At 38.7% G+C, this 60,817-nt stretch overlaps 1 protein-coding gene across 1 annotated transcript; it reads left to right on the top strand.

Moving 5' to 3' along the window:
- The first annotated feature begins 25,690 nt into the window (after positions 1–25,690).
- Positions 25,691–60,587, top strand: cdh5 (cadherin 5). Its single transcript, XM_018693794.2, is given in 16 exon segments — positions 25,691–26,724; positions 36,146–36,385; positions 36,727–36,903; positions 36,905–37,007; positions 37,578–37,700; positions 37,868–38,035; positions 38,177–38,358; positions 40,331–40,435; positions 40,891–41,033; positions 41,124–41,257; positions 42,272–42,381; positions 43,462–43,564; positions 47,991–48,121; positions 48,377–48,491; positions 53,407–53,539; positions 54,420–60,587. Coding segments are annotated over 15 exon segments (2,343 nt in total). The 5' UTR covers positions 25,691–26,724; the 3' UTR covers positions 54,796–60,587.
- Positions 60,588–60,817: the final 230 nt, after the last annotated feature.

Genomic DNA, 60,817 nt, shown 5'->3' with positions numbered 1-60,817 from the left:
TCCATCATATAGGATGGTGTTCATGCATTCTTGTGTGTATCACTCAAGTATGTGAGGAAGTGTTTTTTTTTTTGAGGTGATGTAGATTTGAGTGGAATAATGACATTAGCTGTGTGTCGATAATCCTCTCCTCTTCCCAAAGTCCATCCCTCATACTCACACACACATGCACATGTGCACTCTCGCCCTTGTTCATGATTTTCACGTCTCGTCTAATCGACCATGTTGTTTCTTGTAGTTGTGCTCAGCCTCATCCTTCACAGTTTATGCTGATAAACTTGCTTAGACTTCAAATTAGAATTTACATGTTGAAAAAACACAAAAAGTCTGATTTGTCTCAGGAAAGGTTGCTATAGTACTATAGTAAGATGATCAGCAGGCATAGAAAGGGTTCATATTGATGTCTGAGAGTGTGAGGCACAGGTGTAAGTGATTCTGTCTTAACAATCCAATCCAGCCTGCACGTACTAGCTCTCACTTATCAGTAGCCTATATAAATGTACATGTCGAAATTAAGGACAAAACGAGAAAAATGTTAGATTAGAGCCCAAAGTGTGTGTTGGAAATCTTCCATCGTAGCAGAAGGGCTCTATTCCAAAACACTTTAAATCCGTTCTGTAAGTAAGATGTTATCTGATGATTTTCTGCTAAGGTTTTAGAGAAAAAAAAGATCTGTCAGCAACTCCAGTGATTATTTATGATTAGTGTTGTGGTCAAGACAGCAATTATTATGGCTGTTTCAAACAAGAATCTTGGTGTCACTTCGCCAGTGTGATCCATTTACATCTGTCTGTGTCTAGTTTACAGTATAATCAGCAACTGAGCTACAAGGTCATGCATGTAAACTGAGATGAAAGCAGTGTATTTACTCAAATTCTGGCAGAAATATGAGTGTTTAGAACATAATGAGTATATGTTTGACTGGCAGAGAAGTGGATTATGTTATATGAGTGGTTTTGATACTTTGATACTTTCTCCACCATGAAAGCTTGTCACTGTTGGAATCCATTGTAACCACTGTGAACTGATCTCAGCATCCAATTTCAGCGGAGGAGAAAACCGCAGACTTTTTACAGCCTTGTTTGAGCACAACAGAAGTTGAGTGTTTCATATTCAAATGACAGACGTAGAGTGGAGCATCACTGTAATGAAAAGACAAAGACGCAGTGTTTGAATTGTTGTGAGTATCACTCAGTAAAGGATACATTCATTTTTTTGTGTTTTTTAGTTCCAATTGCATACCACCACTTACTGATTGCATTTAAGGATGTTGCTTTTTTTAAATAAAAATCAGACTGTTTTTTTGTTTTTTCACAAGTCCAGAGAAGTAACAGGCAGATGTAGCATGGAGAGAGTTGACTTGCCAACTCATTTTATGCTGGTTTTCACCAAAACAGTCCCCTGATTCAGAGACACAGTGGCACCCACCTCAACTCACTTTTCTTAGCCCTTGATTTTGTGTTTCAACTATAGGGCAAGGAAGGTCAAAGTGTGCTTTGATTTCTGGGCTTTTGAAAAGTGATTTCAAATAGTGTCATAGACTATAGCCATAATGGTGTATGAGTAAAAACACAGCCAAAATACTTGTGTATCTGCTAAGAATTTAATGACATTTCTATGAGTTTGGTACCTCCCAGTGTCAAAGTACAGTAGTGTATATTGATACACACACACAGATACTTTTACAATATACCAGAAATATGGAAGATGAGACCACATACATAGGAGAGTTTAGCGTTTGAATTTTGTGTTGTGTTTATATACGGAGACATACATACATACATAAATACGTACATAATTACATGCCTAATAGTCATCCATCATAGTATATCAGCCATAAACAGTGCACTCATAAAGGCTGTGTGCAGTGCAGTTGTTGCTGTGGAGTAAAGACACCTTTTATCTTTCAGTTAAAGCACTGCATGGATGTATAACAACAAAGCGTGTGAGGCATCATCATGTTTTTAAAGGATTATTTCCTAGTGGAGAACTCCTGTTCTGATGTCGAGTGACTGGCAGCAAGCAAAGAGTAACTTGATGCATGTGTTGATATGAAAACACTCAACAGAAACTTATTTTATGCGTATTTTCTATGATGGTTTACTTAACTCTAAAACTTGGTTTTAATATTAAACAGCAGCAGATGGCTTCTTCTTCTGAGGGAAAAATAAGCCTTGATATATCTTACTGTGCTGTGTGTGTGTAGACACTAACAGGAATAATGTGAAGGAGAAGGGGAAAACTACAAGATCTGCACAAATAATGAGAGAAAAAACACTGCAGTATTCAGCCAGGAGAGAAAGTCCTGGGTGTTCTCAGAGTGACATTTTCACACTTTGCTGTTTGTGTTTAAAACGACCCAACAGAGGAGGGAGAGGTTTCAATCAAGACACACACGGTTCTGATGGAGAGAGCGAGTCATGCAAAGCCACATGTTTTAAATGTTAGTTAATGTTGTTTAGCTGTAATCTGAGGTGTGTTTCATTTCCTGAAGCTGTCACTCTTTCTCCAATGACCTCACTCCAAGTGTGTGTGTGCCTGGGTGTGTGTGTGTTGTGTGTGTGTGTGTGTGTGGAGGCCCTCCATGACCATAGGGCTTAAGTGGCCTCAGAGACCCCAGCACCATGTAATCACACACACATATGTGCCTTGAAATTTAATGATCATGTGAAACATAAAGAATGTGTGTGTGTGTCGCACTACATGGATGTGTGTGCAGACTAAACACTGACCTACATTGCTATTTTTACTGATTAGAGGTTGTTCATAATGAGACCTATTAACATCAAACCTTAAACACACATGTGGATACACACATACACCTCACTGGTCCATGAATACCTCTGATCCAGTGTGCAGGAGGCAGAACATACTCTTTGTCTGGTCAAAGGCAGCGGGTCTTGCTTTATTGAAAAGGTAAGTGGGTTTCTCTTCATTTGATTTTACTCTCTGTCAGCTTTTATTTTGTGTCTTTTACTTATTTACTGGAGACACAAAGAAAAATGAAACATCCTGCATTATGTCAGAGAAGTTCTTAGACGAGAACACAGGGAAAAACAATTGAAAATGCACTTTGCTGTGTGTTTCCAAAAAAAAAAAAAAAAAAAAAACAGAATTTGTTTCAAGATTTTGTTGTTAGCTTTGTTCTGCAGCTTATTGTTTTTATGCAAATACAAATGTAATTTTACATCTTGGTCATCATGGACTTTATCAAATCTTCTATAATTTCTGGTTTCTGGCTTTTGGAGAAGTAATCATGCACAAAAATATCACTGTTTATGTCCTACAGCAGCATTATTCAAGAGTGAGAGAATGCTGTGCCTTCTTTGTGTTTCAATGGTTTGTGTGTGTGTTTCTCCTTACATTATATTTTGACTGGCTATGCTCAGCACAGCTGAACCAACAGTGTGTGTGTGAGAGAGCGAGTGATGTTTACTGGAAACATGAGAGCATGAGTGAGAGTGTGTGTGCTCGGGTGTGGAAGAATGTGTTTCTCATGTACCTGTCATGTTCATATATTGTACTGTGACGTGTGTGTTTAAGTGGTCCTCTGTTTCACGTTTTATTTTTCTGTCTTTCATGTGATCTCTCCTTTTCCTGCTCAGTATTCCACCTTAAAACACATTTGTTATCAGGGATGTACCTTTTTAGGTTTATTTTGTCATTTATGGTTTGTGATTATTATTTCCACAGACAACTGGCCAAAAGTAAACAACGTATTGTTACATTGAGATAGTGTATATTCAATAACAGGGCCTTTTTCTAGAGCTGCCATTTGGTGCTGATGTGTTCAACCCATTCAACCCACTAAAGTAGAGGCCAAGAAACAAAAGCCTTCAGTGCAGTAGAAATGAGACACAATATGTTTTTAGTAACAGAGGCAACTCTCTTGTTTTGCATTTAAATAACAATTAAAATCACTTTCTCCACCTGAGCAAATACATCTGTGTATCACAGTAAGACACTCAGTGCACTTGGTGAAAATGCATCAGTGAAACAAATCTGTTGAATTTTTAAAGACTCTTAAAATCCTAGGAGGTGACATGTAAGGATCTGGTAAAGCAAGGCACAGAGGCAGAACAGGTAAGGTATAAACAGCAGTTTGAATAATTAAGAAAAAGGGTCAGCAACAGGTATGCAGTCAATGACAGCCAATAAGCCCCAAAAGAGTGCATAAAAACAAACTGGGCTCATTAGCAGGCTGCAAGAGTGAAGAACACAATAGACAATCCAGAAAATATGAGCTGCTGGTGGACCAGTATATATACCAAGTGGCTGATTGGGTAATTAGGGGAAGGTGTGCAGACAGGTGATGATTAGGTTCACTTGAGGCACTGGGGACATTGGTTGGATGGTGAGAGCAACGGTGCAGTGACAGGAAATGTTAGAGCAGGCAGGTATAGTAAGAGATGCAAAAATAACAAAGATGGATGTCATCATGACATAACCCTTAACCTTCACGATTCTAACCTTAACTTCAAAACTGAGTCTTAACCTCCAAATAAAAGAGCAACCAGATGGTAGGTGGCAGATCTTCAACCTCAAAGTCAAACCATAATGTTCTCACTTTGCAAATATCTCATCTCAAGATACAAAAATCTAATTAGTTCTCACAAGACCGCCCACTGAAAAACAGCAATTGACTTTAGAAATGACTTTTTAAGCATGGCTGGTTTGACATGATCTGTGATAAATCATTAAAACAAATGTTGAACGTAGGCATTTAGAGATAATTGATTTTCATTCATTTTGATGCAATAGAACATATAGTTGTTCTGTCTCATTTTGAATATTTTGGTTGGCATGTTGTTTGGTTGATTAGGAAAACTGAGCTTCTAATTGTAGCATCTTATTCTACTCATTCACTTCTCAACCAGGTAGTTAAATCAGTTACTAATGCTTTGTAACTGATCTGTGGAACTTCTCATTCTCACATAAACACATTACCATAAACCCACACCCACATCCACACACACACACACACACACACACACACACACTACACACACAAAGTGGGCAGTGGTCTAGTAAAACTCATATGATGCTAACTATCCAGATCCTCTTAATGATGCTAATGTCATTATTTCTATGGAAGATTAATGAGGGCTATTTATAGCTCATTAATCCATATTGAGTAGGACTGCAGATTAATTTGTTAATCACACATCAAATACGACTGCTGCCCCCGGCCACTGACTAAAGCCTTATCCCTCTGGGTGTGTGTGTGTGCATAGGGCCTACGGGCACCAAAAATCCCCTCTTGCTCTTGTTTCTCCATGTCTCACTTTTTTCCCCCTGTCTACCTTCTCATCACGCCTGACTGATTATCTCCTGTGCCCGATTAGCCTTTAGCCCAGAGCCACTAGCCCAGAGACACTGGGCCTTGTCGCTGAAATCCAATCCTTCCGCCTCTCTTGTGTTGTGAGCCGCTTTGCCAGAAATAGCGACTAGGTGAACTTGTCATCAGGCTTTTGTATGCTAAGTGAATGCTGCCCCCTGGCCTTGGTGCTCCTCCTCGCTCTGGTAGCTCTGTTTTATTTGTTGCTAACCTTTATTTGTTTGACTGAGCAGCATGCTGGCTCTTTTTCAGCATTGCCCAATTTCACACTCAAACAGTTTCATAGCTCTCAACTCAGCAGCAACAACATCTGGATTTCTTCTGGGTTTTTTTTTTTTTTTTACTGTTTGTTGAGCTGTTCTTGGTAGTAAACCCTTAATTTAATCTAAACGTGCAGCAAGTCACAACAAAATATATCATTTGTCAATTCCCTTTAGAACAACAAAAGCTGTTTGTTCTTGTGGCTTAATAGTGAGACAGCATCGTTTGTATATAGTATATTCTATGCGTAGATTACATAAGACCATTTTGCAAGGCGGGAAATAACTTTTTAGCATTTTTAACCTTTAAATAAGTGGATTAAATGTCTTGTAACTTGAATGTTTATCACCAGTGGTCATTTAATATCAGAATCAGGTCATTTGGTACATTCAAACATGGGAACTTCTGTCAACTGGGAAACAGAAGTTTATTCATGTGTGGTTTGGGAGAAAAAATCTGAAGAGCAAGAAATACAATAAGCACATGAACACAAACATAATTTCAAATTATCTATTATTATTATCTATCGTGTGTATATATATATATATATATATATATATATATATATATATATATATTATATAATTCTTTGAAAAGACTGCAGGCTCTCTTGTGTGTTCAAATGCTGGTGGTAGACATGGGACTCAAAACCATGTCTACAAGTATAAAGTATCTTTGACAAAAACAAAATAAGCACGACACCTACCTAGTTTCATCAAGTTTCAAGTAATATTATAAAATATGCATATGGTGTGATACAAACTGTAGATTTAAACAAAAACTAAAGCTGGATTTGTCCAAAACCAAAGATCTCTTTCACTAATAATTTCATGAATCCCTTGTCTATAGATGATGAAAAACAGGAAGCAGGTCTTATGGCTCGTGCAGCACTTTATTTTAATCCCATTCCTTTGGATGGGGAGGGGGGATTTTTTTTTTTTTGTCTGTGGACATTTGCACCAGCTTAACCTTCTCACAATCAATTTTCTGTTGCTTTCTGCGAAATGATGCTTATGCTACACTACCAGGAGGGGTGGAGGAAGATAGATGGGTGAGGGGGAGAATGGACTCCAAATCCAGAGAGAGAGAGAGAGAGATAGAGAGACAATCACAGAAAACAGAGAGGGATTTCCCATCCCTTTCCAGAGAATCTGGATTGGTGTTTCTAATAACAAGCTTAGACTGACCCCCTCCACTCCTCCCCTCCTTCTGGTGAATATGAGGGCAGATCATCCCACTGCGCTTTAAACACACACTTTGCTCAGATTAAAACACACACACACACGCTCCAGATGCTGTTGTCGCCTGGGGTAAAGCCGATGTCAGACCCCCCACTGTCTCCTCTGTTTATGACTGGACGTCATCAACTTCTACCTGCAGGCTTTTTCTGACCTTTTCATGGTGATGGTGTCTGGGGACGGTGACACTCTGCACAGGTCTTGAATATATGCAGGGAAATGGATAACAGAGAACCTTTAAAGCCCTTTTTGGGAAGCTTAACAACTACCAGAGAAATTTCAAAAAAATTTATGGAGTCACCCGAGGGTCAAAAAGTGTGAAAACTGTACACATGAAACCAAAACAGCAACACACAATATAAACCAAACATAAACCAAAGTATTGAACAAGTTTTAAAAAATTGACTTGATGATAATGTCAGATGAAAAGTCAGGGGAGCACCACACTTACTACAGTTCATACAGCTATGCAGTTAGCATGGCTAAAAACCTATTAGCAATGAAAACGAGAATGCACAATCAAATGTGCGGTCATCAAGTCACTCCTCATCACAGCCCAGTTCCCAGGATTGCCTCTTTATCTGTGAATACTAACTGACTAACAACCTTAATGACATTTAAAACTCTGATTCATAAAACAGAAAACTGAACAAGATAAAATAAAACATTAGGAAGTTACCCACCCGAGGCATTCTCTGCCAATTTCAGTTTTGTATTTGCTTTAAGTGAAAAGTGAGTGAGGTGGGAGGTACAGAGGTGACCCTTGACCTGTGCCAATCACTTGCTAAATGTCCTTTGGGAGGCACTGAGCTCACCCAATGTCAAAACAAGACAGAAAGGAAAGAGAAAATATTGGAACTGAAAATAAGCAAGGAGCAAAACTACTGCTATTAACTAATGATATAACCTGGATACTGAATTTATGGCCCTTTCTTGTGATTCTGTTGTTTTTAAAATATAAAATGCAATGAGAATGAAAACTTTATTATCCGCTAAAGTTGAGAAAAGTGAAGACTGTCCAAATTATAACTGAAAATGTATTGAATACACTGAGGGGATTTCATGCCTTTTTGAAAACAGACCTTTTTCATCTTTTCTTCAGCAACACATTTTACATGAAATTAAGAACTTAAGACAACCTTTTACTTCTCACACCTCCCTCTGGACACATCCTTTGGACACAGACTGCATTGTGCCTGGCTGGCCAGCGTTGTGTCCAGAGAGTTGAGTTGTCATAACAGACCTCTGCTGTTGGTGATGGGACTCTTGGGGTTGTTGTGCTGCTGTTTCTGTCACACAGATGTTGTGAGGAGGAGGAAGGATTGCTCAGTCTGACTGGAACCTCATGGACTTCTTTTGAACAAATTGCGCAACTGGGACCCTTTATAAGATATCAGTTTCTCTTTCAGGATGAAATGGTCCCTATTCTGCACTGGATAAACAAGTTATTATTGTACCAGATTCTGAAAAAGCTTCACTAATTCAGTTTTGTATCACTTTAGATTACAGCCTTTAAACATGCCTGCTGGGTACTTATCTAACTAAAAACACAAAAACTCAACTAAATTGACTTTTACCAAAGCAGCTACAATCCTATATTTGCAAGTTCCCAAGTAGATTGTCATGATGGCATAAATGCAAAGCCTCTATAAAGTAATGAGTCTTAACTGGGCAGAGAGAGTAAGAAAGGAGATAGAGGTGAGGATTTGTGTAAATGGGGAGGGAGAGAAAGAGGATTTGTAGTATGTAAAGTTAGGCCTGAAAGCTGTAGCCTATCACCCCTCTCAGCTCTCAGAGATTCCACATAATGGAGTCTAAAATGAATACCAGGAGAGGAAGAGAGCAGAGGAGTCTTACAAACACACCCAGACAAGCATTTGTGTGGGCTGTGTCTGCCTAAAATCTATTATTTTTGATGAATTACTGTAATACTTGCATACTTTTGCAACAGAATTATCCTCTGATACCAATGCAGGAAATGGAGCTGACCTGAAAAGTGAGGGAAGGCAGGCAGGAATAATGTGAACACAAGAGTATAAATGCAACTGAAATGGCAAAGTAAATCATTACAGATAACATTGTCAGCCGGTGTTTGGGAGAACCCTGCCTATAGTATCCACGAAGGAAAATGTGATTGAATTAAAACAATAATGTGTATCTTGGCTTATTAGAGCAGGAAAAGGTGTAACACTATGACATTAATGACAGCTCCATTCCCTTTAGGTGTGCCAGGAAGCCAGTACAGTATGGAAGCCCTTGAAATGGCACACCTACAGTAAATGTCATGAGCCACCATTAATGTTACACTAATGTCAAAATGTCTGCTGTGAAAAATGTCCACTAATTTTCCACAGTAATTATAAAGAAAACATAATTATTAACTGTAAACAGGCCTATTTAATAGAGTGTTAGTGTGTTAGTTAGTTGTAAGTCAGGTATAAAGTTTAAAGTTTCGCATCTTAGTAAGCATGTTTGCATCTATCTGATTCATATTTGACAAACATGAACTTTAACCTGCTGATAGCACTAGATTAAAAGTTAAGGGACCATCAAAGTGATTTCAATTCATCCTGAGAGGCCATGAACATCTGTACCGGCATTCATGTCACGGCATTCCATCCAACACTTGGTGAGATATTTCACCAGAGACCAAAAATTTCACCTTATGCTAGCACCAGTGGAAAGGCACCAAGAAATTGCAGTGTCTGTAAAATGTCATAGTAATACATCCAATTGCTTTTCAACCTGGTGGTTGGTTGGTGGTGGTTAACCATGTTGCTAGCATGGCTAAAAATAAACATTAGGTGTAGAATTTAAGGAGAGAAGAGAAGGGAGGCTGGGATTAAGAGAGAAAGATCTGATTTCAGACAGATCTTTCTATTAAGGATATAAAACAAAGGTGTTTGTCAGAAATCCTGTGAAACTGAAAGGCACTTCCCAATCTCCTGTCTGTGTAATCTTGTTGGTCCATCTGTCAGTCACACATGGCTGGACTCACGCAGGCTGTCTCTGTTTTTGCTGCCTCTGGTTTTCACTTGAAACACTCAATCACATTATGGGATAACCTGCACATGGAAAGAGAGTGAGAGAGTTTCATTTAAAAGAAACGGCCACCCAATTAACAGATTTTGGTTGTAACCATTAAATTCTAGTCTCTACTCTTCTGTTTTACTCTTCTGTTGTATTCAATTATATCAGCTGATTTATGGGAATGTGGGAATGCAGTGACTGGAAGGGAAAACTCAGCATTTCTGGTTATATTAATGAAGTTCATCCACTGAATAAAGAAGTGAAACTGCAAGTGATGAGAAATCACCATGTGGGGAGAAAGAGAGAGAGAGAGAGAAACAAGAGCTGCAATATAAGCCACAAGGGCTTTGAAGGACAAGGAAGAGAGAGAAAGTATATGAGATAAGAAATTAGCTTTTTATTCCAACAGCATTTATATATATATATTTTTTTATCCTAACTCAAATTTTGTTTTAGGGCTTCCCCCCCCATTATCATTTCCATGGTAATTTTATTTAATCATCAAATAATTATACAACTGGATTTATATCTTGGTAATCCCATTCTTATTTGATACTAATAATGCTTAGTTAATATTTTACTTAATTTAAATTATAATTCCATGCTTCTTTCACACTAATACAAACTAGCAACAGCTGGTACAGACTGTTTAAATGGTCACCAGGGTTCAGTCAACAAGCTACAAGAGCAAAAACATATTTGGAATCACTTAACATTTGTAAATACAGCAGACATGGAAGAGAAGGAAAATTTACTAGAAAAAATTAAAAAGGAACATAAGTGATGTATGGATTTCCAAGATGGCATAAGGAGTAAATTCATTAAATGTTTGAAGTTACAACATTTTATAGATGCATTTGTTTAATATTTAATGTTTTTACTCTAACACGAAATTTCTATTTTTTCACCTGTGTTCCGTTTTTGCATTTTGTATGATTTCTGTGTCTTGCTTTTTGACAAAGTAGTTATATTTCTGTTGATTCTGTGGTCTGTTTCAGATTGGTGTCCTCCAGCTCACTGGTTGCATGGTAGTAACATTTTCCTCTGTTTCAGGCAGCATGCCTGGCTCTGCTGTTTTCTGATCAAAGGCTGCTACATTTTTCTCACCTAGAATCCAATGAAATTAACCACTTGCTTATTCTTCTTTCATGAATCAACAACAGTGGCCCATGGGACAGTAAGTGTAAATACACATCACCTCAACAAAGTGACATTAGCAGGGTAAAATGCAAAAAAAAAAAAAAAAAAAGGACATCAGTGGATTTTTTTGCAGCTGTGAACTGAGGAATTCTTCTACTGTCCAGGGTCACACTCACTTCCTTCCATTGAAACAGTAGCAGTTTGCAACACATACACACACATACACATACACAGAGCCCTGTGAAACAATGTAACCTCTGTTTTCCTGTTGAACCGATGGAAACTTCTGACCAGTCTGCAGCTGGACAAGAGTCATTTAAACTTCAAACTCTGTAATGATGCAACTTCACTCTAGTTCTCTGGCTGTGGTATAAAACTCAACTCAAATATTAGATGATCAAAGACCAAAGATACGTAAGAATTACAATGCATTGATTGATTTTTTTAGGTTATACCATATTATTTTTTTGTCCCTGTGAGGGCGAAATCAGCAGCAGAAATTCTTGGTCTCCAGAAGGTGAATCAAAAATGGTTTGGTAATCCTCCAGTGCAACTATCAAGCCAACATTTTCACATGTACACAGATCAAAAATCCAATTCCACATTGCAATCACATTTACTGAGCAGATTTGTGATCTCCAGAGAATGAACCCTGTCTATTCTGAACACTGAATGAATTTGGCTATAGAGTCATCAATAAGACAAATGTTACATATTTAGTGTCACTACTGGTAACAAAATCATTAACATGTTGTGACTTTTGTCCAACACGTTTAAAATTGTAGATATAGGGGCCTCTAGCTGATCACTGTCACACACACTCACACACACACACACACAATACCAAAGATAAACATGGAGAGCAAGGCAGTAGGAATGCAAACACACACACACATTGGCAGATTCGAGGATATTTGGAGGATACGCTATTCAACTGGTTTTCCAGAGCAAGGAGGAAATCCTTTTATGGATATGGCTTCTGATGTCATGTCCTTGAATGGAAATCCAGCATCATGAGTTAAAGATAGCAGACTGGCGGCTGACCAGCCTGTTACAGTAAATACCACAACATTTTATTGAAATCACAAACTGTTCAGGCCTGCATCAGCTCTGTGACAAATTTCCTTCCATATGCAGTTCAACAATAAAGTGACCTCACTTGTAAGATCAAAGTGTGCTTTGAACAGCTGAAGCTCTCTGCTTTTGCAATTTGTTTGTAATTTAAAATATACAAATTTAAAAATGGTATTATAAAAATACAAAGTCTATAATTGTCAGTAACTAATACTACATTGGCATTTACCATACTAAATAAATTGGTGCAACTAGCTAAATAAATACTGACTGTGATTCAAGCCTAGGTTAGAATTTGACAGCGGCTGGTGGCATGCATCCCTGTAGAACTGCCTAAATTGCCTGTGAAATTAAAAATGATCATTAAAAACTGGCTTTTTCACATTTTATCCACTGAGTTATCAAATATTCATGCTGGAAGGTTAATATTGTCCCCTGTTGACCCCCAGCATTAATTTGACCAGGAGATCCTGGTTGTTTTCTGCATAAAAACCAGAGCACTTAAGTTTTTGAACAGAAACTCAGAGGGTTACACCTTAAACAATAGCAGGAATTACTGCTAATGATAACTAACATCCCTTTCACTGGAAAGATGATGAATCAAAGTTGTAAGAGAAATAAGCAAAGGAAGGAGTGATTAAATACAAGGTACATTTGTGTTGTTTTTTTTTTTAAGGTGCTGATATAAGAATGGGTGTGATATTTTGAAATACTACTCCCAAATCCTGAAGACCACTGAGAGATATTTAGTGATTATACCTGTCAATTAGTCAATTTGGTTGTATATACGAATATTGTGCAAAAAGTGGTTAGTTGCAGCTGGATGGGGAGCACTGAATTCTGCCTATTTGCATGTTATGTTCCAGCCATTCTTATCGCCCTGTTCTGCTCTGCATGCTTTTGTTGATTTGTGCGCATCAGATGCTTCAATAAATATTTTTTTGCTCTCTTTTTTTGTTCTTTGCAAAAAAGAAACTAACCAATTTTCTCTCTGTTGTTTTTTTCTGAGCCGCTTTCTCTCTGATTGTTTTTGACATGGATTTGTTGATAGTTACCCTGAATTGTGGGTTCTGGTGGCATGTTAGAATGAGCCTGTGTGTGCGGTTACATATCTTTGTGTGTTTGGCAGGAGGCAACAGGGCAGTAAGAGCAGAGTGGGGTTTTATGATGAAATTCAGTGGCAATTTGAAGTCTCCAATCATTGAACCAGAGAGTGAGAAAAAGAGAAGGAAAGGGGGAAAGAGAGAGAGAGAGGTGGAAAGAGAGGCATAGGTGGGAAGAAAGAGTGAGACGGAAGAGGGGTAAGAAGAAATGAGAGGTCACAAGAAAGAGGTAAAGAAAGATTAAGTAAAGAGAGAGAAGGGTAGAGAGAGAAAGACAATTAATGGCTTCATCATACAACATGAAAGCATCGCCTCAGTCTGTTTATCAAAAAAAAAGTGCTTGTGTGTGTGTTTGTGTCTTTGATTGCACTGTTGCATCTCTTGCAAGCTTTTTATGTGTGTTTGTGTCTGTCAGTCTGTGTAATTAGTCTCATTCCTCTCCACACAACAGCTAAAGCTGCAGGTTTTGCCAAGTTGACATTCAAGCGGTTGTGATAAACAGCTCAGTCAGATTTGTTTGGCTTGCTCGGCGCTGCGCATGCTTCTAGGGAGGGCATTTGAATTGCACGCAGGAGCGAGAAAAAAAAAAACACAAATAAAGAAGAAAAAAAAATCAAGAAAAGGCACGCAGGAGACCGTCCTAGAGTCTGGGCACTAGTTAGCACCGTTTGGCAAGGAGTGAGGAGAGGTTGCATCATCAGAGACGGGGAGAGGGGGAGATCACCTACTGAAAACATCAAAACAGTTTAACGTTGATGCTCCTCACATCACAGCTGCATGACTGGGTGTCAAAGAAAATCACACACTTTGATGACCTTGAAAATAAAATCATTTACATTTTTACATTTTGACACATTTAGCAGACATTTAAATCCATACAGTGATGCCAACAGCACAATAAGACTCCTAGATAGATAGTTAGTAGAAACAACAGTATTCCTGTGTGTACACAGTTGGTCAAGATAAAGAAATAAATAAGAATGCCAGTAAAGCAAGCAGAGAGTTAGATGAGGACACATACAAAAACATCATGAATATATAGACTATATAGATTAAAGAGGAGTAGATGTTTATTATGTTTCAAAAATAGTAAGTAGGATTCCTCTAAAGATGCTCCATTTTCAAACCAAAAGACGAGGGAATAACAAAAGGAAGTGTGTGGAGCTTGTTTATTTCTTCATTTCTGCCTGAGGCAGTTTAAACTGAACACATTTTCTGTTGCACTGTGAGTTCATTTGAATTCAGTCATTTGACGAGATAAAGTCTTTCTCTGTCACTTTTCTTTTTTTTCTCAGTCTTTTCACCTTGTTTGCTGAGCGCTGCCCAAAATTCAAACAAGGGGGGAATAAAACGCATGCCAGTTTCACGGTTCTGCATTTTAATGCTCTGTGCTGCAATGTGAGTTGGTTTTCTATTGCCTCATGTTAGAAGTCGAACATCAATCCCTTTGCCTGTAAACAAAGTGTTGAGCTGCTCTGCTAACTGATGCAGCTGTAAGGTGTTGCAAGTGCCATGTAAAGCTTTTTTAAAACATCTGTACATTTGATGAAATTATTATTATTGTAGAATTATCATAAACAAACATTAACAAACATATTAACTGGACACACCATTGTTAGTGTATGTGATTTCGAAAACTATGACCACATTTCCCATGAACCCTGTGGTATTCTGTTACAGAGACAATGTTTTCACGAGGAAAAACTCTTGAGAGGGCATCAGATGTGGAACAGATACTGATACCAAAATCCAAGAAGCTGGGCATTCATTCCAATGAAATTTACTCATTCAGTATGTGCCTGCCAAAAGAAGTTCGATTTTCCTCCTTCGTCACTTACTTCTTTCCTTGGTCCTGCATGCTTTCCCATAGAATTTATGATGAGAAAACACACATTTGTAAACACATTTTCCCTTCATTATTTAAACTGTCACTTTTATAAAGGAGGTCTATGAGGAACATATTTTTTGGGCCACATGTTGTTAATTTACATATTTGGTAAGTCATAAACATATTGATGCTGAACATATCAGTAGAATGTTCACTTACAACCTCTTTTGTTGTTGTTTTCTGCCAAAATATCCAATCTTGCATTAAAATATCAAGATTAGAGATTACATTGCCATGACAATGAAATTGGAAAAAAATTTAGTAGTAAATGAATGTAATTTCTGGGAGACAGGATAGCATAAAGTCATCACCATATCTAATCTTCTGGCTGTGTTTGAAGGTGGGAGGCCAGTGAGAGGTCACAGCTGGTCCCTGCTCTCTTGACTCCTTCTGATTGGTGGGATCGAGAAATGCCTTCCTGGTGAGGCTCCTCATTGGCAGATGAAGAAAAGTGGCTGATGACATTGTGTGTATCAGAAGGAAGCACATGTTTGTCTCCTTCCTGTTTAAGTTTGTAAGAAAGACGATACTGCTCAGGAAACTGGACAAACTGCTTCTTTAGTTTAAGTTGAAGACCTTGAAGGTCTCACAGCTCTTCTTACCTATCTGATAGCCAGCAATAGCCTCTTTTTCATTTTATTTTATTTCATTAATTCATTTATTCTACCAGGGTAATCTCTTGTGATCGGTGCATGTATTTTTTGAGATACTCCTGGGAAAAATGGCGACACAATTACAGTTAAAAACGACACAACAGAAGCATTCAGTAGAAAACAGCATCCCCATCCTTCTAAACCTCTTTCTCAGCCAGCTGTGTGCCTGGCTGATATATTAGCATGTATGTGTCAGTTTCCATGTTTCTGTGAGTATCTTTGCATGTCCATGTCTCTCTGTGTATGTACTGTGGTTTGGTGCAAGTCTGTCTATTTAGTTCTGCCTCAGTCCATGTTTGTGTATACTGTATGTGCGAGCCTCTCCTATCCTGCTATTTTCTCCAGTTTGATGTGAATGAGGAGTGACTGTGTTAAAAGCATTAACATTTTCAAACCCCGAATCACTAATCAGGATGTTGTTGAGGAGGAGAGGCATTGGGCAGAACGCTGCATTATTTAGCATCCACTAGTTAGCTTCCTCAAAGAAACACACTAACACACTAACACACACACACACATGCACACACACACTGGTAAATGTGTTTTTTTCACACTTTCACATATATGAAATACTGAGAGCTAGGCGGAGGACATTAAACCACATAATCAAAAAATCTCTCCATAATGAGGAAAAAACACACATTCACTCAGATATCTTTTCACAATGTGCAAAGGCATACGCACATTTTCTCTCACCAAGATCTAAGATATACACACATACACACCCAAAGACACCCTCAGACATCTTGTCATTGATTCAACCTCTGATAGGTTTTGGCCACAGAGCAGAGGGAGTGATGAAAGACAGGCGCAATAAGAGACAGACAGGTGGGAGAGACAAGGAGAGATAGGGGAGTGAAATAAGACAAGGCAGCAGGGTGGAGAGTCCGTTTGGGAGAAATTTGTAGGTCGTTATCTCTGGATTTTAATGGGGGAGTTGCATATAAATTCTCTGTAAGTGTGTCTGTGTATGTGCATGTGTGCGAGGGAGAGCGTTTCTTCTATCCCTCAGCCCCTCCTTACTCTTCTCCCCCACCCTCCTGTCTTCTTTACCTCCATATTTCTCTTAAATCCTCTACGCCCACTGTACTTCTTTATAATCAAAACTTAAGACTCTCTTTTAAACGGCATTTATCTGCCTGAAACTGAAATAGAACCAGATTTTTAGAGATGCTGGTGCAACTGTTAGATGGATAGCCATGAAATTTCATACTGGTATTCATGGTCCATAGAGGATGAGCTGACTTTGGTGATCTGACTTTCGTTCTTGCATCACCACAAGGTTGACACTTGTGGGTTTTCATCACAGCTATTACATGGCTTGCCGTGAAATTTCACACACACATTCATCTTATTTTGTGAATCCTTAAACATTTCATTTAGCACCAGTCTTTGACTTTGCATTATCTGTTCTTTTCCTGTATCACGTCAGATGGCTCTGGATTACCCGTCTTTAATGAGTAAATGTTTAAATATGCAAAGAGCTGCGTTGATGGGAGAATCTTGTATCAAGTACTGGTGAGACAATTAATGTGGTCCACTACCAGTTTGATCAGAGACTCATGAGTTTGAAGGTTTATCAGACACTAAAACAATGCACAGCAGTCTACAATACTAGGAGACTCTATTTTACTCTTCTGGAAAGTTATCACTGTCATTTTGTCTTTCATTGCAATGATCACAAGGTAAACAGTAAACAATCATTCACAGTATAATATAATTCACCAGGAGCTAGGTTTGACTTATGCTGGACAAAACCTGCTTTTGTTCCCAGAGCTCTCAGTCTAATGAATGAAAAGGCATTGTTTTTTGAATGAATCCCTACTTTCCTACCTCTCCCCACCTGGATCAATCACTGCATAAAGCGACCATGATTATTTGGAAAGTTAAAAAACTGTCAGACCCTCAGTTCCCCATTCTGACACTGATAAGGTATTCACAGACACTGACAGCTGCTCTGAAAGCCCTTTGTTTTAAGCATACTTAAAAGAGTTTTAGTGTTGACTAAAAGCAGTATCAGAACACCTGGACACACTAGTCAATAGTGACTGGTAAGGGCTAAATCATCTCCTGTCTCTACAAAATGTGAAAAGAAGAGACAAGATTTTCACTTGACAACAGTTAAATGGTGAGACACCATTTTTAATGTATTTCTACGGCAGTGCTTTCGAAAAGTGTTGTAATGCACCAAACAACAGAGTCATGTGAAACAACAGGTGAGGATTATAGACAAGGTACAATAAATTACATATTATATATTTTAAATGAAAATGCTAATATTTGTTTCATACTGCGTCTTTGTCTCCTCAGCCCCCTACTCCCACCCTCACCCCTCTATCTGTCTCTCTTTCTCTTCCTCTATGTCTGTGTCACCCTGAAGCTATATTTCACATTACCATGTACATCAGTCACAGTAGCTCTAGTTAAATGCACCTCATACCTCTCTGCGGACACACACATGTTTATTAACACGCACACACATACACACAGGGCATGTAGAGCTCAGTCATGCATGATGTCAGATCCTAATAGCTGTTGCCTGTCTACACACACACACACACACACTAATACACATACAGAAAACTCAGATAAAAACAGTGGAGCAATGCATGTGCTTGCATGCACAAACAATAATGCACACATAGATCATTGTGGCATGCAGAAGTACACACACACACACATACATATACACAAACACACACAGAAACAGAAAGCTCACCCAGAGCCGAGTAATGTTGACAGCGACCCTGCTATTTTTAAAGGGCACACTTCACAAGATATCATCTCCTCATCATTTGTCCTCAGGGATCTTTGTCTATTTACACACACACATACACACACAGTGGTAGACACACATGTAGGCAAGCATTGTATAGTTACACAAAAGTATTCACACACACATGCACACAGTGGGGGTTAATGTCCCATCTCTCCGGATCTGTGTTTCGTAACAATTCAAGCTGGTAAAATTGAAATGACGTCTTCTAACCCAGGTCATGGGAGAGTTGGGCGTTTTTCTTTTGTTTGCCATGGCTCGATTTTCACAACACTTTCACAGCATAAAGTGTTCTGAATGCATAAAATATTTACTTCAAGTTTAAAATGATGTAGTCTGTAGAATACATAACAACACCTACTGTGTCAAATCAGCCACCAGCAGAAGACCGGGTTGTTTCTGCTTATTAAGTCTTTCTGCAGTAAATAAGACCACCCACTGGACAGAGCAGTGACATGCTCTGAATTATTAAATCACAGGCAATTTATCATTCATCGTTTATAGTCAGCGACTTAAAGAATATATACTGTAGCTTAACAGAAACCTAAGTACAAGTACTAAATAGCAACTGTAAAGACAAACCAGCATTTAGTCTTAGCTCAAACTGCAATTTCTTCATTGCATAAGGTATGACAGATGCTTTAGTAAAACTTGCCAGTTAACTTAAAAATTTTCACCCCATTACTCTCAATCACAGCTTGTCAGGAGCACAGGAAAGCCAAAGAAAGGTGGTGAGGTTTAGAGAGTGGTTAACTCACATAGTGAGCTAATTAACAGCATGAGGGAAAGCTAGATAGTTTCTCTTTCTCAGACGCAGACAAAAATACTAAATCATACATCTGCTACCTAGTCTGATCTCTTATAAATTGTTTGTTGTGATGAAGCAGGGCACCCACAGTTGGCCTGAGGCAGTCAGGAAGGTAAAGCCTAAATCTTCTGTTTTGGAATTTGTTAGGCAGCAACCCAGAGATCTTTTCCACTTGTGGATGGTGCATTCTGGGCCACGACATCTTTTTGTTGATCTTGCAAATTGTCAATTAATGTTGCTGAAAGAAGAGAAATTTAACATGGGGCTTATTGTAAGCTGATTTCTGTATCTCTCTTGTTGTTTTGTGTAATTTTTAGTTGGGGACAAAAATAACAGTGGTGGAAAATCTTTATTGCTGTCTATGAAGAACACTAACAAATCTCAGAATGTCAGCCATCTGTAATTTCAGCACTCACTGCTTCTCTGTGTGCCTATGTACATTACTCTGTACTCCGCACGTTACTCCGTATGTCAATCCATATGTTAATCCGTACTCTGTATATTACTCTGTATGTTACTCCTGTTCTTCAAATGGTGATGTTTTGCTGATGATTTTTTCAGCAAGTCTTTCAAATTAAATGACAAAATACATCATTGTCCAAGTCTTCCAGAAAGAAACATAAGGGCCTTTTCTGATCTGGTGTCTATCAAGCACATCGGCAGGGTGGAACTCCAAATGCAGGACTCAGGCACAATCACAGTTCAGGTTCTCTATTATGAGCAAAAGTCCAGTACACAAGTAAGCAGTCCGATCAGGCAACAGTATCAAAAGTCAACAGGCAAAATTCAAAATTGGGTAGTCAGGCAATGGTCAGAAACACAAAGAGTCAAAACTGGAAACAAGGCTGGAAAGCTGACACGAGGGACAAGACAATCTGGCAACTGACAAGAGGAAGAGACACTGACTAAATACACCTAGACAAGGAGATAACGAGACACAGGTGAAACACTTTAAGGTGGGGACAGTAATCAAGACGAGGAAGTAAAGACAACTGGAATAACCAAGGAACAGAAAACAGGAAGACAAGACAAAATACCAAAATAAAACAGGAAAAACATTCAAACCCTGAGTGTCTTTATCAGCAGGACAAGATCATTTATCAGTGCCATCCAAGGCTGTTATAAATTGTTATTATGGTTAGGGAAACCTAGTCTGAGGTTATGTCATTGAGGTTAGAGGTGATTCATTGTCATGGTTACAAAAATAAACACATAGTTAAGGGAACTGCTAAAAAGAAACCAGTGTTCACTGTCATGGGGAATGAACAATGTCCAGCCACTTGTGGACACATCCATCAGCCCCAGTCTTCACCTTCTGTAAACCCTCATCATAATTACCATGGCTGCTAAAGGGATTTGCCGCCTGTACATAAACATACATTGTTTTAGGGCACAACCTGAATCGACTGATGTTTTTCTTTCTCTTGGGACAACTGTCTTGAGTTTTGCCAATCTGATACACACCTGATACAATCTCATCACCACAGCTGGACCCATTAAAGACAGTTAATAACAGGTGGAACCCCCTCCAGAGTGTAATGTGGGACAAAATGTAATGTCTATTCATTGTCTAATCATTACTAATATTAGAAATCTGGGTTCCCCATTGGAAAGTGGAGGCTAATTATTTCAACTTGCTAGCTTCCATTGGAAGCACCAACTAAACAACAAAATTAATCCTCCAATGTGTTTTAATTTTGTTAAGGGACTAACAGATTAAATCACTAAGGATCAATACATTATGTGGGGTAAAAACATCTTGTATCTACATTCATGCGCTCCAGTTAGTAGCACACTGCACTGAGGGAAATGCCTCACAACTGCAGTATTATTATAGTTTGTTTTTCTTTACACTAAGAGTGAGAAGAATATAAATTTCAGTTAGACTTTATTAACAGTACGTGAGCAGCTACTAATCAAATGCCTAATACTGGATATTTTGATGGCTTGGTTTAGGTTTATATATTTACATATATTTAATATTCATATATATTTAATTTGATATATAATCCCAGTATGTTTGACCCAAATGCATAATGGCTGGCTAAACTAAACAAATGCAGCTTTTCACTGGATATAAATGGTGCTTCTGATGCAACAACACAGTGAGGAAGTCCATAAAACCACTGAACCATTTTGATCACTATGCTGAAATGTACTGACTGACATTTCCATAAAGCTTGTCTACCAGCCTTTTATGTGGCGGTTAGGCGATAAACAAATGTGTAGCAGCGCGACTAATGAATCGTGACTGAAAGTACACGCTGAATTTATTTAGTGATCGGCTTGTTCGGTAATAAGCATCGAAACATTGTTCTTAGGCATGATATGATGGATGAGGTGGGTGTACAATATTCTAAAGTAAAGCTGCTTTTGTCTATTTATGTAAGATTTTAGCAGTCTTGCAGGTAGAGAGTGTAACAAAATGATTTTTAAATATGGATGAAATGCATGCTAAATGGTAGTGGCTTCAAGGTGAAATCATTTACAAACCCTTTTACCCAACCAGTTATTTGTAGTAATAAGACTAACCTTGGATTTATGGAGAAGAATCTTCTCATCTATCTCTATTTGTTCTTGCCTGTCTTTTGATTTTTTTTAAATTAAAATGTTTAACTTTTCCCTTTTAGAACTTTTTTGGGGTTTCATTTGTGTGTTAAAGTTCGCATTTCCATTTATATGTGAAATGGTGTACTAACATTATGTGTTAGCATGATGCTTTGGATCAAATGGTTTACCAAGGACACATGGAGGATATTATGTCTCTTCTCATCATTTAACCACCTCACAGTTCTTCAACCTTATCTCTATACTTTTGTCATATTATGACGTGCATTTATACTCCACCGCACTTGTCAATACTCTCTGTATCCCGTAGGCAGGCTGTGTTCACCACCCAAAATCCTACACCTGATGATGCAAGCACTGGCCAAATGGCAGCAAGAAAGACTCATTTCAGCCCTGAGACCTGTAATCACTCTCTTTACCTGATAAGACTGAGAGATTTTGATCAAACCAAGCTAAAGTAAAATTTTAATACAAGGAAAACTGCAGCTTTTCTTGCTATTTCTTGTCCTCTGACAGTCTAACCACACAAAGGATTATGAGGAGAAGAAATAAATGACTACAACTGATAAATGTAATGGTGTATAATGCTATCTTCAGTCAGTCTGTGGGAAATTGATTGAGAGAGAGTAAAACTGTGATGCAGTCTTTTGATTCTTTTAATCACACAAGTACGTGCAGCCTGGTAATTGCAAATAACAAGGTGCATAATGGTAAGTGTTGCAACAAAAGATGGCATGGTGGTAGTGAGTTGTGACAAAAGGATGAGGAGGATAAAATATAATGTGGAGGAAACTTGAGGAAAACAGACAGCCCTTTATTTGAGTCCAAAAACAATGAGAAAATAAAATCACTGCTGCTCTTGCAACCAGTTCTGTTTTTATATATCTCAGTCCCACACGATTGTACTCATATCTGGAGTGTGGCTTACCCTCTGTTGTACCCAGGCCTATCAGGTCAGGACTGGTCAGGACTAGACTGAAAAAAAAAAAACAGTTAGAAACTACTCAAAACAACAGTACCTGATTTACTTGTTTAACACTGTAGCAACAAATATTTTTTCAGTATCAGTATTAAATTACATTTAATTTCATCACACAACCACTGTCATACTCCAAATAAAAGTGTGTCTGTTCAAAACTGCATATAAACTAAACACTAGTATGCCGCTACCAAGACTAAAGATAAAATAAGCTTGTGGAAAAGGATTTCAAGTCTGATGTACCTCACAGTGATAGAAAGCTGGGTTTTAGTAGTTTGGCTACTTGTTGGGAGCATTTGTTAGCTTTAAAAAACAGCCAGCCATATCTATCTCTCACTCCTCCAGTTCTTGATGTTGAGCTCCCATCGGCCTTCTTCCAGCCACCAGTGGGGGAATATCACCCGTTTCCTTACATGTCAGGAGTGGAACGAGGATGCAATTTTTAGTGCCAAAGTGTCTTTTAGGAAAGTAGGCCAAGAGCATGAGGATTTTTGAAAAGACAGAATGACAGAGAGACACAGAGGGGTAGAGGAAAAGAGATGTGTAAACAAGAGAGTTTCCATCATATCTGTGACGTTTTGTTTGTTTGTTCATGGGACAACCATCACTCCTGTACACGACAGCCGACATGAGGACAAACACTCTTTTTGATTTCCTCTATCCTGTCCCCTTTTTCTACATACATACATCACTGTCTATACTCAGTTCGATTTAATAAAATATAACACAATTTTAAGATGATTTACAGGCATGATTTTCAAAGGATTAATAATACTCACAAAGCAGTTTTCGTTAAGTAGCGTGTACAATACATATTGGACATAATATGAATACAGATACATAAATCACAGACCATTAATTATGATGTCAGTAGTAGTCATACTGATTACAATAATGTTTTTTCTAAAAATCAGTTACTGTCCTTCAGGCTTTTTCTTTCTCTCTGGTGTGTAACTGTCATCCAAGTCACAAGTCTCTCCCTTATCTGAATAAAATGACAGTTTTACACACACACACACACACACACACACACACACAGAAAAAGGGTGAAGAGAGTGATAGATTTTCCCTAAAGCTCAATGTTAGTTCTCTATCAAAAACAAGAAGACACTTAGAGAAGCAGGGTTCACCAGGGGAACTAAACCAAAAAAAAAAAAAATAAATAAAAAATCCAACTGTGAAGACAAATGCAAAGGCATAAATATACCATGATGCTGTTATAACGTGATGTCTACCCAGGAATTCATAGGATGTTTAGTCCTGTTTGAAAAATGGCACTGGGCTACATTGCTTCAGATACTGTAAGACAAGAAAATATAAGTCCAACAAGAATGGTTTGTGGAATAAATCCATTGAAGATGTCGAAACACTGAGCAGAAATTCAAAACAGCCGAAGAAAAACTAAAAAAAAAAAGGTCAACCATTGTTATTTCAGTTTTTCCTTGATGGTTGCAATGTGAACTAGAAATGCCGCGTTTAGAAAATAATGTGCTTGCACATGTTTTTTTATTGGCCAGCTGGAGTGCTGTGCATTGGAATCCCCCTGCTGCGCTCCACACAGTGCTAATGTCACTCTTAACAAGTTATTCTGGAGGAGGTCAGGGTGGATGACTGGGTGAACACAGCATGTGAGTCTGACATGGGAGAATGCTTGTCATGTCCCGTTTCCTACCAAAAGTCAATACTGGTTTCTCATTATCGTGACTACACTTCTTTCCCCTAACCTTAACTGCAGAGTTTTCTTGTAAACAAATAAAAATTAAATTTACATTCAGTGTTACTCACCAAAACTCAAATTGTTGTTTACAGCCTCTTGCCAGCAGTGTTCTTCTTCACTCCTTTTGTTTGCACCCTGCTATGTTTGTTGACATGTTACCGCCGCCAACTGTTAATGAGTGGAACGACATGAAAACCAACACCTTTGCGCATGTGCATGAATTAAACAAAATGGGGACTTTCTCATAGAAACTTTACGGGCTACAAGTGGTCAAATATTTCACGGGTTCAAGTTGTTTTGGTGCTCTAGATCTTTCCTTAATCATAAGGTGGCTGATCAGAAAGTGGTCATATGAATCAATTTTTCGAACATTATACCAATCATACCAAGGTGATAACAAAGACACTTTTTGAAAAGGGATTTTGTATAATGCTATGGCTCTGACCAATTGCACCACTGAAGGAGAGAAAAAGAGAGAAAGAGAGAGAGACTATACATACACAGCCACTACAATAAGGCAAAGGGATTCAAAGTAAATGCTGATTTTTGTCATGCCAGTATATGGCAATACTGCTCCCAGCTCTAATGAAAATATTGTATGTAGAGCTGTGGTGAAATTGCAAATAACAAGAGAGTGAGCAAACAGAGGGAGTGAGAGGGAAGACAGTGACAGAGGGAGGGAGGGAGAGAGGGAGGGATGGAAGTGAAAAAGTAAGACAGGACTGCTGTTGCCACAGGAGAGGTTTCATGTAAAAACACACAGCCAGCTTTCCTGTCCAATTCGGCAAATTACTGACGACTGACTCTCCCCCTGAAGAGAAGGGGGTGGGGTGGGGTGAGATAGATGTGTGTGTGTGTGTGTGTGTGTGTGTGTGTGTGTGTGTGGTGGGGCGCCCCTCTCATCTCATTTACTGGCTTAGACAAGATCTCTCTGTCAGATACACTCACACACACATTCACCCACGAAAGTCAGCGCTCTGAAATATTTACTAGCCTCATGTGGGGAAATCTCTGAGGATTATCCCCAATAACCTGTTTAACTTAATCCTTATCTCACACACATGAATAATAAATCTCTCCCCCCACTCTCCGTCTCTTTCCCTCTCTCTGAGAAGGACTGAGAAGTAACGCCTCTCTCACCTTACTCTCCATCACCCTCCCTCCCTTTTTCTCTCTCACAGACTCACTCCATCTGCTTCATGAACATGAGCTGGCTGCTTTCTCTGCCTCTCCGAGCGTCTTTGAGCTGTTTTGACATATGCTTTCCTTCTCTGCTTCTTTCTTTTTTCTGTCTTTCCAACAATCCCATACCTCTTCCATACCTCTGTCTCTCTCTGTTTTCCCACCAGGACAGGAAAAGGAGCAGTAGCAGAGAGGACCAGCGAAGAAGACTGACCACAATAACAGGAAGAGGAAGTGGGCAGTGACCTGTATGAGACAGGGTTGTGGTTGTACAGCTGCGGTCCAACACTTTCGGCCAGTGGATGAGAAAACCACATCAGAGGTGACAGGAAGAAAAAGAGCAAGAGAGACTAGAAACCTGTTGGACTCTCACCTGAGGAAAAACTTCTACAACAGGGCAATAAAGACATTTTTGGGAAAAAATTCCAGTTGGAGAGTTGGAGTGACTGAAATTTTTTACCTCTTTGAGAAAATCTATACAAAGGAAGAGAGTCCTGAAATTTCTGCAATAGAGTAATATTTCAGCAATTACCTGCTGAGTGAACTCTTTTTTATTCTTAAATTTGTTTGACTCTGAGAGTCTGTCTGTCTGTCTGACTTTATGATCTGATCCACCGTCCAGAAAACAGGATTTGTACAGAAACCTGGTGAAAATCAAGCTGAGGGAGAAATCCCTGTCTGTACAACAACACCTGCTGCAGTCTCCTTCTACATTGGAAAAACCAGCTGACAAAAAGAAGAGAGCACAAGAGTGAAGAGGAGGCATAGTTGAATCAGTAGGTGGTTTTACTCTCACTCTGTTGAGTGTACAGCCACCTACCAGCCACCAAATTCTCCCACAGCTTGCCAAATTAGTACAGTTTGACTGAGCGAGACAGCACCTTGAAGGATTTGGGCTTCATTTTGTACCAAAACAAAGGTCTGATCACCAGTAGAGACTCTACTTGATTTGGATTCTCCATCTCAGTGGTAAGTTTCCTGTTTTTATCTTCATGTTGGGAATTTTTCAAGAGAAATATTGATAGCACAGGTGTATTATGTCTGCGTGCATGTGCCTAGGTAACAAGTATGTCAGTGGGTGTGAACTAAAGAAGGAGCAAATGAACAGATGAATACATCCATTGCTTTCCTATTCAGCAAATGTGAGTGCGAATATACATTTCCCTCTGAGTGGATCCAGAACATGTAACCCAGATCCCTTGAAAACACTCCAGGCTACTTTCCCAGTCACTCCAGGGGTGAAATGCTCATGAATACCGGTCAAACTGTCTCGAAGAAGGTACAGAAATAACTTGAAATGATGGTTATAACCCCTTTAAGGACAGGCTGTCAGCCCCCGTCACTGTTCACATATGTTATGCCAATGATCTCGGACAGCTCGGTGTAGATTTGAATGCTGTAATTGAGCACTGTTACCCCCCTGAGGCTGGACTGTCATTCCTGAAGACAGACGGCTGTGACCATTAAGACGATACAGAATGATCTGTGGATAGGGCAGGGGGAGGAAAAAAAGCAGACTAAATCCACCAGGAGGTCTTCAGCTGTTCATTTTGAAGAGCTTTACATAAAATTTTATTTTTTGTTGCAACTGCCAACTAGATGTCAAGTTGGTGTGGCTATAAAGTATTGATGATGCACATTTAATCTTTCTAAAGTAGCCAAGATCTTGTCAGTTGAGTGGTGTCATTTTGACAGCTGAGGACTTCCCTACAACACAATTTATTTAATCACTCACTCCTCAACAGTACATAAAGGGATAGTCAGAATGATACCTCGCAATTCTTAATCTGAACACAGTCTACCTGAATTTTTAAGGCAGTTTTTGTTTAGCCCCATATTATCAGGGGTTAGTCATATAATTTCTGATGCTGTAGTTGTCCTGGAAGTGTTTCTATTATTTTGTCTACCGTGTGAATGTGAGAATAGTTACTCAGTAGTTGTAGACTTTCTCAGTGGATCTGGATCCATGACCCGGAGTGACAGAGGTGATTTGATTTGGTTGTTACGTCGAAAGCCGTTGATGCAACTAAACCCAGTGGTCTAATTCCTGGAGAGGGAGCTATCAGGGAAAATCCTTTGGGTGCCATCTGGGAGACTTCACCCTCCCACACACACACAAACAGAGATATACACAAGATTCATGATTAGAGCCATTCATTCATTCAGATATATGTCAGAGTAGCTGACAAGCTGTCCAGCTGTGGCGTTGTTAGCTCAGCTGAAGTCACTGATTACTACTGAAAGACCCAGTTACGGTTTTATTTTCGGTAACTGACCTGTATTCTTCATTTTACACAACATGCCACATTTCACCTTGTATTTGAACAAGTTTTAATTTTCTGAATATGCATTTTTAAATCAGTTTTCTATCCCCACGGAATAGAACAACATGGACATATAATCATCCAAAAAAAAAAAAGAACAAAACTGGAGTTTGTCAGACATTTCCGATAGCAGTGCATTCAACAACATGTAAATGCATCAAAAAATAACTGAAATTAACAGGAAAATAAATTGGAAGTAAGATTAAAGATTTATTGAATGGCTATTGGTCCGCAGCTCCATCTCAGTTCAGTATGGGACATTCAAGGCTTTCAGATACTGATGTCAACTGAACTACTGGCTATTTTAACATTTATTTATTAATGAGAGCTAATTACCAACCAACGTGAAAAATGTAAATATACGTATATGATCGTGCATGTTCCGATTGTTCAGTATGTTTCTATGTACAAGAAAATTTCTTTTCCCATAGTTGGGGTCCTTTAATGTTTTCCCTCTTTGAGGCACTGTAGTTGGAATTTTGCCTTCAGCACAGACAGGGGCTGACAGCTGAGCCAAAACCAATGTGGATAACACGCTAGGCTTTAAATTATTTTCAGATGACTGTTGGTCATTACTGTCAGTTTTAAAGCTGGCCGACATCATTCATAACCGGTTCACTGTAATAAAATCTGATTTGTTTGATTGTGAAAGAAAATAGAATCAACTAGAAAGCGCTTTACCACCAATCAGAGCATGAATGCACTCTGTGACATGACAGGGTGTTAGTAAGGCCACCAAGTCTGTGTGTGTACGTGTGTATATGTGTGTGCGCGTGGGTGTGTGTGAGGAGTAGTGGTTCCTGGTGTGACTTGCTGGCAGACAGATTGTTAGAAGCTGCTCTGTGATTAAACCTGTTTTAATCTCAGCAACAGACACAAACTACACTATTCAGCTGTCGTACATCACAGATTTGAGGCTGTGAAATCACTTCCTGTGCCACATACACTATAAACAAACTCTGTGATTTTTGGGTTGTAAAAGTAGAATAAAGTAAGCTAAACTGTGTCAAAGACACCATGTTGAGACAGATTTTTATGTAAGAAGCTTTAAAGACCGAAGTTCTTCTAGTACTCACAGGGGGTGATGTGTTCATAAGAAAATGTTGGACGGAAAGAACATCATAGTCATAATTGTGTCATTCCTGGTGCCTTGCCAGTTACAGGGATAAATTGCAAATTTGACCCCAGGATGGCTATACAGAAAGAATCACCAAATTTAAACAGGTTCTTCCACTGGGGAGGATTAGCAAATGTCATGGCAGTCAGCATATTCCATTATTCAGCAGGCTATCTTGTGCTAAAGTAAAATTTTTCAGGTAAAGGTGGTACTAAAGAAAAGGTCATCTGGTCATCAAATTCAACAGGGCTCATCCTCTGGGGACCTCGGATAGCCTTAACAAACTTGACAGCAATTCAGCTGCTAGGTATCTCTTGTTTGACATTTTGGTCTAAGAGCAAAATATTTTGTCTTGAAAGAAATGTCCAAAATATTCATCATCATTATCCTGGCCAGTTCTTACTGAGATATTCTGCTTTTGCTCAACTTTTTGACCTCTCACCAAACCACACCATTCATCCTTTGGCTTGTGCGCTGGTGGGACAAAAATACACACAACAAAGTGTTAAATTTTCAGTGTTAACTGAGGTTAACGGTGGTCAGTGTTATTTTAACACTTGGTTTATCAAAACTAACACCCCTAGAGTAAATTCCCAAAAGTGTGTGGATTTTGGTCGTTGCAGGTATGTCCACACGGGCGGCACAGTGGGGTAGTGGTTAGCACTGTTGCCTCACAGCATGAAGGGTCCGGTTTGAGCCCCAGTTTGCCCAGGGCTTTTCTGTGTAGAGTTTGCATGTTCTCCCTGTGCCTGTGTGGGTTCTTTCTGGGTACTTCAGCTTCCTCCCATAGTCCAAAGACATGCAGTTAGTTTAATTGGTGACTCTAAATTTGCTCTTACACAGTGAAACTGCCAGTGTTAACTTTTTAACTCCTTAACAGTGTTGAAATAACTGTGGGTGAGTGTAAAAAAACTTAACACTTTTAAAAGTGTGAACACATATAGTTAAATGTAACACTTCCAGTGTTAATTTAACACTGGCGATTTTGCTGAGCACCATCTTATCACGTTAAGAACAAAGGAGTTGCCATTTTGCTCTGTTAAATCAGTAGCAAGCACAGGATGATGATGTCCTCCAGTCTTTATTTTGATCTACAAAAGTAGAATTGACTTGGTTATTTTTCCAGCTGGGGAAAGAGTCAGTGGACACTACACTTCCTGCCAATGATACAAAGTTGCAGTGGAACAGCAAATAGAAAATATGTACCTCCATGTTTCTTGATCTTGATTTGTCAAAGACAGAGGACACATTTACCACGTCTGTCAAGTGTCACGAAATGATGCATGATATACAGACAATCACAGATGGACTAAAGGAGAGACAGATTTCTTGTCCTCTGACAGATTTCATCATGGAGGAATTGTGCTTCTGTCTTTAAAACACAGAACACACAACAAGACTTGTGCATGAACTTCTCCGACCCTTCAGCAACCGCCAGGATTATGAAGTCTTGTTGACTTGTTTCTGTGCTTTAGCCTTTGGTACATTGAAACTAGGTCAGACCTGTCTGCCAGTCACAAAACATCCCGGAGAATGACAACTGTATCTCTGCGTCTGTCTGTTTCTGCTCCTCCGTCACACTCACACACACTCTTGCCTGCGGACAATGTACAGATGTAATTACAGATATTCTTGGATGTTATTTATTCTTCATACCTCAAAAGATGCCTTTGATAAATTATGTCGTAAATAACTTTCTAAAATCCTGTGTGAGATTGTGTGCATGATGCTTGAGATGGAAATTTAAAAAGTGGTTAATCAAAAAACTAACAACTTCCAGCATAAATAAAAGTGACAGGTATACAAACAAAAACACATACACTTAATTTACATCTTATCTTCAACTCAAAACTCTTTCCATACATCAGTTGGTATATACCACATACGTAACAGTAAAGAATCCACAGCATCTTATAAGGTGTTAAATCTGCTTTTAAGGTGAGGTAGAGAGAGTGGCAGGGATGAAAAAGAAGAGAGGTGAAGAAGAGAAGGTGAGAAAAGGAAAGAGGAATGATAGACAGGAGACAGAAATAGACTGTGTGAAAAACAAGATGCAGTTTTCACCTTGAGAGATTCAACTTGAGAGAAACGTAATTTAAGTTGAAAGAAATAATGGAAAGAATGAGCGAGAAAGGCACTGTCAGAAAGAAAAGGGAGAACAAGTGGAACGAAGAGAGAGACAGAAAGTGTGACACAGAAAGAACTCAAACTTGGGAACAGAAACCGAGACAGACGTGTAGTCAGCAATAGAACTGAATGCCAGGAAGGGTGTGTCCACACACTAATGATGACCCCTCATTAACAGACCCCAGAAGACATTGTGTATACACTTCCTGTTGCTGATAAAAGGGAAGGGGTAAGACGCTGGCCCTTGAAGTAGGAAATGCAGTTTAAAAAATGCCCTTTTTGGGAAAATGCCCCTGACGGATTTGTCATCATAGAAATTACTCTGAGCACGTATGTGTGGAAGCATGACATAGGATGTTATTGTGTACGTGTGAGTAAGATGTTACTGTATATGTGATGGCGAGGAAATGTCTACTTGGATTCTGAGTCAAGCTGTATCTCAACTGTTTCAGTGTTCTTCGCATGATAGAAAAATATTTTTTTCTGTAATGCCATAGGACAGCTAAAGCCCAAATTTGTCACAACATTATCTATTATTAATCCATTAAAATGAAATTGCCATAGCAAGGTTAGCAAGAGTCTGGGTTTGAAAGGTTATTTTTTGTTAAAATGATGTTATTGAGACAGTCTCAAATTTTCAGAGCCCAATGGCCTTTTGAATTCCCCAAAATCTCATCCCAGCTCACTACTGATATCAAACCCAGTACAGCGTTATAATGAGTTATATGTTTGTAGCAGCAATGTAAGTAAAGATGTCCAACCACAGAAAGCAAACCAATAAAAAAGTTTATTTCTATCATTTACTTTAAAGTACTGAGCAAATAAATAACTGATGCATGAATTTATCCATCACATCCTCAGTGTGGGTTAACCAGTTATAAAAATTAAATTAATATGTAATTATATGTTTTTTTATTGATACATTGATTCGATAAATCATACATTTTACAACTCACCTCCTTTGACTTTGGGGAATTTTCAAGCTTTGTGTTCATCCACATTGTTTGTGTTCTTGCATGTTAACTACATTATCTTAAACATTTCTTAGTTTGCTTAGAACATATTATAAATATTTCCATTTCAGTCTTTTCAAAGCTAACTCAAGGCTCATTTACAATGTGATTATTGATCTTACTATAAGGACAACAGACTCTGCTTGTTTGATTTTTTTTTTCTCTTGAAAGTCATCTGAGGATTCCTTGTTGCGGGCCTATATTCTTTGGAAGCCACTGCGTGAGAACATACATGTTCAGCATGGGGTGTGATTACTTTGTTTGTCCAGAACATGTTGAGAGGAAGGATATGGGCTTACGCAAAGTAAAAACTAAGCAGGGTGATGACAAGGACACTGCAGGACACTGTCAGGAAATATGTTTGGTCTTAAACAGTGGTCAAGGCTCACTGTGAAGTGCTTGTGTTACGATAAAGTGAGAGGAATATTTGAAAAAATGAAATGCACTCAGTAACTATCAACTTCTGTAATGTGGGCATGTTTTTGAAAAACTGACATGCTGAGCTGAAATAAATAAAAGTCAACGGCATGAGAGCTAAACTTATCTGAACTTAACTAAATATTAACAACAGAAAACAAAACATATATGACATAAAAAGATGATTTACAGCTGAATAAGACAAATTTAGTGCCAAAATTAAAGAAAGAAATGACCATTCAAGATACTGACATAGTTGAGTGTATTATCCCACAAGTCAGCATTTTCCATTTATCATTTTTATTTACATTAAAGTTAGATTATAGGCAATCATCCACAGGGCACCAGTGTATGGGGAACGCAGTCTATGTCAGGTGAAACTCTATAGTAAACAGAGGGTTGGATGCAAAAATGTAAAAGATGCAAAGATGCAAAAACTTGCTGTTGAAGTTACTGAGTGAGAACAAAGTCATAAAGTAAGAGAGGGTTAGTAGTGAGTGAGATTAAAGTATTAGGAGGCGGAATAATTTCTCATTGGCTATTACATTTTTAATTTAGATGTGATTGCCTCTGTTTATTACCAGCCTATGGGGGAAGAGATATGGGAATCTACAGTCAGAAAAACAGATATTCATTGGAAGTTCACATGTACTATAGCAGAGACTTACTGTTCCATGCTGTAGTCCACAGTAAATTTCAATAAAGGACGATACACTTCCGTTTAATTAATTTAGTCCTGAAAGGAAACTAAACAAAGCAAAACACAAGCGAAAAAATAAAACCCAAACAAAAGATGTGAACTAAAGGCCAAAAAACACTGTTGAGTCTTTGTTTGAGCTGATTTGTGGGGAGCCGTGTGAAGAGGTCACGGGAGGTCAGCAGAATACGAGATTAGGCCATTAGAGGGAGAAGACTTTGTGCCAGTATAATCCCCTCATCATAATCTCTCTTTCTCTCTCCCTGCTGCTAATGGCTTGAAGACAATAAGATGCACTAATCTGTCTACTGGGATGGCACAGGGCTGTGCTGAGATATCTACTGGAGTACAGAGCACATATAGACTAAAATGTTTTGAAGATTATTTCCCTGGCATTTCTGCTTTATTAGATAGAGCCTAGTGGGGGGAGACAGGGACAATGGGGGAGACAGAGAGACAGACAGAGAGACAGAAAGGAAGAGCAGGAGGAAAAGCTCAAGTTTACCAGACTGTGTGTACCAGATTGTGTACCTTGTACATTTTTATTTTTGGTTAAATAGTGCTAAAATGGCTTGAAGGCAGGAGAAGCTGATGCAAGACAGTGAAACGTCTTCCAACTCATAATCAATCAAAAACCATAAATCAGATGAAACTCCAGCTTGGTTTAAATTTAAAGATCATTCCACCAAATTTCCACTTTACTTTTTGAGTTATTCCCTTGTGATTAGGACATTTTAGTCTGTGTCAGTTAACACTGCTGGAGCCTAGAGGATGAATATTGTGAATTGTCCGTGTTACATTGCACACCAGATCAATGGTTTATGATGTAATACATGAGTGACGTGATGAGTAACTACTAACTGTCTTTAAGTAAACTGGACGTTTCCAACACTCAGATTCAGTTGAGTAAATGTCTGTTGTGAGATTTATTAGATGTTTAAACTTGCTTGCTCTTGGGGAGTTGAAGCATCCACCATTATGGTCCAGACTGGAACAGTCATATCACAGATATTCATTGTCCCCAGAATCCTACTGACTTTGTTCATCCCCTGACTTTTTCAGCAGGTCAAAATGTGTATATATGCAGTGAAATTTCTTACTTCTACAAATGAATTGCACAATTATGAACAATTCATGTCCCCGGAGTATGAATCGTAATTACTTTGCTTTCCCTGACTTTATCTCCACCATAAGATTGACATTTATTGTTGTTAGTGTTATGTCTTGACAACTGGTGGAAGGTTTGCCATGAAATTTGGTGCAGGCACACAGTCACAATCTGTGGTGAGCTCTACTGACTTTTCCTCTAACTCCATCATTAAGTCAAAATTTTAGATTGCTCAGTGCTTTGGTTTGTATCTCTGTAACAGTTTGGTTTCATTTACAGTCAGCATTACAGCCTCACAAAGCCACTAATGTGGCTCTCAACTCCTCTCTCCCTCTTTCTCTGCTTGATGGAAAACAGCGCTGTCTTAAAAAAAATACTGTGTTGATGGGTGTGTCCTGGAGATACTGGTCAGAAGACAAAACATGCTTTGGTCATAGATACATGAGTTTAAATGCTTATCTGATGCCAAAACCCTGAACATCTATTTCTAATAATACAAAGTGTGGTTTTTCAACTCTAACAAATAGTTTTAACCTCCATTTTGATGATCTCATGGTAAACCACCAAACAGTGTTCATCTTATGATGATGTTATCTAGCAGGAATGTGTGCTTCACATTTGTTGTTTTAGCAAATGTGATGCAGTCTGTTGCCAGCTGACATTGCATAACATCATAACAAAAGTTGATCCAGAATCAACTCCATGACTGCATGTGAGTCCTCTGTGCTGGGGCCCTTGTTATGCAAATGTAACTCTCTTACTGAAACATAGAGGAGGCTGCATTCGCTTTGATGTAATACTAATGTCTGACAATGCACAATTGTATTTGACTCTTAAATTAATGTACAAAACTGACCCATCCCTCTCTTATTATTCTGCATTTGAATCAAGAACTCCTGTCAGCCACAAAGCTCTAACTGTGTTACACCCAAGCAATTTCTTTTTTTTCTTCCACAATTTGATGTGCTGTCCTAAAAAAAATACTGATCAAATATTCAAAATGTCAAACAGTCCCTTTATGGAAAATGGCCTTTCTAATGGTTGATAAAGACCGACATCCTAAGTGGTTTTAATGTCAGCTCCTCTCTCTGTCTCCGTCTGTCTCTGTCTGTCTGTTTCGGTCTTTCTCTCATGCAACACCAGTGGGTCAGGACCTAAAATGGGTCACAGGCCTATGTTTAATAGATCCCCATACGACCACTGTAGTGATATGCCTTTCAGCCAAGGTCCCATGATGAGAGGCTAAATGTTTCATTTGGGTCCCAGGCTGAAAAGGTTTAAGAGCCCTGGTCCTAAATGATAGCTAGACCTCGAGCTCAGCAGCAGACTGTAAGGGGACAGCGAGTCCTTGGCCTTCACTCTGAGTCTCACCCTGGCACAGCGAAGGGGTCTGTCCATAGCTGATAAGTGGTTTTAATGTGATCTCCTCTCTCCTCTTTTCTGCTCCCTCTCTCCTCTCTAATTTCTACTCCCTCCATTTTCCTCTCTGCACCCCCACATTTCTCATTCCTGTCTTGCCTCTCCCTCCTCCCACCATTACCCCCCCCCCCCATTCTCCCTCTTCTTCTTGTCCCGTTCTGCCCACAGATGATGGCTTGGCTTCAGTTGTGGACTACGGGGCTCATAGCCACTATGGCCTTATCCATCTCTTTCACCATTGCTGAGGACTCTGGCTTTCCTGTGGTGGAAGGAAAGAAACAAGGCCCAGCTGAGATTGTGAAGAAGGAGTCCCATCCTGTCCTGTTCAGGCAGAAGAGAGAGTGGATCTGGAACTCTCTCTATGTGGAAGAGGAAAAACCAGCTCCCAACCCCTACAAGATAGGACAAGTAAGTTAGCATCAAAATTTTGACCTCATTGTGGGAAGTCTAATGTAAAGCAATCCATCTGAGGATCCTCTTTAGGCTTCCGGTCTACTTCCTGGGCCTAGTTTCTACAGTTTAGGCTTTAAACAATGGGCTCTCTGAGGGAAAGTCAAAGGATATTTTGTTACCTCCGTTCAGTTTTATGCTGTTAACCAGCTCTTTAATGAGTATGTGAAAGATTTTGCCTGAATAGTCAGTTTATTTGTAGAATTTTGCTGGAACCTTGATGATATGTGTCCTCACTCCAGCTGGGGGAAAAAAACAGAATTCTGAATTCAACCCTATTTCTTTTTTTTCTTTCACAGCTGAAATCGAGCAAGGCGGTGGAGGTGAAGAAGTTTAAAATAGAAGGTGAAGGTGCAAACACCATCTTTACTGTGGATGACAAAGGAGACCTGTTTGTTACCACATCTCTGGACAGAGAAAAGAAAAATTTGTACCATTTGACTGCCAGGATGTATGATGGAAACAACAAGTTGATAGGAGGATTCTGGAGACTTTGTTGTTCAAGTGACAGATATCAACGACAACACCCCTGTTTTTCCCAGAACATACAATGGATCCATTATGGAGAGGTCCACAATAGGTGAGTAGGGTTACTGTTACAGTAATAGTTTGAAAAAGTCCTCAGCAGTTGATATCAGGTTGAAAAGTTCCCTCTAGGCTTTATTTTTCAAGCTGTTATGGTACATGGAGATGAGAGTCAAAGAGAGATTTATTTGTGTAGCCTTATATCACAGACAGTGTCTGTCACAACATCAATATATTCCAACCAGATAAAGCTCTCTGAAAAGACAAGAAAAAGTCTTCTTCCACAACAATGTTTCTTTTGCTTCAAGTATACATTTGACATTTACTACCCAGTGATAATTTAACTTTGTGAAAAGTCATGGAAAAATGAGACAAAATGTTGACATGTGTCACAATCATTAGCCCTTCTTTCTGTGAAAAAAGACACCTTGGTGACTTAATTAACACAATCTTAGCACATAATCATGATGCATCAGTCAGTTGAACAGTCATGTTACCGTACTGAATCCAAGAGAATTTGGTTGTTTTCACAATCATCCTCTTGCATCCTCAAGAAAACATCATGCAGTGTATAGTTTTCTGGACATTATTCAAATTATTTTCTACATTTATCATCCTCTTCTAGGAACTAAAGTAGTTGAGGTGAGGGCAACTGACGCTGATGACCCCACCACTGCTAATGGAGAGCTCAGGTACTCTTTGACCCAAGATGGAGAATATTCTGCCTTTCAAATTGACAGCAACACAGGTAAGTCTGTCATGATTGTAACCCTGTGGCAACATTTTCTTTTTCTTTCTTAACGAGTTGATTTAGGGAAGCTGTAGATGCACAGGCTATTTTTACTTAAATATGAGTCAGAGCTGACCTCAAAGATAACACCCTGTCTGTCTGCCTCTCTCACTGTTTCTCTGCAGGTGTGATCAGCTGCAAGATACAAACACTGGACCGGGAAACCAAGAGTCAGTATGTGGTGGTGGTTAAAGCTCAGGACATGAGAGGAATGGCCTCTGGCAGCACAGCCACCACTTCTGTCACCATCACCATCACAGACATCAATGATAACATAGCGTCTTTCACCCGAAGTAAGGACTGGAGTGCCAAAGTTGCCTTATATTAAAATTATTCTGTTCTTATTTATGAAAGCACAATTAATTCTGTTACATTCACTGATTTATTGCCTAACATACACAGCATTAACCTTGATTTGTAATTTCTTTCTGCAGAGATTTATGAGCTGCAGGTTCCAGAGGACCACAAGTTGAATGAGAAGATTGGCATTCTGGAGTTGGTGGACAGAGATCAGATACAGAATAAAGAGCCCATCTTCACCATTCCGGGTGATAACGGCAACATGTTCAATATTGAACTCAACCGCAACAAAGACGGCAACCTCATGCTCAAAAAGGTAGGTGGTTCATGTGGTGAATGAATAGCTGATATCTCAAGGCTTAAATGTTGTGAAGTCATTTTTATTTCTGAATTTGTAAATCAACTATTCTAGTCCTTGCTTTTGGTAAGTCAAGTTATTTTGTTGTGTATTTTAAACTTTTTTAACATATGTGAATTTGCTGCCCTATTTTTTGTCTGAATTTTGTGATATTGAGTGAGGAAGTGGTTCTTTGTATCTTTTGACCTTTTATCTGTTAGTTTAGATTATTGCCAACTAGTTGCCACATGCTCTCAGTCACAACACTTGGTGTTGAACTGTTCCAGCAGACTCAGGTCAGTGGCAAACTGTCATGCTACAATAGTTGGTGGGTTTTTGAGACAATAAATATACTTGTTGCTGCCCAGTTTTTCCAAAGACCTCATGGGAGTTGCAGAATTTCCCCCTGAGGTACATGTTCCCCTCATTGGGAGTCACTGACTGTCCCCCCAAACAGTACATGGTCAGTTGATTTTTATAGTTAATGAAATATTAACTGAAGGTGGTTCAGGTAGTTTTAGATATTAACACTTAGATTTTGTTGCCCCAAAATTGATGCAAACCTTGCATGCTAGTGGTGCAATAAGATAACAACCCTAACCCTAACCCTAACCCTATAAACAGCATAAGGATTATGGCTAAATGTCAGTTCTAATGTCCTAACATTTTCTAACGTGTTTTTGGGTTATGGCTTCTTATACATTCTGCCATCATATGGCCACCAGCTACATCAGAAATTAAAATTTGTTACAGTGCAATGATGTATTTTTACCAAATTAAAACCCAAAAGCTCTGGCCTTCTGGTTAGGAAAGATATTTATACTTGCAGAAATTCAAGCAAGTTTACTTGACTGGTTTGTGCACTTCAGATAAAGTATTTAGGACATCAGAGAGCTGAAAATGTATTATAATGAAATGAGCTCTGTAATAGCTTGTACCCACGCTGGCCTGGAATCGAATCACACCACAATCTTCTCTCTGCTCAACTTGCCCCTCAGCTCTGCAGCCCTTCTCATCTTTCTCACCGGCTGTGTTTACATGTACAGAGTAAGCCGGCTATCGGCCACACTACGGTTAAGGTCTTATTCTTGTTAAGCTGTTTACGCATGCCTTTGATACCCTGTGTGAGTATCTGTGTTGCCATGAAAAATCCAGTTAACAGAATATTCCTGTCTACCTGTAGTGTCCCATTCACAGATAAAACAGTCCGCTAAAAAAAAAGAAAGAACAGTAGTCTATTTCTAATACAGGGGAAAGAAATGATAATCCTGGTTAAAAATGTGAACGTAAGCACTGCTTGCTGTCACATATTTGTTGACATGAAAATGTTTCCATAACACTATGCAATTCTCAGTTTGTGGAGATATTGAAAAAGCGAAAGGAAAGAGGTATTTCCATGCCACAGTAACATATTTAAAGTGGAGGAAAAAGCTGGCGTTTTACTGTCTCTTAAATCCAGGGTATGAGCTTTACCAGCTTGTTTTAGCTGAGTTGTGATGTTTAAAGCCTTTTTACACCTGGCATCAACAACTGTCCTGAGTGAACAGACGCAGGTGTAAATGCCCTACGGATGATGATAAGAAATGACTTTGAGCACATGAAAAATAAAGTGCTAATGCGATGTGTTGCTAATCCAAAAACGGGAGTAAAAAATTTGGATATATACAGTCTTGAGGACCAGCCCAAATATGGAAAATATTATTTTCATCAATGCAGAACAAGTGGCATAAATGTTAACTAAAGACAGAGTAAAACATAAAGGTTAGATGAGGGAAGAGGATGTTGATGTCTACCAGATCAGTTGTATAATCAAGTTAAAGGGCCTTTAAGAAACTATGCAACATCTCAAAAATACAGTGTGCCTATTTCATTTGTGAATGTAATTCTTGCCAAGCTTGGCTGTGATTTTAAATCAAATCCTGATCAAATTCCCATTCACCTCTTTCCACAGGCCCTGGACTATGAGACAACAAACAACTACACTTTTACCGTCCGAGTGCGAGAAGACCTACGTTTTCCTGCTGACAACGAGAACAGGGCTGTCACCACTGCCCAGGTATACATCATACCAGACTTAGTCTTTATGCCTTCCTTCAAGGATGTTATCACCCTGCTTTTGTCTGTTAAAAATGGGAAAGAAGGGAAGTTCTGTATCACAGGTCCATGAAAAAATCAATGTGAATTCAGCTGATTACAAGAGAAATATACAGCACTGTCTGCTTTAGTGGTCAGCAAATAGTGTTACTCTTAAGATTTGTTGGTAAGGTCACTCCCAAATTTACATATTACAAACTTTACTCAAAAGTAGCTGATGTAGAAATTGGGAGCTGGTAAATGCTGTTTATTCTTAAGCACCTCTGAAGATTCCCAGCTGCCAACCAATGTTGTAGAAAAAAAGGAACAAAGACGTTCATTCCATCAACTGTAGTCCATTTGAATCATTAACCAAATGTGCACAAATTAGAAGTCAAAGCTGTCTTTCACCTATTTTAAATCATTTCAAATTGACAGGTAAACATCAGGGTGTTAGATGTAGACGAGCCACCAGTCTTCTCCCAGCCCATCTACACCTTCACTGTGATGGAGGAACTGATTGTGAACAACATAGGAACAGTCACAGCCAGGGATCCTGACAGAGCCAACAAGCGCATACGGTACAATGTTGTGCAAACTCCCCAAAATAACTAATATTGTTTGTAATTCTGCGCAGTGGCTTACACCGATCCCGTGCTCTCTCTGTTTAGGTACTCCATCTTAGACAAAGACTGTCCTATCAGTATCAACCCCATCACAGGTCAGCTGTCCACCCTGAGGAAACTGGACAGAGAGCTGGAGGCCACACACATGTTTCAAGTTAAAGCACAAGAAGAGCCAAGTGGTACGTCATGTGCACACGTGCACACACACACACACACACACACACACACACACACACACACACAACACAAATTGCATGGGTTTATTAATCCTGTTTCCTTTAAACAATAGATGCTCACATAAAAAATGAGAACCATGTGTTTTCTCTAACAATGGTAATGTGTGTACAGGGAGGGGGTTAGAAAAGCCAAATGAGACAGTGTGTTCTCTTGTTATTCACTGAACAGCTTCTCTGAATTTTGTTGAGGGATGGGAGTGTAACACATTAACAGGGATTTTTATAGATTTAACTTTGCCAAAACACCTGGTCGACCCACACGGGAAGGAGAGAGTAAGCAGGAAAATCACATTAGTGGGTCTCTTTGTTCACTTGCAGCTTCCAAACCAAACTCTGTATTTTTAGACCAGTAATGAATGAAATCCAAAGATCTATTTTAGTGGCTTGTCACGATGTTTAAGGAACACAATGGTCCCCTGAGCTTGACATGGTCCTCGATATACAGTACATGTACTGTACTAAAGATAGTTTCAAAATCTCAGTACAAGAGAGGAAAGAGACCTACACATTTATCCAAAGATGAAGACTCAAAAAGAACATCAGTGATGCAATATAAATGTAAAAGCTCCTTTAATGTGACAAAGAAACTGGCCAGCAAACACCTCACAAATAGAAATCCTTTCAGTCAGTTGACCTTAATCAGTTCCATCAATGCACAGATACACACGCCTGATCAGTATCATGGCTAATCACTGTCACATCTGACCACAAAGGTAGATGACAGACAAATTGTGTGAAGTGAGTCACATAAGAAAATGGAAATAAAAAATAAGTGAGCAAAGTGCTGCAAAAAACACACATTAAATAATATGACATTAGGTTGTCCTACTGCTGACTATTTTCATTGTCAGCAAACTCAGTGCCACAGTACAAAGTTACAAAATTAGACCCAGCAACTAACATCCATCATTATCAGTGGACTACGGTGAATCATATGATGTTATCTCTTCTCTGTAGGTTTGGAGTCATTTGTAAAAGTTAACATTATAGTTCAGGACACTAATGACAACAAGCCTGAACTGGCTGTGGATGAGATCTTCGTCTGTGAAAATGACGTCACTAATACGGTAAGAAAAAACCTCTCTAGCAATTTTTCTCTTGATTTGGACACATTTGTTTTCAACTAGACTGATGTTCAAAAATGTATTTGGCGCATCACTACAGACTCTATCTGTCCTGCCCTCTTAGTAGATACAGACATGTGACATATTGATGAAAAAACCAACATAAAGTGTCTTAGTAAGGTGTTGGGCCACCATGTGTTACCAGAAAAGCTTCAGTGTGCCTTGTTGTTGAATTTATAAGTCTCTGTAACTGCACTGGAGGGATGGAACACCAGTCTTCCAAAGATATTCCCTAATTTGGTGTTTTGATGATGGTGGTGGGTGGGTGGCGCTGTCTAACACGTCAGTCCCTATGGATGTGGGGCATTGTCATCCTGTTTCTCCACTATTTTTACTAGGTTTTTTCCTTTAATTTTTCACCTTCCTGTATGTACAGATCTTATAGTCACCCAGTAATTTATTGGGTCTAGACTTTTCAAGTACCTGACCTCATTTATTTTCAGTTGCTGTGTTGCTCAAAAACAGGATCCACACAAATATCTGTGCCACAGCCTGGACACCACAACAGCAGTTGAGCAAAATACATGTAGAATACTCTGTTGTATTCCGTTGGGTCTCATGTAGTTTGGTAAAAACAGCACAATGTCCAAAGTAAATGATAAATAGACTGCTTTTATTGTACTGTATATCGTGCCTTTATCCCAAGAGTGATGCAAAATGCTTATACACACACACAAACACATTTATGCAAGGTCAACCTGCCCTGCAAAGTGCTGGACTCCTCAGGGGTTCAGTGACTTGAAACGCTACAGTGTTTTTCTCCTTACAGCGGGAAGGAGGTGCAACTAGAATAGGTGGAAAACAAATGTTGTGAAGAACAATATTGGTTTATTCATATATGCATTCATATATGTTTTCTATCTTGTGAGGTTAAGATTTTGAGTAAAAGATAAAAGCCTAACTGCAATCAAATCAAAACTAATGTTTTGAAAGATGAAGGAGAGTAATTTACAGGTCAACAATATAATGTGTTAAACTGCATATAATTTCATTTTATTTATTTATTTTTTTATCTTTCCTCAGGTGATAGGAACTTTGAGAGCTACAGATAAAGATGACCAGCTACCACACTTCAGTTTCAGCCTGGCCAGTGCAAGCTCCAACTTCTCCATCAAAGACTATGGCAGTAAGTCTTCTTTGTGCACTAAGCATATATTTACCTTTCTTCTCTTTCTTGTTGCTCTTAAATGGTGCTACAAGGAAGCACTGGCCTCGGAACCTGTTGCTATGCAACAGCTGAAACTCCATTTGAAGCACAGTGCTTTGTTGCTGAAATTTGAAATTATTTTAACTTCTCAAAGCATGCTTTGGTTCTCCCAGCCAGACGGGGGATTTAGAGAGCCTGTCTGGGACCATAAGTGCTGTCTAGAATGCACAACAGCAAATATTGAAAGTAATGAGAGCAAGTGGCTCGGTGGACTTGCATATTACTCTCTATGTATTCTGAGCTCATCCCAGCTAAGGATGTTAAAGAAACATGTCACCCACGGTGCTACTGGGTTACTTTTTACAATAAAGTCATGGAAAAACTATCCATGGAAAACTGTGCCATAAGGAATGCAGGGATATGCATGTGAGTACTCACTCAATAATTAAGCCTTTGATTAAGTGTACTGTATAATGTTTTAGCAATTGCAGGGAAGTCATAAGACATAAGACATAACAGACCTTTAATCAGCAGAGGCTATAGCTTACAATTTTAAAGCTTTATTGATCAAGCATGAAACAGACTTTGGCGTACAGTCTACTGTTCTGACTGAAATTTTGATAAATTCAGTTACAGTTTATATTAAGTTTATACTGTAAATGCTTCAAGTCCACAGCCATGCTAGCTACTTAGGCATGCAGCATGCACACAATGACAATGCTAGCATGCTGACATTTAGCAAGTATTATTTTTACTGTGTGTGCATGTGCTGTGTACACATGGAGAGTCGTGGGACTATCATTAGTTCTGCAGGTATTTGGTCATAAACACACTAGTGTTCTGCTTTTTGCCACAGTAGCTGGCTGGCGTTACCTCCACCATACCCAACATAAAAAGAGAGCTCTCTGCTACCAAAAGATTATTCTAAATTCAAAGCAGCATCTACATTCAGCAGATTTGGAGCCATTTAGGATTAAAAACATGTAGATATATAATGTACAAGTTGAAAAATGTCAGCTTAGATAAACAGACTGTGACATAGATGATGGTGTGAAACTCCAAGAGACATTTTCTTTGATCCAGACATTGATATTTAGGCAAAGGTTGGTGCTCTGTTACGTCAGATTTCCAAAGCTTATTTGGGTTATTCAGCTTAGGACACAAAATGGCACAAGTAAAACAGTTTTCATCATTTTTGATCATCACATACCCTTATAATACATGAAAGCCTGAGGAAAAGTGTTACCAACTGTTCTAGTCAAATATTAAAAGTCTGAATAGATGAAAGCCTTAGGTAGTCAGATGAAAGATTTAGGTGAAGTGTTACTATTTAATTTAAATGAAATTTGAAACATACTGAAAGGGAGATAAACAGAGGGAAAAAAGGCATGAACTTGCCTCATCCATTTCCTCTCTGCTTGTGCCTGGAGGGGTTGACATGTTGAGCCGATGGAGAAAAGGAAGAGGAAGATGGGGGAGAGCAAAAGGAAAGACAGATGAGGCAGAGGTGGGAAAAAAAGATGAAAGGAGGCAAGAGGAAGAGATCAAGATTTAGGGGGATGGGTAATATTAAAGTGAGACTGTTAAAATTAGGAGAGGGAGCAAACATACAGGAGAAAGAATAATAAGTGGGGATAAACAGGAGGAAAAAAAGGTGGGAATGAATGAATACTGGAGAATGAAGAATAGAATTTAGCAAGAGAGAGAGAGAGAGAGAAAAGTAAAACATCAAGATATCTTCCCCTTAATGGCAAAGAATAGAGGATGACAAAAATGAAGGAGAGATGAAAAAGGGGGAAGAGAATGAATGGGAGAAAAAAAATGAAGAGGGGAGAAGAGGCAATAGGTTAAAATTAGAAGAGAGAAAAAAGAGAAGGACAAGGAATGAAATAAGAGACGAGGACAAAGAGGAGGAGATGGGGAGAGAAACAAACATGAAGAGGAAGCAGAACTAAGAGGAAGAAGGAAAGAAGAGTGAAAGGAAAGGGGGTATTGAGGGGAAGAAACAGGCAAAAAAAGAGAAAAGATGACAGGACAGGAGATGACAGAAGAAAAGAGGGGAGAAGAGGAAAGAAAAACGACAGAGAGACAAGGAATGACAGAAGGAATAAGGACAGTGGTAGAGCAAAGAGTGGGAGATGAGATGAGGACATGATGAAAGAAGAAGAGATGACATCAGAAACATGAAATGTTTAAATGGAAGGTTGAAAAGATGGGAGGATGAAGAGTAAAAGAGGAAGAAGAGAGGTGAGAAGCAAATAGATGAAAAGAGGAAAGATGAAAAGAGGGAAGTGAAGTAGGAGGGGTGAGGGGAAAAAGGTAAGGGGAAGACAAAAAGAAGGAGAGGAGAGGAGGTGGATGGTTGTTTGATAAGTGCTGGTTGTCAGTGTGAACCTCTGTTCTCCCCTGTGGCTCAGGACTGTGGCCTCCAAAAAATCATCTGACAGCACCTCACACCACTTAAGTCAAACACAGCGTACAGACAGACAGACAGACAGACACACACACACTCACACACACACACACACACATGCAACAAGAGCTGCAAAGTGAAAGCTCTTAAAATATTTATCGACTACCAGCTCTTTAAAACTTGCAAAAAAAAAAAAAAAAAAAAAATCCAACTGTGCTTTCATTATGGGACTCAGAAAGACACACACACACACACACACCAGCAGTCAGTGTAGCTTTCACAGTGAAGTGACAGGACTTGGTGTTCAGACCAGGCGGCTACACGAAGCTCGCTGCATTAATACCACACATACAAGAGAGAGGAGGAGGAACAAAAACAAAAGTCTAATGAGAAGAGGGAGGAGAGAAATGGAGAGAACAAAGGAAATATAGAAAGGACAGTGAGACAAATACAAGAATCCAGAGAGACAGGAAAGAGATGAATTCAAACAAAGAAGGAGCAGGAGACGAGACAGAGAGGGAGGATGAGATGAAGGGAGGACAGAAGCTGTTTTCATCTTTTATTCAGTTAGTTAAGGCTTCATCTGTACCCATGTCCTCCCACTCACCCACCTTCAGTGACAACATGTTGTCTTGAAGACAATACTGAGGAGCCTGATCCCATGGGGGGTGGTTGTATAAACCTTATTTGAGTGTCAGGCATTTTGATCTTTCATTAAAAGGCCTGTTTACCCAAAGTACAAGAAACTCAAGTGGTATCATATGCAAATAGTTTGGATTTTATTTGTCTGGGGTTTGAGATATCCATCTGTGAGATGTGTGAACTTTTTGTCTTTTTAGTGAACAAGCTAATGAGCTTGCTGAGAGACAGTTAGCAAGCCATTTGAATGGGATTTAATTCATTTAATTCATCACAACACCAAAACAAAAATGTTGAAAAGAACATTACATGAGCAGGAACAATAGGATAATGCAAATAACTGTGACTTGTTTGGATTAGACATTATTATTAGGCATTATTCTTAGACTTTTAAAAAATACGTATTTGGTTGAATTGGCCCTTAAGTGAGTCTAACAGAGGAACAAAGGAAGATAACTGCATGAACACTGACTATACAAAGCTTGTCCAATAAAGTGCAAAGAGGCAGAAAAAACAACCCATCATGCAGGTGTTTTGGAGATTTGGTGAAATAAATTTGTGCCTTTTATTCAGGCCAAAATGAAGCTGTATTTTCAGTATGTCAGTCCTACCAGTATTGATTATGGTAAGACCTCTGAATAGTGGAATGTGAAAGAATGTGAAACAAGTCTCAGAACGTGTTTCAGAGATTTATCAAATTCATAACACCAATGTCATTTGTATTCAAGGTCCAGAACCATACTGCATGTTTCTTTGTCTGAGAGCTTAAGAGTGTGTCTAAGTATGTTTGAGTGTTCAGAGGGGTCTTTCCTGCCATTGTGTTCTTCAAAATTCCTCCAGTGGTGGGATATTGTGGAACAAGGCTCTGCCTGTCATCTCAGCAGGAAACTTCTGCCTGCCAGGGATTTGACTAATGACTGCATTGTTTGTCAGGTCTGCAGAGGAGACATTGCTATGTTCTGCTCAGCATGTTTCAGTTCTCTTTACATTTCTGGTCTGTTTTTGATCCACTATTGCAGGTTTTTAAGGTGCTGCCATTATCTATAATCCTAAATGACTCAAATACTAAATGCCCCAAACTGACAGATAATCATAAATGATCTCTCTGCCTTTATGTAACGACTCTCTTCTTTCTATCATAGCGCGTATCTTGTTTCATCTGCGGAACACGGTGCTGTATAAATAGACTCTTTAGACTCTATAGACTACTCAGTTGAACATCAGTAAAACAAGGTGATGAGTCAGACAAATTAGACAAGGATTTTGCAGGAAAGGAGAGGTAAATCTGTGTTGCAAAGGTGGTTGTAATATTTTGTAGACTCACTGTGGGTATTTATATGCTTCCTTGTACAGATAACACAGCAGACATCTTAGTGAAACAGGGCCCGTTCAGCCTGGATGACCCCAAGGATTACAATGTGGATGTGCGCATCAGTGACGGAGGGCGACCCATCCAGACTAGTATTACCAAACTGGCAATCAAGGTCTGTGTGTGTTTTTGTGTGTGTGTGTGTGTGAGAGAGAGAGAGAGAGTAATGTACTAAAGAATAGAAAAATGTAAATAATTACACAGATGAATTGCAAAATCTTATTTAATCACATTTACCTGTTTTAATACAGTAAAACTCAGAATCACATGCAGTACTTCACTTTATAGTTTAGCTTGATTAATTAGTTAGTTTCACTAATATACTGATTGATTGACTGAGTGATTGATTGCTATTTATTTCCCGATGTAGTCGTGTCGCTGTGATGCCAGGCGGATTCCTACACAGTGCAAAGCTGGTGCTCGGAGGATGTCAGTGAGTGTCCACGCTCTGATAGCCATTCTACTCTGCATTCTGACCATACTGGGTAAGTTCGAGTTGAATTTTTTTCTTTTCTTTTCTTTTCTTTCTTTTCTTCTCTTTTTCATAGTCTCCATTTTTGCTGGAAAAGTTCATTGCTTCACAGCACCTCTAAGATATCAACTGCACGATTTTCGTTAGGGTGGGGGTATCTTTTTTCTTGCTCCTCCTAAGAATGCCTGAACCTTTCAGTGTTTCATCTTCAAGTGCACCTTAAAATAGAACTCCACCAATTTTCTAAATCCGAGCATTTACAGGTCTGAGCATTACTGCATATGTGAAAAAAGTTGTAGAAAGCCTTTGTGACTGATAAATTGCCCGGAAGTGATGTCATTTGAGTCAGCGTGGTTCTGGGCTGAAGACTACAAATTTGAAAATGAAAAAATAGGGGTGTGGAGTTAGAATGAAGTAGATGCACCAAGCATAGCCTGCTCCTTATCGCTGCTCGAGGCTACATTAGCTACTGTAACACGTTTGAATCTCTAAAGAGAACATTCACTGGTTCAGTTGTGTTTTGGGTAATGTACGCTTCAGGTTTTGAAAAGGAATAAGAGTGCATTGAATAAAAAAAGACAACTTCTCTGGTTCAGTTGCATAATTTTTGCAACCTGTCCATTGTGAATCTACCAATGTTACAGGAGTGCAATGCTAAATGGGTGCAGTGAAACTGCTTGACCAGTTGGGTGCTGCATTTTTTTGCATACTAAATGGAGAAGTCTTTTCTGCAGAGTATGGTTTACATCCATTACCATGTACAGTGCCAAAACATAATCGCATTTCCAAGATTTTGCAAAATCATTTGATATTCTGTTTGGCATGTGAGTTGCAAAACTAGTTTGGCTGATTTAGAAGCTGAAAATTAAACTTAACAGCAGGCACAACAGTGCACATTTCTGACACCATTTTAGGTGTGGTCGCAGAGGGAAGTGAAAAACTGCTTTTCAATTCGATTTTAAGTCAGCTGTTAAGTGTTTTTAAAACATTATCTCCCATTTCTTGTGTTTGGTTCAATTCACATTTTTTGTAGTTCAAAGTTAACAAATATGACTCACAATATGTCATGACCCAGCTCAGAAGCCATGACAAAAGGAGGGAAGACCACACATAAGTTCTAACTAAAAAACAGTTATTTAACAGAATTGAAAAGGAAACTAACATTAAGACAAACAGAATATAACCAAAACCAAACAGAGTGGAAGCCAGAGAGGAGCAAGACTGGCTGCTACCAGTTTATATAGTGCAGCCAGACCAGGTGAGCTGAATCTGCTTGACGACCAAACTCCGCCCAGGAGTCTCAGAAGGAATTACTGACAGGGTCGTCACAAATAAAACACAAGTATATTGCAAATGGTGTAGGAAGAATGAAGCTGGAAAATTATAATGCATCATTTCTTGTGTGGCTCTGGGTTTGTTTAGAGTTTATCAAACACTAATGAATTGACATTTGTGAAATATTTGTGGTTTGACTTGGGTATATAGAGCTGAAAAAGAGACATTTATGAGAAAATATTGATGGCTAGATTGATAGATTGATTTTTACTTTGTCAGTCTGTTAACAAACAGGTGCAAAAGACCTTCTTAAAGCCACAGAGTTTTTATTCTCTGAGAGGAATTCATGAAGACAGCATCAATGATAGATGCAAAAAGTCAGCACTGAGTGAGTGGGGCATGTGCACAGATTCACATGCCCTTGCTTTGTGATAAATAAGATTCATGTTTTGCGGGGAACTTTTCCCCTCCTGGTGTTGTTGGTTTTATGAATAATGCAGCGGCGGATGTGGAAATAATGCCTGCGGTTGTGAGCTCAATATTCTCTTTGATACCTTCGCCCCCTGCTCCTTTTTTTTTTTTCTGTGGAAAAAGAGACACTTGTCATGTTGGATGAGTGGCACGCTGGAGATAGTTGGCTAAACAAGAGGGATCTGGGATGAGAAGTGCTGAGGAAGAAAGGGAAAGAGAAGAAGAACTTAAAGATAAAGAGGAATGGAGGCAGAGTGACAGATGGAAAAAAAAACTTATATCTAGACTTAGATATGGGAGGTGGAGAGGGGTGAAAGAGGCAGACAGATGAGAGGCGAGTGAGACAGGGAGCTGAGGTGGCGTGAGACCAGCTGAGTGACAGAGCGAGACAGAAAGAGGTTAAAGAAGAGAGATGCCGAAGAGGAGAATTGTGGGAAAAGCAGCAGAAGAATAGGAGTGGTAATGAGTAGAGTTTATCAGCTCTTTAGGTGCCGTCTGCTTATCAAACACCACCAAACACTCAACCTATTAACTATTAATACACTCCTTCTCTATCGCTCCTTTTCCTCTCCATTTTTTCCTTCATCTCTCTCTTCCTCATTCTCTTTCCCTCTGGGTCTCTCTGTCTCTCTCTCTACCTCTCCATCTCTTCCCCTTTCTGTCTCTCTCTTTATCAAACACCCCCAACACAGGCCAGATTAACTATTTAATGCACTTGTCATTATCTGCCAGGGCCCAAAGCAATTTACCGTGCTCCCCATTCACAGACGTATTTTCTCACAAGAAGTCGGGTTTGACACACCAAAAGACATTTTTCTCAGTCCTTTTTCTACAAAGAAAGGGGCTTCATCTTTTTTTTCTCTTTTCTCGTTCCTCTAAGTCTGATATCTCCAGAGCTTATTAAACTGCAGAGCATGTGTTGTAAAAGATTAATCTGTTGGTTTCCCATGCAAACTTAAATTAGTCCCGCTCGCCCTCAACTAAAAGGCATGGCTAATGCTGCCTGTCCGCTGAGAGAGAAAGAGGTTCATATCGGGACTGAGGCTTGAGGCCTAATCTAATGTCAAATGTATCCTTCATCCTCTCCTTCTCTCCTCATCTTTCTTCTTTTTTGATTTCCTCTGCCCTGATTGCTTGTTTTTCTTCCTCTTTGTCCTTCCCTCAGTCATTGGCTGCTCTCCTTATTTATTTCTCCTTTCCTTTTATTCTTCCTCTTCCTTGTCCATATTCCTCCCCTCTTTAGCTCAAATACAGGATGTGGGCAAGAAAAACTTTACTTCATTTCTTTTACCCTACTTTCTTATCTACTGAGTTTGGACAAAATAAATGTAACAAAGGCACTGCAAAATGACTGTTTGAACTGTCTATAAAGTCTGTATTTTATCACTCATGGCTGCTTCTTTCTTTGCTTTTTCCCAGTTTCACCATTCATTTTCCAGTTAAGCTTGGAGCCCACATTACAGTTTCTGGGCCGGTTGTAGTTGAGCAGTACAACTAATCAGATAAGATAGACCAAGTCAGTTCCAACGGTTGCTCTCCATCATTCCCATTATGATTATTATAAACACATTGAAAGTTTCACAATCAGTTGCACACATCTCTCCCACACTAGTCATAATTTTTCCTTAGTTTTTTTCTTTTTTTCTGCACAAATTATATTATAAATCAACAAGGAAACCTGTTTTGATTAACGTCCTATCTGTTTTGGCACAGGAACATGTCATAATTCCCATTCTCATGAGACTGCTATAATCAAAGTATAGCTGTTGCTGAAAGAATATACTCAGTTGCTCAATATGTGCGCAATTCTGAATTTCAAGACAAAAACTATCTTTGTATGTCGATGAAGTCTTTGTGGTTATGTGTTAACTTGAAGAGTGTTTCCACCTTTATGCAAGGCCTTATTTTGTATGACAAAATACATAATTTGTGGTATACAGCTCATTTATCAGTGCCAACACAGTGATTTGTGATGGTTTTAGAATCACACAAAAAATCTGAGCTGATGACACTATAAAAAGAACTTCTTCCCATGTTTTGGGTTAGAAACTGAAGCAGACTGTTGGTAGGAAGTGAGAAGTGAAGAATGTTCTCTGTTGACCCCTCCAACCATCCCGACTTCTTCCTGAACTTTGTGCCTTTGGATGTTGTGCTACTTCCGTCTTTGATCCTGAGGGACAAGAGTCGTAATTCCTACAGCTGTCAGAGGTCTTTGTCATTTGAATGTTAACAAAGATCTGCTTTGGGCATTTTGTACTATTTTACCACCGTAAATTTTTGTCTTCACTCTCATACATCCTTTCCCCTGTTTCCCCTCTTCTCTTCACTCAATTTTCTCTCTTTCTCAGTTGTTTATTTCTTTGTAATCTGCCAGCTCCAAACTTTGTTCCCTTTCCTTTCTTTCTCGTCCCCCTCCACCTTGTTTTCTCATAGTCATTTCCACTTCCCCTCTTGTATTTACTGAATCTTTCTTCCTGTTTCTTGTACTCCCCTCTCTTTTCTCTCTTTGTTTAGAGTCAGAGACTATCTGTGTCTGGCTGAGTAGATTCATTTGAGGTTTTGATGCTCGAGGCGAACGTCTCAGACACCTTAAACCATCCGCTCCTCATTTTCTCCCCAATTCTTGCTCTGTTTTCTAGTCTCTTGTTAGTACTCCACTTTACTCACTTGTTTCCTGCCCCCATCCTTATTCTGTTTTTGCTTTTCTGGCCTAATTTCCCCTCATGTTTTTAAAATTATAGAATTGTTGGTCCAGCATGAAAGGTGGCATAATAATCTGCCTGTGTTTGTGTTCTTCTGTGGATGTCTTCAATTTTCATAAATTTGTTGTAATTCCTTTAACAAGATGAAGCATGCAACAGAGCGCATTTTCCATCTTTTATATATGGCCTCAATACATTAATTTCTTTTCTTCATCTTCTTATTCGCAAGGTTGTGATTTCCTAGAACGCCTTTTGACAACTTTTATCTTGCAAAGCCAGACCCTACACTACACAGACCCCTGCACTGGCTGTCAATCACTGCCCATGAAGCTCTTTTGTCTGAGACAAATGAAGATTTTCAGCATCATATGACCTTGTTTCAGATGCTGATGAGTGAAACATTCATCAAAGAGCATTCACACTCAGCAAAACCAGAGAATGAATATATTCCAAATGAACTTTCCTCTGCTGTGTTTTCAGTCATAGTGATCCTGTTTGTCATGAGGAAACGCTACCAGAAAGACTCTCTGGCCAGTATGAAGAACAGTGGGGAGATCCACGAGCAGCTGGTCACATATGATGAAGAGGGAGGAGGAGAGATGGACACTAATGGGTATGTTGATGAAAACAAACACTAACCTCAGTGAGAACAGAAAAAGAACAGCTAAAATTAGACTAAAATCTAAGCTCTAAATTGTAAAATTCCTCATGAATATTTCTTATTAAGTTGCATTCATCTTGATAGAGTTAAAATTTGAATACTACTAATATATTCATTTCTTATTCATTTTCATTCTTTGTTTGCTAACTGTTCTTTGTATTGATGTTCTGCTCTCATAATATTGCACTCTTTATACTGACTAGAAAGTCAGTAGTGTATTAATTCTCCCCATCTGCAATATCTATCTTCTTCTCTGTATCCCTCAATTTGCTGACCCAGTTTACCCAACAGAAATCATCAAAGTTTAATCTAATCTGAATTTAACCTATCTATATTTAAATAGTATCAAAACCATACATAATCCTATTCATATTAACTGCACCATATGCTGTCAAAAGGATATACTGATGGCTTGGGTTACATAGCGGACAACCCCATCTTGCAGAAGATAGAGCAGTTGAGAAGCAGCAAAGAATAAACCGAAATTATTAATATTGACATTTCTGTTCTCATACTATTAAATATGTGGTAGACTGAGGGCTTTTTGAATGACATCTGTGTTTTAATTTAATATTTTATGTTTTAATTGAGACAGGATGAAATATTATATCTTATAATCTCAGGGTTATGTTTTTATTCCCTCTGATAACACTGTTTCGGTGTTTATTGTCCTCATTTTGTTGTATCTAGTTTCAAATTCCAGCCTTTTTTTGAGATTCAGTCGTTGATATATTTATTTGATTCTGAATATCAGCTCATGTCTCATGATCTCCTAGATGCGAAGTTCACCAGCTCTCAGTTCAGTAACATTCAGTTTTCATCTCTTTTTTAGCTACGATGTCTCAATCCTCACTTCTGCTTGCCACGACGGCTCCCTACTTCGCCACTCGGACCGCCACCCACATCCCTCTCTCTATGCCATGGTGCAGAAAACCCCTCAACCAACTGCATGTAAGGGCGACATGGCTGCGATGATTGAGGTGAAGAAAGACGAGGCAGACCACGACAGAGATGGCTTCCCCTATGACACCCTCCACATCTACGGCTATGAGGGGCTCGAGTCTCTAGCCGGAAGCCTCAGCTCTCTGGAAAGTTCCTCCACTGCTTCGAACTTGGATTATGACTTCCTGAATGACTGGGGCCCAAGGTTCAGGACCCTGGCTGAGCTGTATGGAGTGGATGGACCTGAGTATTACCATCAGTACTGATGGAGAGCGTCTGCTATGAAACATACACGATGCCAAAACACAGACACACACACACACACACACACACACACACACGTAAAACAGCCATAGAAATACACCCACACATTGTCAAAAGCATGCAGGAAATATACACATTTACACACACATAGAATCATGCTTTCATCCTGTCCATTTTGTTTTTGGATAAGGAGCTCTAGCAGACAACCGGGTTCTCCAAAGACATCTTTAGCCTCTGAAAACAGAATCAGGACTCTCTCGTTTCCAGTGTAACATCAACTAACTTTTATTATCAAGAGTAATTCAGCGAATCCATTAGTTTGTTAAGCCTCCCCAGTCTATTCACCTCCAGTCAGTATATAGAGCTTCATCAAACTCCAGGAAGCTCCATCAAGTTTGAATCAAGGTTTTTGGAGATCTCTCTCATTTCTCTTCTTTTTGGGTGACATATTTCCCTTTGCCTCTACCAAGGAGCTGTTGGAAAGATTACAAAAGTAACACCAAGACATGACACCATTGGAGAAAGGAGAAGGACAACTAATGCTTCACAGATTTTCAAGAGGATTTAATGTTGGTTACAGTATGAGATCCTCATCATGAGGATGTATTTTATTCTATCACGGTGTTGTGATGTTTCACATCGCAATCAATTTATTCTACCTGCAAAGATCTGAAAGTCCAAACAGATGAAACTCCACTGCAGGCCTTAGCCAATCAGAGTTCATCGTGGATAATTGATGGGTTAATCAGGTCACTGCTGGTCAGCGATGTTATTCAGTTATTCAGATTCCTTATGTATGTTATGTCACATTTGATTCCCGTCTCTCATATGCTGTGCCATTTTGCATCCCCTTTTCCTCACCAATGACCATTTTTACATGCACGAAATATTTCATGTAAAAGTTTATATTCTAATCTGTTTATATCCAGTTTCTTTTAAAATTACTTCTTTCTAGGCATATTCATCTACATATTCACCTACCGAGTATACATATCTCTGCATTTAGAAATTAACTACATTTGAACACCTAAAACATGGACCAAAACCTACATTTACCACAAAAGACAACATTAAGAACTATGCGTAGTATCCTGGCTACTGATGGCAGACATTTCAGTTGTCATACTTTGGACTTGTCATCTAGATATGAGCACATTTTAAGTGATTCGTATCATGATATCAGAATTCTAATCTAAATGAAAATTTCCAATTTGTTCATTTCCTTCTTACTGGGGATGCAAAATGGTGTATGTCAAGGAAACTCATTGTTGATTCTCCTTTTTCCTGTTCTTTTTGTAAATTGTAAACCAGTAACTTTGAAGTTATATATATATATATATATATATATATATATATATATATATATATATATATAGGCCACAAACATGATGAGAACGAGGTGATTTTGGATTTTTGATCCAAGATTGATGACTTGATTTGTAAGTAGGAGCACCTCTGAAAAACTGAAATGGTTCATCAGTCTGTGATGTTCATAGGGTTATTCTTTGATATGCTCATTTTCTCACAGCATATACATTTCCCTCACTACTATCTTGTAGCAGGTCCTGACATGACATCGTCTTCTGGCCTGTTGTCAACAGAGTGAATAACAAGTTCAGATAAGGTGCTTCAAAAGTTCCTAAATTTAGCATTGTTACAGTTTTTTAAAAGTGGAAACCTAAAAAAACCTTCAAGAAATCCCATTCCCATTTTGTATTTTCTGAAACCAACCATCTGATATTAATGAGGAGTCATTTTCTAAGTGAGTCATTTTGTCCATTTTCCCAATTATCTTCTGCTCTGAGGAGAGAAAGAACAATAGACAGACAGACAGAAAAGGAAATGGAAGCACTGCTGCTCAGACAGAATTACAGTGTGTTCCCAGGTTTTATTTGACAGAACCCATCATCACAGTTATTGTTGAGATGAAAGGCCAATTCTCAGAGGCCTACTAGAACAAAAGTCATTCGGACAACTCAGGAAACACCAAGTGGCAAAAGCAGCTAGTTGGGCAGCTGCGATGGCTCTGAGGTGGCTTGAATAACTTTAACCTCTCATCCTTTTTGGCTACTGTCAGGTCATACAGTCTCTCTGCAAAATTTGACAATCTCTATCTTTCATTATTAACATAAAAAAAATGATTCTGAAACAAAGATCAGTAAACTGGTCATACATAAACCAAGCTTGGACCCCTTTACTGACTTGAAACTATTTATTTGTTGTTGGTGCTATTTCTCAATAAGGCAAACTTACAAAGGCTTTATGATTGATCATAGTGGAAGTTGAAGTCTTCATGTCTCTACATTAGTATTGGGAGGTTATTCGTTTTAGTTGATATTAGTCTACAGTTTCTCCAACTTTTACAGCAGTATTGTCTATCTAGTTTCCATTTAAGAGTAATTTGTTTCAAAATATGGATATACAATACTTGTATACTATGTTACTTATATTTTGGGAAGTGGTTGTGGTATAAACAGGATAATCTACTCAGAACCATAAAAAGAATACACTCTGATTATAGTCATTATTGATTAATCCGTGGATTATTTTCTTGAATAGTGACATCTTCAGTATGTTGTCTGATCAGCTGTCCCAAAACTCAAAGATATTCAACTAACATTGATAGAAAACAGGAAGAATCTGTGAAAATTCACATTTATTTAGCAGGAACCAGCAGAATGTTTGCCATTTTTGCTTCACAAGTGATTGAGTGATGATAAATCAGTTAAGCAAAATAGCTGCAAATTAGTTTTTGTTGATCAATTAATAGATTGACTGACCATTTCAGCTCTATTGTGGGTTATCCCTCATTGAGATATTTTTCAAAAATCATCTCAGTTTCCAGATCTTTAGCAATCATTGGTTGGTGAATAGTATATGCCCTGACAAAGTGGAGGATACACTGTCTATTTGCCCTTTAGTAGCTCTTTAGCTAATTGGGAACAACCACTCCCTGGGACTGTTTGATCCATGGCCCTCTGGGAGGAGGGCTCTAGAGCATCCGGCCAGGAACTATTTATCAATGACTCACTTGTGTTTAAGCGGCTACAGACATTTTAGTTTATTTATAAATGCAAGGTCTGGAGATAAATGATGGCTTCAGCAGTTACACAGAAAGACATTTATAAAGGGAAAAGGTCCCTAGTGTAGTGATGACTTTAAAATCAGTTGGCTTGACTGAATAATGGTGTAACAATTTTCAAACATTATTGTACCCTGCACTGCTCTGTGGAAAATGCAGTCACACAGCTTCATGACAGTTCTATCGTTTTTAAATGTCATTTAATTCCTTATATGGAATTTAATTTATTTACTCTCCTGTTTATTCTGTTTTGTTTGGTCTTGAACTTGTTTCCTTAAAACTCGGGTCTGCTTGGAATGCCATCTGATAAATGGTGGATACAATAGCTGGAAGCCCTCTCAATACTTTCCTGTTGGGTTCACATATATACTCAGAGCAGCCTGTTCCTCCACCTCACTCTCAGCCTTTCTCTCATTCTCCTGCTCTCCTTGTTTGCCTCACTATATCTCTCCCCACACTGTCTTTCTCTCTCCATCCTCTAATCAGCTAAACCAAACAGTGGACACAACTTCCTGTCCATCTGGGGAGTTGGCCCGCCCCTTCCTGTCTGTGTTATCTCTCCCGTGAGCAAACACATTGTGCTCACTTCCTGTAAGCCTGGCCTGGGAAACAACCTTGGAGAGGAAAAGGTAGCGAGGCAAGGAGAAACATGTGATGAGGTTGGGGGGGGGGTTAGCAAGATGAAGAAAATGATGAATAGAACAATGTAGAGCAGTGATGAGTTTTCCAGCTGAGCAGAAACATTTCAGAGCAAAGATGTGCGTGATGAAACTCTGAGACATTACACATGTAAGTGTTGTTAACATCATGTTACCTTGGCATCTTCATGAAGCAACATTGATTAATAATTTTTTGGAGATCAACATAGATTAACCACAGCTGAATCTTGAAATTTAGTTTTAGCCCTTGTTTATGCCTCTCACTTTAACAGTTTTACATTTTATAGGTTTGCACTGATTAGTACATTTCAATCACAAGTAAGTCATTGTTTTTGAAAACATATCCAAAATATAGATGATTTTTAACTCGTTTTAAAAGCCATGTCTCCATTCATTGAACAAACAAAACTTACTTTCCTGGCTGCCATCTTTGTTTGAGTCAAAGAACGGAGACTTATTTTGAGAACTGAGTTAAAATTGTGCCTCAGTGCACCATGGAGGAAATACATTTTTGTCCTGTCATTTCAGACCTATGGCTCTCAAGGAAACAATATTTAAGTTATTTTTTGTATTTGTGTATTACCACCATTATCTTAAGTACAGATTGTATTCTTAAAAACTGGGTATGTGAAAAAAAACAAACTTTGTTGTTGAAATCAGCAGCCTGTAGCAGATAGAGGTGCTCCATTATCTTCTCTCCTAACAGCAATAAGTGTTGGGTGTACTTAGGGTGAGAAAATCTGAGACAGATGGGTAATTTGCCAACAATTTTAGACACCACTGTTTTCCGCTTTTTTCAGGTCAGCTCAAAAAAACAAAACAAAAAAAACAAAAAAAAAACAAAAACAAAAACAAACAAACCTGCAGTGACAAAATACATTTCCACACCCTCTTAAAAAGTTGTTAATAGAATGCAAATTGTGAAACAAGAAAAGGATTAATGTTATTCCTATTCAAAATGTCATATCTGTTTTTATTGTCTGTGCTGGCCAGAAATGAGCTGGACATATTGTTTTGGGAATGAAACTGAGTTTGTTCCTTTTAGCCCAATGTGTAAAACACATTCATACATTCATTTCAGTCATTTATTTTCTTATTTTCTTTTCTACACTGACTTGTCAGTTATTGCAAAACATTAGTAAATTCATTAGGAATCCTTTATTGCCTAACACTTTGGGAGTACCTCCAAAATACTACAATAATAATAATACACTTTGTAACAGTGAAACCATTCTGTCATGTTGCATTATTTAGTATCCCGAGAAGTGCCATATTTTAATTAATTTTGATTTGTTGGCCATCAATCATTTGTCTCCTCTATAAGATGGTGAATCACTTTGGATTCAGACAGTAAAAATAAATCTCTCAGGTTGGGGTCCAGGCACAAAAAGAAACAAGTCATTCACCTTTATGTCAGCAAACTAACACCCCATATGTATCAATATACTGGTTTAAAAAAACAGATCCATAGGTGATTTAACTGTAATTTCATCCATGTATCCTGTGTGTTACTGAAGGAGCGTACTTTAAGTGAAGTGTACATAGAAAAAAAAATGTGCCTAATAGCGATTTTTCTCTGGCCTCACCTTGTTTCTTTGTTTTTGCCTCTATTACTGTATTTAGAAGACATTAAACTTAATACAATCTCTTTTTATTGCTGTAAAAAGTAACAATAGGTTCATTTTCTACAAATGAAAGAGAGCAGTATGTGGTGGACAAATGACTGCCCGAAATGAATATATGATTTTCTGTTTATGTGTCCAATTGTGTGTGTATGTGTGTGCTTGCGATTATACTCATGTACATACACACAAATGGGTGTCAAACCAATAGAAAATAGCAACCACATAGATAGACATTTTTCCTTGTGTAAATACAGTAAGGGTCTTCAAGGGAGCAATATGTGCCTTTATTCTTTAAAAAAAAGAATACTGTAATTCATTTTTTGATGGTGATCACAATGTTTTCTATATTGTTTTTATGGTGTATAGCAACTACTTTTTATTACCTGACATTTTTGTAAGTGTAGAATAAAAATAAACACTTAAATATGTTTTCTTGTCTTCTCATTGGTGTCTTGAAGTTTTTTGACACTTAGCAAAAGAAACTCTTCATCAGTTTGATGTTTCTTATGAAGCACATCACTTAAATGACCTCAAAAAGTAAGCTTGTTGTCATTAAAAAAAATCCCATAAATTTTATGAACTTTTAATTTTATGGCCACGAGACTGATATAGGCATGAAAAAATTTCATTTTTCCAAAGCTAAGGGGCTCACCTAAAA

This window comes from Lates calcarifer, linkage group LG16_LG22 (genome assembly GCF_001640805.2).
Source record: "Lates calcarifer isolate ASB-BC8 linkage group LG16_LG22, TLL_Latcal_v3, whole genome shotgun sequence".
NCBI classification, from domain to species: domain Eukaryota; kingdom Metazoa; phylum Chordata; class Actinopteri; family Centropomidae; genus Lates; species Lates calcarifer.
This window is presented reverse-complemented; position numbering and strand designations above follow the sequence as displayed.